This window comes from Neofelis nebulosa, chromosome 3 (assembly GCF_028018385.1).
Source record: "Neofelis nebulosa isolate mNeoNeb1 chromosome 3, mNeoNeb1.pri, whole genome shotgun sequence".
Lineage (NCBI taxonomy): Eukaryota > Metazoa > Chordata > Mammalia > Carnivora > Felidae > Neofelis > Neofelis nebulosa.
In genome coordinates, this window is record NC_080784.1 from 201,369,762 (window position 1) to 201,441,070 (window position 71,309).

The following is a 71,309-nucleotide window of genomic DNA, read 5'->3' on the forward strand; positions in this document are numbered from 1 at the left end:
CCACCTCAGAGAATCACGTTTCCTTTCGGGGTCAGCACCTACGCGACATCCGGCGGGAGGAGCGAGCCATTGCTCCCGCGTGTGTCTGTGGGAATCTGGGCTCCGTCCCTCACGGGCTGGATCCCGACAATCCCCCACCACCACCGTGCTTGGGATGTGACGCATATCAGGCTACTTTGGGCCGGTGTCCCTGTGAGCTCGGGACAGCCCTCCGGGGCCCATCCGGTCACCCCGATTTCCACAGGAAGGAGGAGCGCTCCGAAATGATTCGCCAACGGCCGCACGGTGGGGGCCTGGGGCTGGGCTGGGATCTGGTCCCCCGTTTGTCTTACGAGGGCTTCACTGCCAGTATCTCCCCAGCAACCGGGTCAGTTGGATGTGGACGCGGGGGCGGGATGCCAGTTTCAGCGTTCAGATTTCCCCAAACTGGCTGCGCATCTCATCCCTTGTCAGTTCACCGATGGAGGGAGCCGCGCCTGGACTCCAAGAAGCTGACCGCCCTGCAGTGCCTCCCGGAGACCCCAGCAGGCGGGGCTGGGCGCCTTGCATCCACGGCCCGCGTTCCCAGCCATCAGGAGGCTTGTCGGTGACCTCAGCCCCGATCTGGAATCTTCTGCCTGCAGAGGCCCCATCTGCCGCCATCTCCTTCCCGCTCTTCTTGTCCGAGGCCGGGAGGCTGCCTCTCCACTCTGGACACTCATCCCGGCCCCAGTTCCCGTTTCAAGGAAGGAACATGGCTCACATCTCCCGTGCACGCGCAAGCTGGGCGGGACTGGGCAAGGGTGGGGGGGAAGGTGCCGTCCTGCCACATCACAGGTTCTGGGACGCTGGGGTGTCAGGACTCCCACCGCGTCTGACATCGCACCCCCACTGGACACGCCACCCTCAGCGGCGGGAGGAGGGCTGGCTGTGAGCTGGGTGCTGCCCGATGGGGCGGGGCGTCCTCTGCCCCCCAAGGACCTGCGCCCTTCGGGCCCCTGCAGGCCATCAGCAGGAGGCTCCCAGCTAGTGGACCCCCCACCCCACCTCTTCTCTGGGAGCCTGGCTCACTGCCTGAGCTCCGTCAGATTTGCTTTGAAAGAGCGTGCATTTTGAAGTCAGGCGTGCTTGGGTGTAAATCTGCCCCCCTGCACACAAGCTGGGGGACCCTGAGCTCTTTCCAGAAAGCCCCGGGCCGTGGGCTCCTTCATCTGCTTGGGGCAGGGGGCGAGGGGGGAGGGAGGGGCGGACAGCTTCCTGTCTGGCAAGGCCAGAGCACGGACGGGGTCTGGGTACCGCTGCCTCTCTCTCTTCAGTCAGGTCTTTGCTCAGATGTCCACCGCCCTCCCCCCCCCCCAGGGGTCTGCCCCCACCCGCCACAGGACAGCTTTATCCGCTGCTTTTTTCATGGTGCCCTTCCCCCCCAAGTGTAAGCTTTGAGAGAAGCCCCGCCCACCTCATCCAACACGTGCCTTTCGCGCCCCCAGCAGCCCCTGGTGGGTCGTAGAGGCCCCCCAAATACTCAGGGAATTAATGAATAAACGTCGTGTACCTCTTGCCCCTTGCTGGGTGGAGGCCTGGCCCCCACCTGTCTCCTCCTGCTGGTGCTCCCGGCTGTCAGTCCTGCCCCACCTTCTGGCCGCTCACCCACTTAGAACCAGACGCTGCCACCCCCCTGATTTGGGTCACTGTGGCCTTCTAGAATCCGGGCTGGGTCGGGCCAACATGGGCCACCAAACCCGGATAACTTAATAAGTGTGATGCACTCTGCACTTCTGATGGGGAGGGGGGCAGAGAAAGACAGGAAGCCGAACGGGTGGGGTCCGCGCCACGCTGGGGGGACCCGATCCCAGCTAGTTGTTCCGTGAGACACTGTGTGCTGGGTCGCCAAACTGGCAGCTGAGTCTCGTCCAAAGAGGAGCGCCGGTGGCTTAAGGCCTCACACAGGGCCTCGAGCAGAGCGAGACAGCCGGACCGAGAGCCACGGCCTCCAGGTCTCTCGGTGACTTCGTGTAGCTCCTTCTCTTCCCACACCGTACGTCTGCTTTCTTCCACTGTGGTCGCTGGGGAGACACAGCCCGGGAGCCCTGAGATCAAGAGAACAGGGTCTCCTGTCCCCCACTGCCATCCGACAAATCCCGGGGAGGACGGTGGCCGGCCCAGCCGGGTCTTGAGTATCCTCCTTGGGCGTGTCACTGGTGGTCTAGGAGGTCAGCCACTGGACGGGCGGGGAGAGCCCACAGCCACCCCTGCGTCAGGGGCACAGGGGCTGTTTGCGGAGGGAGAAGAAGGGGGGGCCGGCTCACACAGACAGGTCTCTGCTCGGATCTGCGTCTGTAGCCACCGCCTCCTACCTGGCCCGTCCTGGGGTCTCCGTGTCCTCTGCTCCCAGCTCCGCACGGCGGCTGCCTCCCCACCCTGCTGCGGTGCACGCCTTCCAGTCCCCTCCCAAGTGCCTGCCTCTCCATTCCCAGGTGATCTGGGCTCTCACTGCCTCTGCCTTGCACACTGCCCTGGGCTCCTGAGCACACCGGGCTGGGGACCTTCTGAGGGGCCCAAGGCAGGGCCTTGTGGGACCCGTGACCTGGAGTGTGTGTCTGTGGAGCAGCTCTCTAGACACGGCAGGACCGTCTCAGGTCTCGTGTCTGGGCTGGGATATGTCCCCCTCCCCCCCCCCCCCGCCCCTCCCATGCATCTCTGCCCGCACCCAGTGCTTTGGGGACCCCAGGCAAAGGGACCAACTTGGGCCACAATTTACATGACATACAGAACATCTGGTGGCCAGACAACTATGGAAAAGAAGGGAAGGGTCTCGGCGAGGGGTCAGATACTCTCCCTTTATCAGATACCCTCGGAGATTCTCCGGAGCCTGTCTTGCCAGAGAGGGTGCCTCGTTAGCCAGGCTCCGGTGGCCCAGAGCTCTTGATGGGACGAATGTCCTTGAGGCTCCAGCTTCCTGAGAAGCTCCTCCTGGATGTTCTCCTTTGGAAGCAACGGTGGGGTTCTCGGTCAAAACTGTGCCTGTCCCAACCGCCACTCCAGGCCGCCCGGAGATACGTGGAGGACCCCCAGGATGGGAAGCTTTCTGGGGACAGAAAGGACCGGTGCTGGAGCGAGGGGGTTGACCAAAGTCACCGAGGCACAGCAGCAGTGGCCCTTACCTGGCCCGTCCCGCCCGTCCGGCACCCGCTCCCTCCCGTGGGGAGCTCCCGGGCAGATAGCAGCTCGCTGTCCCGGGGCCCTGACTCACCCGCTCCCACCCAGCCCCTCTGAGTCACGGGCCTCTGGTTCCCCGGGCCCGGGTCCCCGGCCAGGCCCTCCGCACAGCTGGGCACCATTAAAACTTGGCATCCGCCGAAGCGTGCCTCAGATCCTCTGGGCCTTTCTGTGGCTGTTGTTGTCAGATGCTGATGGGAATTTGGGAAGCAAGTGAGGAATGTGTTCTTTCGGGGCCAGGTGGAAACTGGGCTGCAGGGCAGGGTCGGCCTGAGATGAGGGCCTGCAGGGCATCAGGTCTGCCTCCGGGGGGGTCGGCTCTGGCTTCCCAGCTCCCGGCACCCGCACGTCCACGGGCCTCTCCGGGCTCCGATTCCTCCATCTGTAGAAGGGGCGCAGCGGTGGCCGAGGGGAGGGCTGAGCGAGAGCTCACATGGAAGGATCTAGAGCAGCACAGAGAGGAGGTGCCCGTGAGACCGATGCTCTGGGGCCTCGGGGTCTCCAACTCTGGCTCTTTCACCTCCGCCTGCCTTCCTGCCACCGCCCCATCCACCCCGGCACGGTTGGAGGACATCCCCGGTCCTCCTCAGGCCCCACCCGGTTCCCGCCACCTTCTCCAGCCCCCCTCTCCCCAAGCTTTCCTCAATTTCCTGGGCTCTAGAGCCTTCTAGGCGCTGGTACTCGAGCACGCTCTAGGCTCCAGAACAGAGTACGGGGGCGTCACCAGGCACTCCTCTGTGCTTTTGCTTACTCTGTTCCCTTCCAACCCGGGCCCACCTTCTTCCCCTGGCGCACTCCTCTCCTTCTTCTCATGGCAAGGTGAGACTCCCACCTCGTTCCTGGGCTCCCATCACCTCTTCTGAGAAGCCTTCCCTGACCTCGCCTAGCCCCCAGGTGGACTTCAGAGACGCAGGCACACATCCCGGCCAGGGCCGCCTCCTCACGGCTCTGGGCCCGCGCGCTGGGTCCCATTTCCTCCCTGGCCGGGAACTCCTTTACCGCCATCAGACTCATCCCTGCACCACCGGGGCCGGTCTGCAGGGGGCGACCTCGGACACTCTCTGAGAGACTGAATGAAGGGCTCGCAGAGATGGGGCAGGGCCGACATCCGGGGTGGGAGGGCAAACTTCCACCCCCCCCCCCCGTTTCTCACCCAGGCGCAATCAGGCCTCTGTTTCCATTTGAGGACCTCGTGACCCCGAGGAGACCCAAATCGAGCCCTGCTCAGCCACCAGGTGAAAACCTTGGGTCATCAAGGAACGTTGAACAGGGCCTCCTTGCCAGGCAGGTTGCCATGGTGAGAGCTGAGCCAGAGACAGAGTGGGAGAGACACCGGACAAGGTCTCAGCCACGTCTCAGCAGGGAAGATCTTTGGACAGCTTTTCTCCTCGGTCCCATATTGCGCGCACGTTTGCAGGGAGGGGCGTGAGGGGGGCAGAGACGTGAGGTGCTGGGATGTGCCGATGAACAGCTTCTGGGATTCTTCCAGATTAGCTTTTTTAAGTTACTCAGAGGGACCCAGAAGATTGGGTTTCTGGAAATGGGAACAGGGTTAGTTCCTGGGGACTTGAACCCCGAGTGGTGGATTTGTCCAAGTCAGACGAGGCTCTTCTCCCTAAAAAGTCGCCCAGCCCCTGGGACCCTGAAGGTTAGACTTCTGGGAGCCCCAGTCCGGGTCGGCAAAGATCAGGGATCCGCGCCCCGGCCAGGCTGATTCTCTCTCCCGTCATCTCCCATCGTGCATGGTGTCCATCGTTGACGTGAGGGTCTGATGGTCTGTCTCTGAGTGATCTCTGCAAAGCGACTCTGGCTTTCAGTGTCTTCTCTTAGGAAACAGAGAAATAGTCCCTTCTCCGCCATCTTGACAGGGATGCTGTGAAGAGAAAATAACTGAGGAACAACTATTTTCCTCTTAAATGCAAGATGGTGAGAAGGGAGAAGATGGTGGGCTGGGAGCCAGGACACGTGGGGTTGACTCCTGGCTTCCTCTAACTCACAGGGTGATGGGTCCTTGAGTAACTCACTTGGCCTCTCCGGGCCCCATTTTCCAGATCTGTGACTAAGAGCGTTGGCCCCGTTGATTGCAAACGCCCTGCCAGCTCCAGCCCTCCACGGACCTGCACATCCCATTTCTTCGTGACTTAATAGCTCCTCTGGGTGGGGGCCCCCGTCAGACTTGGTTCAAGGTTCTCCCCAAAGGAGGCAGGCACAGAACACTGGCTCAGGATCCACTTACGGGGCGGAGACTCCCTCCGCCTAATGAGCCGGGCCGCCGAGACTGTGTGCTCCCCACGTCCCAAGCTGGAGGATCCGACCTGGCGTGGCTTCACTGGCAGCTGGGCTGGTCCTTCTGACTTGGCCAGTTGAAGGAGGACCACAGGAGAGAGGGCTCCTTCTCTGACACTGACTCATGTTTATGAAAGTCACTCATTACTCATGAGTCTTCGTGGGTGGGGCGCCCTGTTCCTGGGAAAATTTCCTCCAGGATTAGTCTCCCATAACAATGGGTGCTCGCACCACTGTCACCTGGAGCCTCTGGCCAAAGATGATGACGATGGGCATTTGCATTCGAGTCCCAGCTCTACCACTTCCTACCCGCGCGGCCTTGGAGAAGTCACCTGACACCCCAAAGTCCCTATGTCCCCGTGGGCCGAATGGTAGGGAAGCAATACCTGTGCCGTGTCATGGGATGGTGTGGGACTCGGAGGAGATAATGGGTGGGCAGGGGCTTTGTAATCTGTGAGGGACGGGGGATCCAGGGCAAGGGATGACATTTCTTTGTCACGGTCATTTAGCAACGTTGGCACTGTGCTATGACAGGTGGTGGACCAACTTCCCTGCTGCGGTGCCGTGAACGGACACAGCAGTGAGGGTCAGCTCCATTGCCACTTACCGCCACTGTGATCATGGTGGGTCTCCAGATCTGGTGGCCCCCAGGTCTGGCAGGGACATCAATAAGGCTGTCTTATAACAAGGTTGGGCTCCCCCAAAGCAGACCCCCACGCATACATTTTGATTCAAGCTATATGGCCTTTGAGAGAGTGCGCACAGCACGCCGTAGGGTTGTGCCTCGAGGGGTGGGAAGTGGGGGGGATTCATCCTCTAACTCGGGGTATCAGTGCCCCAGAACTACCTTCCTGCCTGGCATGTGGGCCAAGCATGGCTCAGCAACCAGAGAGCACCCTCGGGAGAGAAATGCAGCAAACCACAGATGCACGTGGGGACTCCATGGCCGGCTGGGTGGTGGGGGGCCGGGCAGGTGCTGAGAGTTGCTACTATGTCATCTGTAGGCTGTTCGAGAACACAAGTGCCTGGCACAGGGCAAGCCCTGGAGGACTGTGTGCTCTTATTAATATCTATCCCCCAACTCCTTCTGTCCCAACAGAACCCCAGCGGAAACTTCTCCTTACAGCCACGGGCTGCAAGGGAGGCCGCCTCCAGCCCAGCCTCAGGGCCGGGATCCTGGTTGATCTAAATCAATCCTGGCACCTTGGACCTCTTGTCCATGATTGGTTTAGACGTGGACCTAGGATGCCTTTCTGGTCCATGAGACACAAGTGGGAGCCAGCCCACCCCTAAGAGAGACCCGGGAAGAGGGTCTCCTGAAAGCCTTTGGGCGTTCCTGTGCCAGAACTTTCTTCTGGGGCTGTGGCTGCCATCTTGTTATGGTTCAGGTGGCCTCAGCCGGGGCAGGGGCAACGTTCTGGTACCTTCTAGAAGAGGGCTCCAGTCTGACACCTAAAACTTTCTTCAGGTGGGGAAGCAGAGCACAGATGTTGCTCCAAAATAGGCTTCCTATAGAATCGATATGCATGTATTTCCTTCTTTAAGAAGAAGAAGAAAAACAGAACGCGCTGGCATTTTTCCTTCAGAACCACCCTCGGTGTCCCCACGAACGGATCACGTTTGCAATCGATGCGTGTGTTTCCCATTCTAAAGGTCTGGAAGGCTGGGTCTGGAAAGGAGGAAGGCAATCTGTGACAAACCGAGAAGGTTGGAGAGGCTTCCACATTCCTGCAAATTCACACCTCTCTGAGACAGGATCAGGTCGCTGCACTTAGCGGTGTCCTAAGGATTTCCAGTGTCTTCTGGGAGCCTGGGAGGCCAGATGAAGTCATTGCGTTATGAAGCAATTTCACTTGGAATGAATGGTGTATTATTTTTCCTTTGACAAAGGAACACTAGCTTGTATCTGGCCTCCTTTTTTCTTGGTAATTAATTTTAGGAAGGACTTTTGAATGCAATTAAGATGAGGTTAGACAAGGTCGTCCTTGGGGTTGTCTTGGCCCCACAGAACCCAGCAATGTCTGTAACAAACAAGGAGCTGGAGGCAAGGTTTATAACTGACCTGAAGCCTCCGCTGGGCTAGGGGGACATGAGGACTCAGGCCTGGGGATTTGGGGGGCCCCTTGGGGTTGCAAGCCTCCCCTGCCTACTCGTTGGAGAAACAAGGCACCAGAGAGAAGGCCCTTCACTCTTTAAAATGGGCTGGCAGAGTTATATGAACCCTTCTGGTAAACTCAAGGACACTAGCCGTTATAGCAGGAGCACAGGAAGAGGAAGAATTAATGCCATTAATTCCTCACGATGGTGATGGTCCCCCTACACAAGGCGCTTTTTTCTGTTTCCTACGGCTCTCCTGCAAGGGAGACCTTATGATTCCCACTTTTATACTTGTGGAGATTGAGGCTCCGAGGGGTTGTGCAACGTACCCGAGCTCACCCGGTTAGGGGTTTGCCCAACTCTCCTGGTTTGCTCGGGGCAGTCCTGGTTTTAGCCCTAAGACTTCCATAACCCTAGAACCCTTCAGTTCTGGGCAAACCAGGACAGTGGCGTCAGGGGCAAGATGAGAACCCAAGTCCGGCTCGTCTGCAAGCCTGTGGCTACAGCATGCCATCTGCTGGCTTCCAGATCTCGTGCGATCCTCACGTGCAAAGTAGAGCCCCTTACCCAAGGCCACACAAGTAGGAAGCTGGGGAGGAGAATCAGAACCCAAGCCCGCCTGTCTCCAGGCTCGGTGTTTTTCATACAAGGCCATTCGCTGCTGCAAACGAAGAGGAAGATTTAGGGGCTACACCTCTCTGGGGGGGCGGCGCACACATCCTGGGGGAGAAGCCCAAGTCTTTGCAGCACCCACATCCACACCTGGCCTGCCTGGAGCTGTACCCAGGAGAGAGCGGGCCCTCACTAAAGCTTCGTGGAGCAAAAGACAGGAGAGTTCACCCACGGGTTTGCTCTCATTTCAACAGCGACACAAATGTTCAAGTCCTCGGTGACTGGCAGACATAAATACAGACATAAAATAAGGATCCGTCTTAAAAGGACTCCAAACACATCAGGACAATGTGGTAACTTTTCTCATTAGAATCAACCGTTGTCCCTTGTTATGGGACACAATCCAATTCTAACGTTCTTCCTGGGCTAGGCTCTGCGGAAGCGTCTCGTTCTCAATCCCTCTCTCTCTCTCTCTCTCTCTCTCTCTGTGTACACATCTTCTGTGAATATAAATATGTTCACAGATTTTCAAGCTGTTTCTCCTTCATCGAAGCTGTTTTGAATTTATGAGCAAGTGCAGGGGAAAGCTTGCTCTTTCACCGTGGCTGGCGTTGAATGTCACATTTCGCCGCTTCTCCTAATTATCCCAAGATCTGTTTCTATGTTTTGCTACGCCCCAGCATCTCTGTCTTTCCAGCCACCCTGGGCCCAGGGCCCCTGTGCCCTCGTTCCTTGTAGCAAGAACAGAGCCCAAGCGGAAGGATGTGCCAGCTGAGTCTGTTTTGAGCAGCTTCCGAGTCTTGGCTGTTGGCAGACCGCTCGTGTTCCGATATCCGCTCCTCCTCTCTGTCTGGGGCCCTAGAAGCCTGACGTTTCGGGCACATGGCCGCCTCCAAAGTGAAGACTGCATTTCTCAGGATTCCTTGTAACTAGCTGTGTCTGCCTGGTGAAGGTTAGTTCAAAGGGACGCATGGGACTTGTGCAAGCTCTGAGTTGCGCCCTTAAGGGGAGGGTTGTACCCTCTCTGGAGCCCTTTCTTCCCTTCCCACTGGTTGGAGTTGGTGAACTCTGTAGGAACTTTGTTCGTTCATTGAACTGATATAACCAACCAAAGGAGGCAACGAGACTCCACGGGGGATAGTTCACAGAAATAACAGGCCATAGAAATAGACCCACAGAGGGGCGCCTGGGGGGCTCCGTCAGTTGAGCGGCCGACTTCAGCTCAGGTCATGATCTCACGGTTCGTGGGTTCCAGCCCTGCGTCAGGCTCTGTGCCGACAGCTTGGAGCCTGGAACCTGCTTCGGATTCTGTGTCTCCCTCTTTCTCTGCCTCTCCCCCACTCGTGCTCTGTCTCTGTCTCTCTCTCTCTCTCTCTCTCTGTCTCTCTCAAAAAGAAAATAAACATAAAAAAAAAGAAATAGACCCACAGAGATGTCAGATATTGGAATGGTCAGGGGCACACGTGTAAAGCAACATCAGACAAGCTACAGCACGATAAGTTTGCACCATGGCGGCTGCCTGGCTCGTCTTCGTGTGTGACAGAGAAACTGGAGCCTCTGCTATAGTAGCTGGATACATGGCCTTGGAATGTGGAGGACACGGCCTTTCTAGAGCATCTATCTTCACTCGTGAGTCATTATCTTTCAATGTTTGCATATGTTGTCAGACCTACCATCACGCCGACACTAAACAAAACATTCACTTCTAGGGTTTTCTCTCTCTTTTTTAATGTTTATTTTTGAGAGAGAGAAAGAGACAGAGTACAAGTAGGGGAGGGAGACACAGAACGCGAAGCAGGCTCCGGGCTCCGAGCTGTCAGCCCAGAGCCCGACGCAGGGCTCGAACTCACGCACCGCGAGATCATGACCTGAGCCCAAGTCGGATGCCTCACTGACTGACCCACCCAGGCACCCCATGTCCACACCTGCTTTTGCTTACCGCTCCGTCTCTCCTCCCACTCTCAGTGCTCTGCCTGGCACGCAGTTGATACATAAATATAGTTGTGAAGGAAAACAAAGTGTGGCTGAGTAACTTGTCTGAAACCATCCACCTGGCAGGTGGAAGAATTAGGGTTCAAATCTAAGGAACAAAGAACGCATAGGCTCTTTAACACGGCGTGCACGGTCCCCCGGGATGCTGCCGCAGCCTCTGTGGAAGGCAGAGCTCTGGAGAAAGGTTGCCTGAGACGGGATCCAGGCTCTGTTACTGACGATCTGGGTGGTCTAGGACCAGCCACCTAGCTCTCTGGATCTCAGCTTCTCTACCTGTAAGATGGTGGTAAAAAGAAAAAAGAAAAAAAAAATCCTCTCTCATAGATTGTTGTGACGATGGGCTCAATACCTCTGGGACCTTTAGGACAGTGTTGGGCACATCCTAAGTGCTTGGTAAATGTGAGCTGCCGTTACACCATTTCTCTCCTGCTCACCGTATTCCTGCTGTTCCCAAGGAACTCGTTTCTACCTCAGGGCCTTTGCATACGCTGTTTCCTCTACCAAAGCCCTTCTGGTGCTTTTACTGCCTGGCCAGCTCCTTCTCATACGACAACATCAAAACTCCTTTCTCAGAAGAGTCTTCCCTCCCGTCCCCCACGGACGATACATCTCTCTCCCCGTCCTGTCCCGCTGGAACCCTGACCCCAGTTACGCGGTGAAATATGCGTAGTGCTGTGTATTTGCTCGGGGTCTGTTTTCTCCCGCCGGACTGCAAGTTCTGCGAGGGCAGGGCCCTCTCCTGGCTTGCTCCCTGCGAGACTCACGGAGGCCAGCACTGTGCCAGCCGCACCGTGGCGCTCAGTCGGTGTTTGGCAGCCAAACATACCAAGACGAAAGCCATGGGACGCACAGCTGATGGTGCGGAATGGGGAGAGGGGCGGGTGGGGAAGGGAGCCGGAGAGCGGGGAACGACTTTGCTTTTGATGGACACGGGGCGCGGGGGCGGGACCTGGCCTCTGAGCGGCTCAGTAAATGTTTACTGAGTGTTCCGCAGGTTGTACTCCTTTCCCATCAGTTAACCACACGGGCCAGTACACGAAAAACATCTCATGGGCCAAGTAGCACAGATGAAAGCTCTTATGCCCTTGAAAGCGATTTCCTCCCACAGCGGCTGCCTTCAGCTTTCTGTGTGCCTCTAGGGATGGAAATGAGAAGAGCAGTTGCTGCCGGGAATCGCCGGGTTTAAAATACACGTTACAGAGAGTAATGTTTCGACATCCCACAAGGTCTCTTCCCTCCCATTCGATGGGTATGCTGAGTGAGTCTTAGAAGGGACGCGTCATTTTCCCAAAGTCAGGGAAGCTTAGCAGGACTGCTGGGATTTGAACCCTGTCTGGCTGGCTCGAAAACCCCTCTGTCCAGCAGCCTCTGAAAAGCTGGACCTTGACACGACTGGTCAGGCTACCTGTCCCAGGTCAGTGTGATGCCACACGGTCTGTGCCTCGATCCCGACAGACCGCCGTGCCCGCGGGTGGTATAGTGCTGCAGGGGAGCAAACTCAGCGATCCTCACTCTTTGATTCTTTCACCCTGTGATGTGTCGATCGATCTATTCATTCGATAAAACGAGTTGCACAAGACAGGCACACATTCGGGAAATGGCAGGGAAATGTAACTTGGGTTGGAGGTTGCCAGGATTTGGGCATCAGACAAGCCCTTGAGTCTCTGGGACGGTGTCCGGTGATGAAAGGTCCGCAGAATACACTGAGCGAGGCGGTTCCTGTCAGGGTCCGAGCACAGCTCACCTCTAGCCTTAACAAAAAGCGATTATAGTGTGTGTGTGTGTGTGTGTGTGTGTGTGTGCATGAGCGTAAGTGTGTGCATGCTTTAAAAAGAATGGCCAAGGGGGCGCCTGGGTGGCTCAGTCGGTTAAGCGGTCGACTTCGGCTCAGGTCATGATCTCGCGGTCTGTGAGTTCGAGCCCCGCGTCGGGCTCTGTGCTGACGGCTCAGAGCCTGGAGCCTGTTTCCGATTCTGTGTCTCCCTCTCTCTGACCCTCTCCCGTTCATGCTCTGTCTCTCTCTGTCTCAAAAATAAATAAACGTTAAAAAAATTAAAAAGAAAAAAAATAAAAAACAGAAAAAGAAAAAAATAAATAAAAAGAATGGCCAAGGGGCGCCTGGGTGGCTCAGTCGGTTGAGCGTCCGACTTTGGCTCAGGTCATGATCTCGTGGTTCGTGGGTTCGAGCCCCACGTCGGGCCCTGTGCTGACAGCTCAGAGCCTGGAGCCTGCTTCGGATTCTGTGTCTCCCTCTCTCTCTCTGCCCCTCCCCTGCTCGCGCTCTGTCTCTCTCTCTCAAAAATAAGTTAACCTTAAAAAGATTAAAAGAAAAAATATGAGAGCATTTAACTCATGCAAATATGCAGGAATTGTACAGTTGTACCTGGTAGCTCACACACATGTATTTCTTTCTTTCTTAATGTTTATTTATTTTTGAGAGAGGGAGAGAGAGTGCGCTAGCAGGGGAGGGGCAGGGAGAGAGGCAGACAGAGGATCTGCGCTGACAGCTGAGAGCCGATGCGGGGCTCGAACCCGCGAACTGTGAGATCATGACCTGAGTCGAAATCAAGAGTCGGACGCTTAACCGACTGAGCCACCCAGGCGCCCACACACGGATTTCTTTGGGATCAGAACTGTGGAAACGCTGCACCCAACTAGCTCGACTGTTTGGATTTTACTTCTTGATATACACACATTCTACCCACGCTCTCCGGCTTCAGTTCACTGATGAGGAAGGAAGCACACAAAGGAAAGCTGGGGTCTCCCCATCGTGTTCAGCGTAAGTGATTGGCTGATAGAGACGTACCAAGAGGAAGAAGGGACGTGATAGGGATCCTTGGTCATTAGCGTCTTCTAGAAGGCCCGTACCATTTTTCTGCATTGGACGTAGGTTCCAGTTGTAACAAAAAGTCTGACCTCTAGGAGATGTGGGAGCCCCTGCGACTCTAAGTCACAGATGTCACACACTTACCTTGAGCTTGGTGTCTTCCTGGACTCTGCATTGTGAGTCCATCGGTTTTCTGTGCTCACGGGGTCTCACGACGGCTGTTTGCGAATGCGAAAGGGCAAAGAAACAGCAGCTGTGTGTATTATTGGGCACGCTCTGTTGCCCCATCGGACGTCACTTGCCAAGCACAAGTTCAAGGACAAACTTATTAAGAATTTCACGACCTTGTTGGCAGAGCATTAAGCCAAGCATGGGGCTCTTCTAAGTGTGGGGCCCTGTGTGCCTGAACAGGTCCCATGCCCATGAGGCTGGCCCTGTCCCCACGGCCTTGGTGAACTGCTGATGAATGAAAATCGTCCCCAAGGTGGTCATACTTGACTTAGAATGGATCGGCCAGATGGAAGTCTCCCAGGCAGAGAAAGGAAGGCCTAGCAGGCAGGGGGAGGCATTGCAGATGGGGAATTGTGGTCAAATTGGCATGGCTTGGGGGTCCTGTTCCAGGGAGGGAAGGGTGTTGATGGGGCTCAGTAGGAGAGCCAGAGCCAGGTTGGAAGGGCCTCTGCATTCTAAACTAAGGAAGTTGGACCTCCACCTACTGGCATCAGGAAACCACTGAAGATGCCATTAGATCTTGGATTGAGAAAGAGGGCTGTGTTGCAGGGGAGGCTGGGTGGATGGGAGCCGCCGTGAGGCTGATGCACAGAGTCAAGGCTAGAGGCAGAGGGCCTGGGCCTTGGGGGGGGGGGGGGGAGGGAGGAGGGGCTCCCCTGGAGGAGAGGTCAGAGGTACAACCAATAGGGCTTGGTGAGCCGCCCACGGAGGTGGGGCCGACAGAGGGCGCCAGAGGGCGATCTTTGGGTTTCTTCTCTGCCTCCTCAACCCAGAGGGCCTTGGAGACACCACGGCCACTTCTGAAAATCCCCTGCGTGACCGGCCCGCCTGCTAATTCTTCCAGTCCCCGTTCCCTCCTGCTCGGAACGAGCGCGTAAAAGCAAGCCAAGGAAAACACAGCACAGGGAAGGCCATTTTTAAGAAAGCCCACGGCGCGCGTAAAAACACAGCGTTTCAAGGCTTCGTTTATTTGCAGGGAGGAGACTGTGTCAGCCCGGGGTTGGGGGGGTGTTCCGGACAGTGCCCCTCGCCTGCCACTGGCCTCCGTAAACACCCCTGGATGATAAATAGTGGTAATGCCACTGCGAGTGCCATTCGTCAGGCTCTTGGCGTGAGCACGCTGTGATTTCAGAGGTCCCTCCGGAATACCGCGTGTTTCTCTTGAATTCCAAGAGACGGGACTTAACTGCCTGGAGTTGCTAAGCAGAGCTGTGTGGCAAGAGGGAGACGAAAGGCGTGTTTGTGCCAACAGAAACCCTTTGTTGTTATTTACGTCTTGGGCCCTAAGAGTCATCTGTGTCCTATGCTTGCCGCATAAATTCCCTGATGTTACTTTATTTTCCTCACGCTCCCCGTTGGGAGCCTGGGCCCGGCTGATAAATGCGAGAAAAAGAGGCTCCTGCAGGCCAGTGGCTTTCTAAGGCCAACTCCAGTTCCCCTTAGATCGGTGCTTCATTTGACCCCAGAGGCACTTCCTTCAGGGAGAGGCTGTCTTAGAGGTTCCAGAGGGAGGCTTATAGTGTGTTTCTCCCATGAAGGAAATGGAAGTTTCGGGGCGCGTGGGTGGGTCAGTTGCTTAAGCTCTGACTCTTGGTTTCGGCTCAGGTCACCATCTCGCGTTTCTTGAGTTCGAGCCTTGCATCGGTTTCCTGCTGGCAGTGTGGAGCCTGCTTGGGATTCTCTCTCTCTCTTGCTCTGCTCCTCCCCTGCTCGCTCCCTCTCTCTCTCTCTCTCTCTCTCTCTCTCTTTCAAAATAAATAAATAAGCTTAAAGAGAAGAAAGTGTTAAGTCTCATATTTTATCTTAGTCCAGGCCAACCTTGCACCTTGCAGGGTGTTATAACCAACCGTGTTTTTTCACCGAGACATGATGCTTTGGATGTCTTCTGCGGTGAAACAGAGGCTCCAAGGGGACACGCGGCATTTATCCTGTAGCTTAGCCAGCGAGTGGGCTCTCGGGGTACTTGATGGTGGGCTGGGGTGGATCGTACCACGCTGTGGCCGCCGCTGGAAAGACAAGACGGACGAGATGATGCATGAGCACCCATAGTAACGCTGCACAACACGCAAACCCAGAATCTCGGCGACAGTCAATAACACGTATTCATTTAGCTCCTGGGTCACCCGGAGCTTGGCTGATCCGGGCTGGGCTTGCTCACGTGTCTGCTGGCCCATGAGTTTAGTTGGCCAGGCTCACCTGGGCAGCAAGGCTCACCTGGGCGAGGCTCACCTGAGTGGTGGACAGTCTGCCCCACGCGCCTCTCCGCCTCCCCTGGGATCCAGTGCGCTAAGCCAGGCGTCTCCTCCTCGTGGCAACGGCACAGAAGCCCAGTCACGAAACCGTGTTCAAGCCACCGGTCGCGTCCCACCTGCTAACTTTCCATTGACCAAAGTCACAGGGTTGAACCCAAAGTCAAAGGGCGGGAAGCATTCTTCTTTCTTGCAGAGAGACGAGCTGAGAAATCACATGATGAAGGGTGCGGACCCAGGGAGAGGTGAGGAACCAGGGCATCTTGTGAAATCGCCTGTACTGGCGGGACGCTGGGCCGGTTATTTGACGTCCCTCTCGCATTGTCGCATCCGGGAATCTGGATTTTTTTAATGGCAGCTCGGCTGTTTCCTAGCCATGTAGCCTCGGGGGACCCTTGTTCCCTCTGGGCCTCACTTTTCTCATCTGTGTAAGAGGGGCGATCATTCCTTTTTCACGAGAGTGTTACCGGAATAAAATGAGCGATTTTGTAGGAAAGTAGTTTTTATAACACAGCGGAAGAAGATATTCTGTTATTATTCCATTTAATCCGTTTCCCGAGTTGCCATACTTTACTCCAAGTGACTTCTGACTTGAAAAATAATCAAACCAGGGGCCCCTGGGTGGCTCAGTGGGTTAAGCGTCTGACTCTTTTTTTTTTTTCAACGTTTTTTTTAAAATTTATTTTTGGGACAGAGAGAGACAGAGCATGAACGGGGGAGGGGCAGAGAGAGAGTGAGACACAGAATCGGAAGCAGGCTCCGGGCTCTGAGCCATCAGCCCAGAGCCCGACGCGGGGCTCGAACTCGCGTACCGCGAGATCGTGACCTGAGCTGAAGTCGGACACTTTAACCGACTGCGCCACCCAGGCGCCCCTAAGCGTCTGACTCTTGATTTCTGCTCAAGTCATCATCTCACGGTGCGTGACTTGGAAGCCCGTGCTGGGCTCTGTGCTGACAGTGCGGAGCCTGTTTGGGATTCTCTCCCTCTCCCTGTATCTCTGCCCCCTCCCCTGCTCTCTCTCTCTCCCGAAACTAAATATTTTTCTGGTTGTACAATTAGTTTCCAAACAGAAAAATCTTCAGGGGCCGGAGCACCCCCTCCCCCCCCCCACCGGGAGACACTTGCACCTGCTTCAGAGAATCACTGCTTATCTCTATAGCTACATTGTACCCGTTTTCTTTGACAATCCTCCCGGCTCGCGAGCCACGCTAACTATTCGTCTTTTCTCTGCGGCCAAAGAAAACAGTTCTTGGAACCCCAAATCCTTATCTTTATTCCCTTCACCACAGTCAAGCCCCCGTGTCCTGATGAGCTTAAGAAAGAGAAACTGGCCTTGGATTGAGGACAGCCGAGGGATAGCATTTTTACAGATGTCCACGCCTCGGGCAGCCACTCGCTCGGAAGGAGGCGTTGGTACCCGTGATCTGCAGAAGGGGCTCCGGGCTCAGAGAGGCTGTGGGATTTGAACTCGGAGACCAGCTTTAATGCCGCGCTGGCATTAAATACTTGTTATTTGATTGTTCCACGAATTATTAAATTGGAAGAAGCTACCATTAAGGTGACGGTCATTTGGCTGGAAGCGAAACGTGGGACAGATGGATCTAAGACCCGTCCACGCCCCGGCCCTGAGGGTGACGTCGTATACTCAGAAGGGCCCAGTGAAGGTTCACGGCAATGATGTTGTTCTCTGGAATAGGATTCTGGAAGAGAATTCACTTTTTATCAAGCCTGGGATTTTAAACTAGGCCAGGCACATCCAGAAATTTCTAGGATTCTTCTGGGTTTGAAAACACTGTGGACGTGGTCCAAAGCTCTCATTTTCCAGATGAGAGCGCAGAGTTCCCAAACTGTGAGTGACTTTTTAGGGTCGCTCAGCTAGTCAGCGGCAGAGCTGGTCTGTCTCTGTCTGTCTGTCCATCTCACACGCATGCACACTCAGCCCAGCTGGGAGGGGGGTGGGCATAGGCGGGGGGTCCTGGCAGCTTCTTACAGTGAGTGGCCAGGCCACGGAAAATGCCCATTGTCACCCTCCACCTTTCAGGATGGGGCTGAGAAGTGGGTGAAGGCTGCGGGCCCCTTCTACACTACCGAGGCCAAGGTAGTGTGTGAAGGCTGAACCCAGTTAAACACCCGTCCCCCAAACCGCTCGTGCGCCCATCTTTCCGTGGCTGGATTTTCTGCCACAGGATCCTCATGGAGACACGACAGAGTGGAGGGGACCTGTCCAAGAGCAGTGATGTGGGGGACGGCTGAGCTGTCACAACAGGAAACAGATTCGCGACGGTCGTTTCCGGCTGGTTAAGTGCGTGTGCGAGGGGGTCGGCCGGGATGTGACAGCCTGTGTGGGCCGCTCAGGCTGGGGTTGGCACTTCTGTTCGGGCCTTCATGTGCTCCCGTCTTCTGCTTCTTGGAGCGAACGGCTGAAATGAGTTGCTTCTGCCCGAGGACCAGCTCGGCTTTCTAAAAAAGGAGGGTTCTGGGCCAGGGTACAGCAGGGGCCCCGGCTTCGCCACTCACCGCTGTGTGATTTGGGGCAAGGCATGTAGCCTCTCTGTGCCTCAGTTTCCTCCTCTTCAAAATTGGACAATGCCAGTGGAGATTAAATTTCCTTCATAGTTAGATAACTCATCTATTCATAGTCGTGGAGAGAGTTTAGAACAAAGCAAACAGAAGGCACCCAACAGGGGCGCCCGGGTGGTTCTGTCGGCTGAGCGTCCGGCTTCGGCTCAGGTCATGATCTCTCGGTTTGTGGGTTCGAGCCCCACGTCGGGCTCTGTGCTGACAGCTCAGAGCCTGGAGCCTGCTTCGGATTCTGTGTCTCCCTCTCTCTCTGTCCCTCCCCTGCTCACACTCTGTCTCCCTCTCTCTCAAAAATAAACAGTTTAAAAAAATAAAAGAAATATACACAGAACATTACAAATGCTGGGTCGGGAAAAAAATGTCCAAAATTTCAAAGAATTTAAAATTAAAAAAAAAAAAGGCACTCATCAAATGTTCTCACTGTTTCTGATCTTGTACTTGGTTACCTTGAGGCCAGTGAAAGGGACTTTTGGCTACTTTAGCTCTGTCCAGGGACATCGACACAGAGTTTTCAGACCGAAGCATCCCTACTTTCTAAAATTAACACCTATCACTAATTGGACACTTGGCTGCATACCCATGGTTGTGTTGGGCATTTGCGTGCAGGAATGGCAACAACCTATCACCGAAATAATGATACTGTAACTAAAAATAGCGGATGAATATTATTTGAGCTTTCAGATGCCCTGTGAACACTTTGCACGTAGTAACTCCATTCGGACTTACATCTTAACTTCTCTCATTGTGCAGATGGGGAAACCTTGATTTCGGCTGGGTTAAAAGCAATCTCACGCACACACACACAAGTACCTGTGGTACTATTCATGGAAGCGCCATTGCCACATGGCAGGGATGGGGTTGCATGAGCTCGTTTCAGCAGCCCCCACCTATCTGGAGGCCTTGGCCTGAACACTCACCCTCCCAGAGCTCAGCCGGGACGGTGGAGTTGGGCAAAGACGCCCACGAGCAACTGAGGCCCGGGCTGGGCCATCGGAGGGTGGGGTGGGGGCTGGAAGTGAAGTTTAAAGAGTTGGACCAAGGAGCTGGGCGCTAGTCAGTGCTTACACACCAGGAGGATACAGAGGAAAAATCTCAGGGTCCTGGAGAACCCAGAAGGTTCCTTTTCAGTGCCACACCCCTGCTCGCGGGTTTTCTCTACTCTGAATGTGCTCAACAGGCCCCTGTCCCCTCTGTCCCTAGGGATCTCCACATCATTGTCCCAGAGCCAGCTGGGGGCTCCTCCTCTGGGAAGCCCTGTTTGTCCTCTCAAGAGGATGGATCCCGGACTTGCACAGCATCCAGAGCCTTCTTCCATCGGAGTGTTTGCTTGTGATCTGAGGCCCGCTCTCGCCCAAAGGAACCCTCTGGGGGGTGGGGGGGGGTCTCAGCTCTGCCCAGCCTAGCAGCGTGCTTGGAACCTGATGGGACAGGAATACGTACGAGTGGGTTGGCTGATGGAAAGGATAAAGCCTGAGGGAGGATCCAAAAGGAGTTTTTAATCAAATAAATGGAAGGAGGAATTAATACAATAATCTCATTGTACATGCCAGGAGGCTGGGGCTTGGTGAGTGTTAGGGTCTGGACTGCATCCCTCCCGACCTCCAAGGTCATGTACAGGACTCCTAACGCCCCAGGATCTCAGAATGTGACTGTATTTGGAGAGAGGGACTTTACAGAGCAATCACGTTAGGACGAGGTCATCAGGGTGGGTCCTGATGCGGTGTGACTGTGTCCTTACAAGAAGACGACATTTGGACACAGACACAGGCACAGAGGGACAACAGTGTGGAGGGACACAGAGAGAACGTGGCATCTACAGATGGAACAGACCCTCCCTCACCAGCTCAGAGGGAACCAAGCCTGTGGGCACCTTGACCTTGGGCTCACAGCCTCCAGACCCTGAGACCATGAGTCTGTGCTGTGTAAGCCTCCTGCCTGAGGTCCGGTCTGGCGGCCCCAGCAAACTAACACAGGCCTAGTGATGGCAGAGCCGGGATTTGAGCCCGGGGCAGCTTACCCCAAGGTCGATTTTGGGTGAAGGCTTGCTCACTTCCCCACTCTGTACGTCTTTCTTTTTTTTTTTTTTTTTTTTTTAATTTTTTTCAACGTTTTTTAATTTATTTTTGGGACAGAGAGAGACAGAGCATGAACGGGGGAGGGGCAGAGAGAGAGGGAGACACAGAATCGGAAACAGGCTCCAGGCTCCGAGCCATCAGCCCAGAGCCTGACGCGGGGCTCGAACTCACGGACCGCAAGATCGTGACCTGGTTGAAGTCGGACGCTTAACTGACTGCGCCACCCAGGCGCCCCATCTGTACGTCTTTCTTACCAGTTCTCCCCACTTTCCTCTTCGAATAAGAAAAGTTCTTCTGTCTACTCAACTCCTGTCTCTTCTTACTCGGTACAGAGTCCGTGAGATGTGGGGACAACGGTGACCCCGAAGATGGGCGGTGACCAAAAGCCTTAAATTCAGTGAGAAGAGCGTCTGCTTATTATTTTAAGGTGATTAACGTTTTCTTGAAAAACCGTAAGACTACATCCTCCCTTTCGGCCGGTAATGAAACTCCTCTCAGTAAGGACAGCCTTCCGGCTGGACTGGACCAAATGTGTGTGCATTCTGTATGGCACCTGCAGACACACGCGAGGGGGCAGGAGCCTGGACCCTGGTCCGTGGTGGTTGAGAACTTGGACCACAGAAGCAGACTGGCTGCAAATCCCACCTCCACTGCTTGAACCCCAGGCCAGGCGTTTAATCCCCTTAGGCTCTAATTTCCTCATCTCAGACACAGGGGCGAGAACATTACTCACCTGCTCCTTTTCCTTTTTTTTCTTTTTTCCCCCTCGTGAGGATCAGTGAGGCGGGTGTTACATGCAACGCTCAGAAGAGGGTCTGGCATGGACCAAGTGCTTGGTTAGCACGGGCTCTTGTTCTTTTGCTGTTTTTCTTGGGGGCTCACGTCTGGGATTCGGACACGGTGTGTTTCCACCTCTTTGTCGCCGGGGTGTGGATCTCAGAGCACCGGGAGAAGCGACCTTGCCTGGCACCTGCGGACTGCTTGATCTGCTTGATCCTAGGAGGGCCCCGGATGCCCCGTGGAACCCACGAGGCCCAGGAGCCGGCTCCGGGAGGGCCGCCCGTCAGACCGGTAAGAACCCAGGTTTGTCTTGGCGGACCTGTCCCCAAGAGGCAGAAGGGGAGCCTGATCACCTCCCAGAGTTGCCCGAGCGATTCTATAAGGAACAAGGAACGAAACCACACCTCCAAGGCGCTGGGCCCTGGGCAGCAGGTCGGGGTCGCTCTATGACTGAGTGTGAATGAGACGGACAGCGGAAAGGTTCCGACCTGACCAAGGAGCCGAAGCGAGTGCTGAGTCGTCATCCGAGGTTCCGTGGTGACCTCATACGCCTTAGGGTGGCATCAGACTTCCTCGGGAGTCTGATCCGGGTCAGGGCTTGATACTGAACCTCCCCAATATTTCATGGAGGATGGAGAGAGTCCTGACCTCTGGAGGGCCGTGTTCAGCCAGTACAATCTTACAGTTAGGCCTGTATTGTCCAGGTTCCTTGTGTAAGAGTTGTAAGTTAGGTACCAACCTCCCGGCCACTTTAAGGGGCCAAGAAAGGCAAGTACTTGTAGGCTTGTCCCCTGAGGGCTCTTCTCAGGAAAGGCCACCTGTGAGACCCCCATGCCTTCCTTATCCAGGATTGTCAGGGATGAAAAAGCTTCCCCCTGAAGGGAAGGCACATTTAATGTACCTATTGACTAAAATGCCTCGTGGTGACTTTGGCCCCATGAAGGTTCCATTTTCCTGGCAAGGTTCTAAGCAAATACAAAGGACCCGGGCAAATTTGCAGGTGACCCTGACCAGTGAATAGAAGTGATCCAAACCTAACCCAGGTTGCTGAAGAAAACACAGGCTATCCCTACTGAAGGGAACTCTAATATTCTCTCTCTCTCTCTCTCTCTCTCTGTTTCTCCTCATACACTCCGGTTGCTTTGACTGTATGTGGGGACTTCCCCCTCACTTGTTCTCTGGGTCAGTGGCTATGATGACTACAGCCAACTGTCTCTGGCTAGTCGACCTTGGGTTGGAGACTTTCAGGGGTATTCCCAAGCAGCTGCTAAAACTCCTTTGGTCTCGGAGAAGTTGCCTGTCTTCTCTAGCCCGACATGGACTGTCGGACTTGTTGGTGGAAAAGGTCTGTGCCTGCTCGTCTGCCTGAGCTGGCAGGTTCTAGGACGTGACTCTAGGTCCTAGTCTAGGAGACTTCTTTTTCTGCACCTTTCTCTGCCTCCAGGCTTCTAGGCTGCACCTCACCCCTTCTGCCTTCCCCTCCCTCCTCCTGTTTCTGCCCCACCTTGGTACAACCTGCGTCTGCGGGGGTTCCTCCTCCTCCCCTTGCTGTCAGAGAGCGAGGAACACCCCCGGTTCAGACTTCCCACTGGCGCCCTCGGTGAAAATTGACGGTGATGGGCTTTTAAGCAAACATGGGTGGGACGGAATTAAGATCTCTCTGGTGCACCCCGTCAACAAAGAAGATGGCCTAAAACGATGGTTAATTTTGTCGGTCTCAGAGTTTTCATGGGTCGTCGTTAAGACAACTTTCAGAGTCTTTGGTAACCCAAAACCTTAAAGGTTTGCTTCCATGATATACTAATTCAACTTCATTGGACGTTTAGGCCTCTTCCAAATGGAACGAAATGCTGAAGCATTGCTTTCTAAACGTAGGTTTATGCTTTGGGCTTCTTATGGCAAAAACAAAACAAAACAAAGCAAAAAACCAAAACTAAGGGTATTTAAATCTGTTTAAAAAAACATGCTCTGTGCTTAATGGATTCATAACTTTCTCATCCAAAAAAAAAATCTCATATAACAGTCCACAACTAGTTACCACTTAGCTTTCATTGGAGGCTAAGGTTTCTAAGAGTTACAATTCTGCCAAATGTAATTAAGACCGATAAAAATAAGGAAGTGGGGCACCTGGGTGGCTCAGTCGGTTAAGTGTCCAACTTCGGCTCAAGTCATGATCTCACAGTTTGTGAGTTCGAGCTCCTCAGGTCACAATCTCCCAGTTCAGAGGTTCGAGCCCCACGTCAGGCTCTGTGCTGACAGCTCAGAGCCTGGAGCCTGCTTCCGATTCTGTGTCTCCCTCTCTCTCTGCCCCTCCCCTGCTCATGCTCTGTCTCTCTTCTCTCTCTCTCAAAAATAAACATTTTTTTTTAATAAAGAAGGTAACTCTGTATGTATAAAAGTAGGAGATATGTAAGAAAGATATAAGGGATGGAAATACATTTTTGTTGAAGGTGAAAGAAAGTAATTTTGTCCTAAATGGGACTGGTTGGAGAAAAAGGGCTTTTACTGGAAAACATAGGAGCCTTTTTGCTACACTTAGCCCAGTGTATGCCAATTTGTAACAACCTAGATACTCTAAAATGGACACCCACATGGCTGGAACATATTTATATGGACCCTGCTGAAAAAGGCAATGGTCCAATAGCCAGACAAAACCCAGGGCCAGGAGATGAGGTTTCTTCTGGCAAGCTATGGAAAATTAGGATAAGGGACCCCTCTTCCTCCTTTTTCCTATAGATGGGCAGTTCCCCAACCAAGGCCAATACTCCTTTGGGATGCATTCTAAAAAACTGGAATAATTTTGACCCATGAACTCTGAAAGAATAATAATAATAATTAAATTATTAAATAAGTGATAAATAAATTAAATAAATAATATTTATATTTATATATAATTATATTAAATAAATAATAATTAAATTATTGGTCTGGAAGGGACCCTGGAGGAATTCTTACGAGCTGCCAATCGGGTATATTACAACTGAGATCAAAATAAAAAGAAAACAGGGAAGGAGGCTTAAGAAAAATCTGAGGCCTTGGTCGTGACTTTACGCACTATGTCAGACCAGACTTCCCGAGGTCTTGGCACCAAATGTCACTTATGTGACTAGTCAGGGCACTGGAAAGGAGACTGCCCTCAGAAGGGACACAGAAATCAAAGTCCCACAAGCCATGCCCCTTATGTGGAGACAATCGCTGGGGGTCTGTATGCCCTCGGGGACCTCCATCTGCGAGGCTCAGACAACCAGTGTCCTTGAAAGGGACTGATGGGGCCTGGGGCTCTTTGCGGTGGCTCCCAGGACTGTCTGTTGGAAGCCCCAGCCTCTAGCCTCAGATAAATCTGGAAAACTTAAGTCACTAAAAAGCAGGTTCATTTCCTTCTTGATACAGGACCCACCTTTTCTGTCCTCTTTTCCACTCCCGGCCAACTATCCAAACGCAGCATGACGATTAGAGGCGTCTCCGAAAAACCTTTAACTACATTTTTCTCTCTGCCCCTGGGATGCATATGGGGAAAACCAAGTTTTTCTCATTCTTTCCCGATAATATCAGAGAGCCTTCCTCCCTTGCTAGGAGGGGACATTAGAACTCCATTAGAGACGATAGTGCTGCTAACTCCAGGACAGATAAACAATTGTGTGCGTTTGGGGGAATTACTGGATATTGTAGACTGTGGGTGCCGGAGTTCAGAAAACAGCTCACCCGCTATATCAGTTATTAAAGGAGATTCGATCCCGCCTCCGCTCCCGAGGAAATGAACTGGGGTCTGACTCACGGACCCTGTCACAGCACTCGGATGGTTACAGACAGAGCGGGGCAATTACTATCACGGAACTCACAGAGCTAAAAGATCATTAAAGCCCTGAATCAGGCCTTTCATTTAAGGAGGGATGAAACTTATCAAATGGCCCAAATGATGTTTACTGGGAAAAATGTGTCAAGGACAGTTCAACAAATAGTATCAGCCTCTGAAGTCTGAAACAATCCTCTCCACTACAGACTCGCTCTCCCAGGCAATCAAGGAACTGGAGGCTGTCCAGGGAAGGCTGATAATTAGGTTTCACTCATGCCAAGGTCAAAGGAATTCCAACATCTGTTGGTATGGGTTGATGCTTTTACTAATTGGGTAGAGGCCTTCCCCTAAAAAAAAGAAAGAAAGAAAGAAAAGAAAAGAAATGAAAAGAAAAAGGCACAAGACGCAGTAAAAGTTCTGCTTTATAAAATAATACCCAGGTTTGGCTAACCTAAAAATTTGCAAATTAGTAATGGTTAAATGGCTGTCTTGACTCTCCAGTAGGACTCTCAGCTCTTGAAAAATTTTTACACCTCAAAATAAAGCAAACTGCTTATATACAGCAAAACTCTTAATAATTTAGATGCCTTAAGTAAAAAAAATTAAGTCAAGTTAGGGCCGGACTCTTGGAGAATAGAGCCACCATTGACTCAGTGCTTCTCCATCACCCAGGATCTGAGAGACCCCCTGACGTGTGTTGTTTCAATATAACCAACAATCCTCACCGAGTCTTAGAACTGAGAGATGACATTCGGACATAATGGGGCAACGTCAGTCCTGGATTGTTTGACTGGTTTGGGAAATGGGGACGTTATCTTGAGATGCCATCTTCTTGGTCACTATAATCTTTACTTTGCATTTTTCTCATCGTGTCTTCCGATGTTTGTGCCGCCTCATGGCTGCCGGCCTTCCTGTAGAACCATACCGTGGGCCACTCGACCGACCCTTGGGTAGACTAACTGTTGTACCCCCACACCATCCCTTGTCAGCTTGAAGAAGCCAGAACGGTCATCGTCCCTGTTCCCTAATGGCAGTTAAGAGCCCTATTCCAGGAGGAAAAATGAATAGAAAAAGGGTTTCTTTTAGTTTTTTAATGTTTGTTTATTTTTTGAGAGGGAGAAAGAGAGTGCACAAGAGCAGGGGAGGGGCAGAAAGAGAGAGAGAGACACAGAATCCGAAGCAGGCTCCAGGCTCTGAGCTGTCAGCACAGACCCTGATGCAGGGTCGAACTCACGAGCCATGAGATCATGACCTGAGCGGAAGCTGGCTGCCCAACCGACTGAGCCACCCAGGCTCCCCGAAAAAGGGTTAACATTAGGCAGTGAGAGATAAGGGACCTTCAGGGAGGCCGACTGCAGCTGCAAATGGGAGGCTGAAGAAGCAGACAGGGTTCCCCCCGCTATGAAATCGTTTATTGGTGCCCTCCCACCCATTATCAAGGCCATAAGGGGGGATCTAAATGAGGAATCAATGGTCCGGTGGGACCAGTAGACAGTCCTTATTTTCTAGATCTGTTTCCTTACTGTGATGTACACCCTGGCCGGCTGAGAGTAGGTGAGGGGTCTCTGCTGGCACTCACCTTCCCTCTGTGGATAAGATGCTTCGTTGGTATTGGTTGCTTCCAGTCTGGACCCCTTCTGTAGACCTAGATTCCTCATCATGTGACCCACGTATTCGCATGACCGAGTCAGGCCAGGGAGTCGCGTGGACCTTACCATCTGGCCCTGCCGCCCGGGCAGAGGATGTGTCCTGGGGCTCCCTCACTCCCATTTACGTGCTACCCCGCATAATCGGACTGCAAGCAGCTGTAGAAATTATAACCAATGAAACTTCTAGAGCGCCTCACTTGCTAGTCGAGCAGCAAACCAAAGTGCTCAATGCCATCTATCAAAATCGCTTGGCCTTGGATTACCTGCTTGCTTCTGAGGGAGGAGCTTGTGGGGAGTTTAACCTGAGCGACTGCTGCCTACAGATAGATGGTGGACATCACAGACCGAATGAGAAAGGTTGCCCATGCCCCCGTCCAGACCTGGAAAGGCTGGGACTCTGGGGAGTTATTTAAAGGATGGTTTTCAACTCTCGGGGGATTCCAAGCCCTCCTGGGAATTATCCTCTTGATTTGGGGGAAGTTGCTTAATCCTACCTTGCCTAGCTCTCCTGGTTATACGGTCTGTCTCCAGCCTCCTTGAGGCCATGGCCAAAAGGAAAATGGCCACTCACGTGATGATATTATGGAAATACAAACCTCCAAACCAAGATGATGCTCTTTGACCCCAAAAGTAGTAGAGGTAGAACCCCTCCCTAAAGAATATGGTGGAGGCCTCTTCAGAACAAAGGTAAGTAACGTGGCCCCAGAAACTCCCACACACGTATGCATAGATCTGACACGATTCTGTAACCTGGACTGTGTCCAATCAGACTATAGGTGTCACCATACAGGGGAGACAAAGAACTGAAAATTGCATGAAAGGCTGCACCCCACTGTACTCAAGGCTCAGTTTTTCAGGTACGAACCCACTGAACCCGCGCGGGTATGACGAATAAAGTTGCTTCCTGGACGAAGAAAGCCTCGGTGTGCCGTCTCCCTGTGCGAGAGCCCTGCTGTATCATTATTGGCATTATCGCCACAGGTCCAAAAGTGCTGGAAGGAATAGTAAGAGAATTGAAAGTCACTTCGGATTGTGTCACACAGACATACTTAAAATATCTGATTTTGCATCTCGCTTCCGATCATCTTTATAGAGGAAGGCAGACATTTTGCGTGGTTAAATGTCGTAGTAACAACTCCTCCTGCTGTCGGTACGAGCTGCACACCTCCCGTGTGTCCCTGTGTGTGATGGCTTCCCTGTGGGCGCCACAAGGGGCTGGGCGGGCTGAGGCCTGTTTGCAGGGCAAGGAGGGACGAGGAGACGAGCCTAGGTTGCAGCCTTGGGAAGAGGCAGAGCCCGGTCCCAAAGCCCACCCACCTTTGGGATTGCTTTGGAGGCTGTCTGGTTTCTCACTCTCGAAAGCCCACCTTCCAGCTTCTGTGGTCCCCTCGGAGCCCCGCTGGGGACGTCGTAGCTCCTGAGAAGCCCAACGTCTGCCTTGAGTTAATGAGCAAAACAAAGTCAGAGCGCAACAGGTTTAATTTGCACCCCGGCCTGGGGTGCTGGAAGTTAGGCCCCTTCATGCTTTCGATGACTTAACCCAAGTGAAGTTGCCCTGGGCTGAGAGACGGTTCTGTTCCTTTGGCTGCAGGCAGGTGCCTCTGGCTGTTTGGACCCCTCCTTGGAGGGCTGGGACCTAGGCTTGGCTCACAAGAGGAGTGACAGTGTTCAGCCATCAAGCCCTCATTGTGGAAAGAGAAGGTGCTTGTATGTTTCTCTTTCCCTGAGCGTTTCCCTGTGTCCATGGTGGTTGTCTGTTCCAGGCTGAGCGTTTCCCTGTGCCCACGGTGGTTGTCTGTTCCAGGCTGAGCGTTTCCCTGTGCCCACGGTGGTTGTCTGTTCCAGGCTGAGCGTTTCCCTGTGCCCACGGTGGTTGTCTGTTCCAGGCTGAGCATTTCCCTGTGCCCACGGTGGTTGTCTGTTCCAGGCTGAGCGTTTCCCTGTGCCCATGGTGGTTGTCTGTTCCAGGCTGAGCGTTTCCCTGTGCCCATGGTGGTTGTCTGTTCCAGGCTGAGTGTTTCCCTGTGTCCATGATGGTGTCTGTTCTAGACTGAACGTTTCCCTGTGTTCATGTTGGTTGTTCTAGGCTGAGCGTTACCCTGTGTTCGTGGTGGTGTCTGTTCTGGGGACAAAAAGGTCCATTTTCCAGGAACAGCTTGGGGATCCGACAACCTCTGGGATGGGGAAGACAGATGGACCGCCCATCCCTCAAGGGTACCTGCAGGGGAAGGCGGGGAGAGATGTGCTGTCCACCATGCACTCCCTGGAGCTCCCCAGAAGGGAAATGCATGTCCCACTGGAGGCCGCTGTGAGCATCTAAGTTAACCCTGCTGCAAAGCAAGCACTGCTTATCGGTACTGAGCATTCCTAGCAAGAGGAAATGTTTGCACGGCCTAGGAGATATTAGAGGGAGCTTTATAGCTTTATAGAGTAATCAGACTCTAAATGTAAGATTTAATAATAATGATAAGAATAGCGGGGTGCCTGGGTGGCTTGGTCGGTTGGGCTGCCGACTTCGGCTCAGGTCATGATCTCGTGGTCCGTGAGTTCGAGCCCCGCGTCGGGCTCTGTGCTGACAGCTTAGAGCCTGGAGCCTGTTTCAGATTCTGTGTCTCCCTCTCTCTGACCCTCCCCTGTTCATGCTCTGTCTCTCTCTGTCTCAAAAATAAATAAACGTTAAAAAAATTAAAAAAAAAAAGAATAACAACAATAAATAAGGGGACCAAACTGTCCTGGTCTTTCTGGGACTGTCCCGGTGTTATTTTTTTTTTTTTCACTTTGGCACTGAGAAACTTTATTGGTTAACATTTTCCCATCCTGAATGCAACTCCTCATAATCGTGTCGTTTTTAGGAAATTTAATTTTTTAAATCATAGCTTTCAGATTGGTAACAGATGCACATTTTGTTTAGAAGCACATTTAGAAAATTTTGTAATTTCTTTTTTTAAATTTTTTTATTATTTATTTATTTAACTTATTTTTGTTTTTGTTTTTTTTAATTTACATCCAAATTAGTTAGCATATAGTGCAACAATGATTTCAGGAGTAGATTCCTTAGTGCCGCTTACCCATTCAGCCCAGCCCCCCTCCCACAACTCCTCCAGGAACCCTCTGTTTGTTCTCCATATTTAAAGTCTCTTCTGTTTTGTCCCCTTCCCCGTTTCTATATTATTTTTGCTTCCCTTCCCTTATGTTCATCTGTTTTGTCTCTTAAAGTCCTATGTGAGTGAAGTCATATGATTTTTGTCTTTTGTTGACTGACTAATTTCACTTAGCATAATACCCTCCGGTTCTATCCACGTAGTTGCAAATGGCAAGATTTCATTCTGTTTGATTGCCGAGTAATACTCCATTGTACATATAGACCACATCTTCTTTACCCGTTCATCCACTGATGGACATTTGGGCTCTTTCCAGACTTTGGCTATTGGTGATGGTGCTGCTATAAACATGGGGGTGCATGTGCCCCTTTGAAACAGCACACCTGTATCCCGTGGATAAATGCCTAGTAGTGCAACTGCTGGGTCATAGGGTAGTTCTATTTTTAGTTTTTTGATGAACCTCCACACTGTTTTCCAGAGTGGCTGTACCAGCTTGCATTCCCACCAACAGTGCAACAGAGATCCTCTTTCTCCGCATCCTCGCCAACATCTGTTGTTGCCTGAGTCGTTAATGTTAGCCATTCTGACAGGTGCGAGGTGGTATCTCAGTGTGGTTTTGATCTGTACTTCCCTGATGATGAGTGATGTGGAGCATTTTTTCATGTGTCAGTTGGCCATCTGGATGTCTTCCTTGGAGAAGTGTCTATTCGTGTCTTTTGCCCATTTCTTCACTGGATTATTTGTTTTTTGGGTGTTGAGTTTGATAAGTTTTTTATAGAGTTTGGATACTAAGTCTTTATCTTAATGTCATTTGCAAATATATTCACCCATTCTGTCGGTTGCCTTTTAGTTTTGCTGATTGTTTCCTTCACTGTGCAGCTTTTTATTTTGATGAGGTCCCAGTAGTTCATTTGTGCTTTTGTCTCCCTTGCCTCTGGAGACGTGCTGAGTAAGAAGTTGCCATGGCCGAGGTCAAAGAGGTTTTGTCCTGCTTTCTCCTCGAGGATTTTGATGGCTTCCCGTCTTACATTGAGGTCTTTCATCCATGTTCAGTTTATTTTTGTGTCTGGTGTAAGAAAGCGGTCCAGGTTCGTTCTTCTGCGTGTCGCTGTCCAGTTTTCCCAGCACCACTTGCTGAAGAGACTGTCTTTATTCCATTGGATATTCTTTCCTGCTTTGTCAAAGATTGGTTGGCCATACGTTTGTGGGTCCATTTCTGGGTTCTCTATTCTGTTCTATTGATCTGAATGTCTGTTCCTGTGCCAAAAAATTTTTTTAATGTTTATTTAATGTTTATTTTGATACACACACACACACACACACACACAGTGTGAGTGGGGGAGGGGCACAGAGAGAGGGAGATCCAGAATCTGAAGCAGGCTCCAGGCTCTGAGCTGCCAGCATAGAGCCTGACTCAGGGCTTGAAGCCACAAACCGCGAGATCATGACGTGAGCTGAAGTCAGCTGCTTAACCATCTGAGCCACCCAGGTGCCCCAGGGACTGTCCCCGTTTTAAAACTGAAGGTCCTATATCCAGAAAGCCCCTCAGTGTTGGTCACCTCAACCATACTGAGTGTGTTTGGTAATGTGACTTCATCCAGGAAATCAAAAACGATCCATTTGCAACACTGTCTGAGTAATGACTCAAATGTGTCATCCTGAAATGTTTCAGCGAGGGACTCTGGCTGCTGACGCAAACTCGGCTGCTGTCAGGCTCAGCTGTATCTCCCAGCCAGCCTCCTGGGGGGACCATGTCCTGAGACCTCAGGACCGGCCAGAAATGCTGGCATCCCCACCACGGCCCTGGCCATCCTGCACCGCGATGTGTCCCCTCTTGTTTCATTTCTGTCTCCTCAGCAGCCCAGGGGAACAGAAGTGGCAGGCGTGGTCAGTCCCACTGTTTGGACCAGCAAGATGAGATTCAGAGAGGTTAAAGCACTTGCCCCAGATCCCAGAGCCAGTGGGGGATCCAGCCAGGAATGAAGGTCAGGTCTGTCTGACCCCGAAGTCTCTTTTCACTGTAATATCCACCTTTTCTCTGAGTTACTCCCCTCACGTGACAACCCAAGATCTCAGGCATCAAATGGGCCACGGCCGAGATGCTCAAGGGAATCTCGGGAGCCCCTGGTTGAGCTGAATCCCCACATCTCCAGCCCACACCACCCTGGGACCCCAGACCTCTACTGGGGAGTTGCTCATGCTTCCCAACGCCAGCCATCTGGGCAGGGATGGGGGCTTGGGGCAGCAGAGGGAGCGTGGCTTTCGGAGGGAGATAGGGTGCAGGAGAGGAGACCTAATGCCCAGCATGATGGCCGTGACTAGTGATACTGCAGAAATTCGCTACGAGTAGATTTCAGGTGGCGTCATCACCCGCACAAAGAGGGACCTATGGGAGGGGAAGATGTGGTAATCAGCTGAGCTGGAGTAACCCACTTTACTGTGATACGCGTGTCAAATCGTCATGTTGTCACCCAAGTATAAGCAGGTTTTAGTTAAAAATTAAAAAAAAAAATGAACAAGCCTGCCTCTATCCCTTGCATTGAGCCTCCGTTTCCTCGTGTGTAAGACGGGATTGTGATAACCTTGCAAGGTGACGGCAAGAATTGAATGGATAAGATGTTTGGAAACCATAGTATACCCAGGCCACATCCGTTGAACCAGACGTGGTTTTAAGCCCTTTGGTGGATGAAATAGTTTAGTCCTGAGCACCCCCACCTGCAGAGAAAGGGGTAGGCTGGCCCCTGGGTCAGATGAAGGTCAGCATAGCATCAGTGTGAACGGGGCTGGGGTGGGGACAGGCAGGAGCGGGGGCTGGGCGGCGTTACTGGATGCAATTTTCTTTTCTTTTTTTTTATTAAAAAAATTTTTTTTATATTTATTTATTTTTGAGAGACACAGAGAAACATAGCACAAGTGGGGGTAGGGCAGAGAAAGAGGGAGACACAGACTCCGAAGCAGGTTCCAGGCTACGAGCTGTCCGCACAGAGCCCGATGGGTGGGGGTGGGGGGCTCGAACCCACAAATCGTGAGATCATGACCTGAACCGAAGTCAGACGCTTAACCGACTGAATCACCCAGACGCCCCCCGGATGCAAGTTTCAATCTACGTGTGTCCCGTATGATGTTAGACTATTTTATCTGAAACTCAAGTTTAAGTGGTTGTACCATATTTCTGTGTTCTAAATCCGGTATCCGCCTCCAATAAAACAAAGGTTTTGTGGTTCATCTGTACCATTCCTCAGGGATTAGGGGCCTGGGGGCGGTGTGGTACAGGGAGTTGGGAAGCATTCAAACGTACTGAGCCAGGGTCACACTGTAAAGACATGTGCACAGCCATCTGGCTTCAGGGTCTTCTGGTCTCCTGTGAGGTTGCCTCCTTTGGATGTATACCAAAGGGGTCATCAGCAAATACTTCCTTTTGCTTAGACCCCAGTTTCTCTAGCTTTTTACAAGCCAAGAGAATTATTTGCCAGACCCCCATGTTTACCTGACTTTCTTTGGTGGAGTTGGGTAATTGTTATCTGAACCCCTGTTTCACTTGCTTTCAGAGGCCAGTCAGGTGATTTGCCCAGTTCCCCCCCCCCCGTTTCTGCTAATCTTTGCTTGTACCCCCCAGTTATTATTTTTTTATTGTTTTAAGTTTATCTATTTTGAGAGAGAGAGAAGGGGGAGCAGAGAGAGAGAGAGAAGAGAGAGATTCCCAAGCAGGCTCCACACTGTAAGCACGGAGCCTTAATGCAGGGCTTGAGCTCCTGAACCGAGAGATCGCAACCTGAGCCGAAATCAAGTGTCAAGGGCTTAGCCAACTCAGCCACCCAGGCGCCCCTCCAGATTATTTTGACTCTGAAGAGGGGAAGGAAACATCCTCTTTCATTGTCTTACGGTATGTTTTTGGGTGGTCGTTCTCAAAGTGTGGTCCTAAGCACGCCAGCACCAGGGTCATGGACGAACATGTCGGCAACTCTGGGTGGGCCCCACAATCTGTTTCCACAAGCCTCTGGGGCCTGCACAGCTCACTCAAGTTTGCGGACCCACGGCTCAGGGGACCGCCTTGACTTAGGAAGCAGGAGAGCTCAGCTCCATCCTCCTTCCCTCCCTGGCTGGGTGACCTTATGCAAATTACTCACTCCCCCTGCCTGGTTCTGTCTGTTGAGGGCAGTGATAGAACCCAGGGTCCCAGAGCCCCGGGTGGCTCTGCTGGTGTGTGTCACACTTCCTCTGGCCCGCCGGGAAGGCAGCATGCTGGGGGGTCCCTGGGCGCTGTGCCATGGGCGTGGGAGCAGTCCGCTAGGTGGGGGCCCATGACGCCTCCTGCCCGGGCCCCCGCACCGCCTGCTCCCTGCCACCCAGCCTGCAGGTCCCCAGCCAAGAACAAAACGACACGTGCTGCCAGTCGGCCTTGCAAGGCCAGCTGGCCCAGCGCCAGGCCCTGCTAATTGCTAATTTGCACTGAAACAGCAAACAAATCCCCTCACGTGAATGCCCTGGTTATTTGTCTGGTTCTCCCCCGGAATCCGTTAGTTCCCACCCAGGGGCCAGCCCCCAAATCTGGAGCCACTCACCCCAGGATTCCAGGAGGCCAGGGGTGCTCACCCAGCCCTGGGAAAAGCCGGGTTCTCCCTGCGGCTACTTGCGAAGGGGGGTGGGGCTGGCTTCACTCCCCCTGTTCTTTCCCACTCCCGTGTTCGTGCGTCACCGTGAAGGGAAGAATATGATGATCCCTGTCTCACAGGCTCAGAGCTTTCGAGAGAAGTGGAAAGAGCCGGGCCTCCCTTTGCATCGCACCGTAACCTCAAGCCCCGGCCAAGTCTTTCAGCCACCGAGACTCCCCGCTACACCAGGGAGGTACGTGGGGACCTCCTCGCTGCCTCTGCAGCACCCCAGACCCAGGTCGGATTTCCTCAACCCTCCCCAGAGCTCCAAATCCCCCCGGAAGTCTGTGAATCACTGGCTGTATCTTCTAGCGGCGTGGAGATGCTCAGAGCAGGTGGTTCCTTTCTTCTTGTGACCTGGCGGAGGGGCTGAGCCTGCTCTGGGCATCACCAGTTTCGTGGCACCGACAGCAAATTGGCCAGCGGAGAGGACTGTGGGGCGGACTGACGTGGCACAGCCCACCCCCTGGCTACCCACCCACCCCGGCAGCTTCCCGGGGGCTCCGAGGTCTGGGCGCTAGCCCCCACCCCGGGTGCGCCCCTGACCCTGAGCTGGCTCGTCAAGCCATCCCCGCCCCCTGCAAGCGTGGCTAGCTTTCTCAGAGGAACTCAGTTCCAGGAGAAGGAACTCCGTTCCAGGAGAAGGAACTCCATTCCAGGAGACAGAACTCTTTGTCTTCTCTGGAGTCTTAGATACATGAAATTGTACACTAGGTATTATTTTGTGTCTGGCTTCTGTTACTCAGCAAAATTATTTTGCAATTCACGTATATTGTTGCAATAATCAATAGGTCGTTCCTTTTTTTTTTTTTTTAATGTTTATTTATTTAAAGAGAGAGAGTGCACGAGCGAGGGAGAGGGTCAGAGGGAGGGAGAGAGAGAATCCCAAGCAGGGTCCATGCTCAGTGCGGAGCCCGATGCAGGGCTCCATCTTACCAACCCTGAGATCATAACCTGAGCCGAAATCAAGAATCGGATGCTTAACGGACTGAGCCACCCAGGCGCCCCAATAGTCTGTTCCTTTTTTTTTGCTGAGTGTGTCCCATTGTATGGACATACCACAACTTGTTTGTGCATTCATCTGTTGTTGGATGTTTGGATCGTCCCAATCTTGAAACGATAACAATGAAGTTGTTGTAAACACTTGTGTCTGTCTTTGCAGAGATGCATATTTTCATTTATCATGGGCAGATATCTAAGAGTGGAATGACTGGATCTTATGGTAGATTCATGTTTAACTTACAAAAAACCTGCTAAACTGGTTTCCAAAGTAATTGTGGCATTTTACATTCCCACCAACACCATCTTACATTCCTACTCCATTTCCTAGCCAAAGGTTGGTGTCACCAATGTTTAAAATGGTAGGCACTTCGATGAGTGTGGGGTGGTATCTCGTTGTGATATAATTTGTATTTCGTAATGACTAATAAGGCTGAACGCCTTTGCATGTGCTTATTTGAGTGAGTGTTTTGCCCATTTAAAAAATTGGGTTGTTTCAGGGTACCGGGGTGGCTCAGTCAGTTAAGCGTCCGACTTCAGCTCAGGTCATGATCTCGTGGCTTGTGAGTTCGAGCTCAGCATCAGACTCTGTGCTGACAGCTCACAGCCTGGATCCCGCTTCATATTCTGTGTCTCCCTCTCTCTCTACCTCTCCCTCACTCATGCTCTGTCTCTCACTCAAAAATAAATAAATAAATAAACATTAAAAAATTTTTAAAAACTACAAATATTGGGTTGTTTAGTCTCTTATTATTGAGACTACAAAGTTTTTTGTATGATACGGATGTGCGTTCTTTATCAGATACATACTTTGCAAAGATTCTTCCCCCCATCTCTGTGGTTTAGTCTCTTCATTCTCAACAGTGTCATTTGAAGAACATAAGTTTTACGTTTTGATTAAGCCCAATTTATCACTATTTTCTATTGCGGATCATGCTTTTAGTGTCACATCTAAAACTTTGCCCAACACAAGGTCACAAAGAATTTCTCCGGTGTTTTCTCAGGTGATTTATGGCTATAACTTTAATTGTGTTACATTTAGGTCTATAATCCACTTTGGTTCACTATTATATGTGGTGTGAGGTAGAGATCAAAGTTCATTTTGTTGCATAAGATTTCCACCTGTTTCAGCACCTGCCGTTGAAAAGACTATCTTGGCTTTATTGAATTGCCTTTGTACCTGTGTTGAAAATGAACTGACCGTGTATAGTTGCCTCTATTTCTGGACTCTGGACTCTGTTCCATTGATTTATTTGCCCATCTTTACACCAATAATGCATGGCATGATTAGCGTGGATTTATAACATCTAGAAGTCAAGTTGTGTAAGCCTTCCAACTTCGTTCTTCTTTTTCAAATTTGTTTTGGTTATTTTAGGTCTTTTGCATTTCTATATGAATTTTAGAACCAGTTGGTCAATTTCTACAAAAGAACCTGCTGGGTTAAGTTGGGAACGGGCTGAATGTATAGATCAATTTGGGGAGAACTGACATTGAATAATACAGTCTTCTGATACATGAACACAGTCTATGGAACAAGGAACACAGCTTATGTCTCTATTTACATAGCTGTCATTGAATTTCTCTCAGCAATGTTTATAGTTTTCAGTATATAGGCTCATACACTTTTATCAGAACATTTATAGTTTTGGACGCTATTGTACGTAGCATTTTGATTTCAGTCTCTTATTGTTAACAACTAATATTTAGAAGTTTAATGGAGTTTTATATATTGATCTTGAAACTCACTCAATAAACTTGACAAACTCACTTATTAGTTCCAGTAGCTTTAAAAATTGTTTTGATTCCATAAGATTTTCTACACAGGCGATCATGTGATGTGCGAGTCAAGACCATTTTATTTTTTCCTTTCCTGTCTGTATACCATTTATTTCCTGTACTTGCCTTATTGCACTGGTTACAATCACTAGCAAAATGTTGAATAGAAGGGAGATGAAACCAAACATCTTTGTCTTGTCCTTGATCTTAGGGGGAAAGCATTGTATCTTTCACCATTAATTATGATATTAGCTGTAATTTTTCATCGGCACCCATTATCACACTGAGGAAGTTCCCACATACTAAGATGCTTAAAAATCAGAAATAGATGTTGGAGTTTATAAAATGTGTTTTCTGCATTTATGATGATGATATGTGTTTTTCCTTATTTTGTGAGAATTACATTGATTTTTAAAAATGTTAAAGCAAACATTCCTTTTCACACAGGGAATTGTATTTTTTGCATCTACATTTATAAGGAATATTAGCCTTTGGTTTTCTTTTTTTGGAATGTCTTTGTCTAGTTTGGTATCAGGGTTATGCTTGCTGTAGAGAATGGGTTGGGAATATTCCCTCCCATTCAGTTTTCTGAAGTAGTTTATATAGAATTTATATTATTTATTGCTTATATGTTTGGTAGAATTCACCAGTGAGGCCCTCTGGGCTTGGAATTTTCTTTGTGGAAAGATTTTTAACTACAAATTCAATTTCTTTAATAGACATAGGGCCATTAAAGTCATCTATTTATTCTTGTGAGAGCTTAGCAGTTTGTGTCTCTCAAGGAATTTGTTCATTTCATCTAAGTTGTTAAATTTATTGGCATAAAGTTGTTTATATTTCCTTATTATATTTTTAGTATCTGTAAAATCTGTAGTGATGTTATCTCCCTCATTTTTGGTGTTGGTAATTCATGTGTGTATTTATCCTTTATTGTCAGATCAGTCTGGTTACCATTGAACTTCTCAAAGAACCAGCTTACTATTTTTTATTTCAGTGGTCCTTATCATTTCCTTTCTTCTACGTACTTTGGTTTCATTCTCTTTTTTTCTAGCTTCTTACGGTGGAAGTTGAGGTCACTGGCTTGAGAATTTATTTATTTATTTATTTATTTATTTATTGACAGAGAGAGAGAGAGAGAGAGAGAGAGAGAGAGTAACAGGAGAGGGAGAGGGAAAGAGAGAATCTTAAGCCGGCTCCACGCTCAGTGCAGAGCCTGACATGGGATTTGATCCCAAGACCCTAAGATCATGACCTGAGCCGAAGTCAAGAGTTGAATGCTTAGCCAACTGAGTCACCCAGGAGCCCCCTACTTTTTGTGCTTAGTATTGCTTTGGTATTGATTGTTGTAGCTGCATCACAGAACTTTTGATATGTATTGTGTTTTCATTTTGTTCAATTCAAAATATTTAAAATTTCTCTTTTGATTTCTTCTTTTGCCCTTTGGTTTCTTAGCAGTGCATTATTTAGCTTCCAAATATTTGGGGATTTTTCAGGTATCTTTCTGTTATTGATTCCTACATTAATTCTGTTATGACTAGAGAACATACTTTGTGTGATGAGAATAGTTTTACACTTATTGAAACTTAATCTATGCCCAAGAATATGGATTGTCTTGGTAAATGTTTTATGTGTACTGAAAAATAAGGTGTGTTCTGCTGTTATTAAATAGAATATTCTCTAAAATTCAACTAAGTTGAGCTGGTTAATAGTGTGGTTCAAGTAATTGATATATTTATTAATTTTCTGTTTACTTTTACTATCAATTATGGAGACAGAGATCCAACTGTAGTTGTTGGATTTCCTCTATTTGATCTTTCAGTTATGTTAATTTTTGCTTTATGTGTTTTGAAACTGTTATTATGGGTGAACAAATGCTTAGAATTGTTATCTCCTCTTGATAAATTGACTCCTTTATTATTATGAAATTACTCTATTTGTCCTTGGTAATATTCTTTGCTCTGAAATTTACTTTGTTTGATGTTAATATAGTCACTCAAGCTTTCTTTCCTTTTTTTTTAAACAAAAATTTTTAAAAATGTTTATTTATTTTTGAGAGAGAGACAGAGCATGAGCAGGGAAGGGGAAGAGAGAGAGGGAGACACAGAATCTGAAGCAGGCTCCAGACTCTGAGCTGCTAGCAGAGCCCGATGTAGGGCTCAAACCCATGAACTGCAAGATCATGACCTGAGCTGAAGTCGGACACTTAACCGACTGAGCCACCCAAGCGTCCCTCCAGCTTTCTTCCAGTTAGTGTTGTCATGGTGTATCTTTTCTTTTTCACTTTTTACTTTTCTTTTCTTTTCTTTTTTACTTTTAACCCTCTTATGTCTTTATATTTAAAGGTTTTTGGGTTTGTTGTTGCTGTTTTTAATTGGGGTGGAGTTGTGTTTCTCTTGGTGGCAGTGTATAGTTAGATCTTACCTTTTTTCTTTTTTTTTAAATTTTTTTTTTTTCAACGTTTATTTTATTTTTTGGGACAGAGAGAGACAGAGCATGAACGGGGGAGGGACAGAGAGAGAGGGAGACACAGAATCGGAAACAGGCTCCAGGCTCTGAGCCATCAGCCCAGAGCCTGACGCGGGGCTCGAACTCACAGACCGTGAGATCGTGACCTGGCTGAAGTCGGACGCTTAACCGACTGCGCCACCCAGGCGCCCCGATCTTACCTTTTTTCTGATTGGACAATCTCTGTCTCTATTGGTGTGTTTACAACATTTAACATTTCATTTGTTCATTGGTATTATTGGTTTTAACTTACTACTTATCTTCTAGTTGTCTTATTTATTCAGAGTTCCTTTTTTTTTCTGCTTTGTTGCGGACTAAAGTATTTTTAATGATTCAATTTAATCTATTTTGTTGACTTATTAGGTACATTCTGTGTGTGTGTGCGCGTGTGCGTACATGCACCTGTATGCTGTGATGGTTGCTTTAGTTGTTTATTTTACACATATTTAATATATCACTACTTTCTAGTGATATTATACCACTCTGTATATAGCATTGAAATCTCACAGCAGTATACTTCTACATCTCTCTAGCTTTTGTGCAAGTGCTGGTATGCATCTGATTTTTACAGATGTTGTAAGCCACATACTACATGGATATCAGTTTTAAGGAGTTAATTATCTTTTTAAAGATGTAAATAAAAGTAGAAAAGGTTTTCATATTTATCTACATAGCCACGATTTCCAGTGCTCTTCATTTCTGTATGTAAATCCAGACTTCGTGGTATTATTATCGTCTTGTCCAAGGGGTCTCCTGTAATATTTATCGTAGTAGAGGTCTGTTATTGATGTGCTCTTTTAGCTTTTGTTTGTTTAAAAATGTCTCTATTTTGCCTTCATTTTTGATAGATATTTTAGCTGGGTATGGAATTCTAGCCTTAGTGTTCCTTTTTATCTGTACTTCAAAGAAGTTGTTCCCCTGTCTAATGGCTTCATTATTTCTGACTAGTCATCTATCAGCCTTATCTTGCGTCCTTTGTTTGTGACCTGTGTTCTTTCCTCTAGTAGTTTTTAATGTTTTCTCTTTATCGCTCGTTTGGAGCAGATCAGTTCATGATGGTCCTTAGTGTTATTTTTTTTTCCAGGTATCTTGTGTTTGAGATGTGTTGAGCTTCTTGGATTTGTGGGTTTATAGTTTTTAAGAAACTTATATTTTTGGCCATTATTTCTTCAAATAATTTCTCTTCCCATTTTTCTCTCTCTTCTTTTTTCATGACTCCAATTACATACCACCTTAATTTTAAAGTCTTTTTTTCTCTCTTTGTGTCACTTTGAATAGTTTGTTTTTATGACTTAAGTTTCACTAATACTTTCCTCTGCAATATCAAATCTACTATTAATTCTATCCAGTGTGTTTCTCATCATAGACATTATAGTTTTCATCTCTCGAAGTTCAGTTGGGGTCTGTTAAAATATCTTTTATGTTGCTTCTTCATATGCTAAATCTTTCATCTAGATTTTTGAACATACAGAATATAGTTATAATAATAGTTTTGATATACTGTTTTAATAATCCAGTCATTTCTGGGTCTGTTTCTATTGATTGATTTTCCTCTTCATTTTTTTAAAAATTTTTTTTTTAACGTTTGTTTATTTTTGAGACAGAGAGAGGCAGAGCATGAACGGGGGAGGGTCAGAGAGAGGGAGACACAGAATCCGAAACAGGCTCCAGGCTCTGAGCTGTCAGCACAGAGCCCGACGCGGGGCTCGAACTCACGGACCGTGAGATCATGACCTGAGCTGAAGTCGGATGCTTAAGCGACCAAGCCACCCAGGCGCCCCTGATTTTCCTCTTCATTTTGTGTTATATGTTTTTATTTCCTTGTGTGTCTGGTAATTTTATATTTGATGCCAGGCATTGTGGTTTTACCTTGTTGAATGCTGGGTATTTTTATATTCCTATATATATTTTGGATATTTATTTTGGGTTACAGGTAAGTTACTTGGAGGCAGTTTGATTATGTTAAGTAAAGCTTTTAAGCTTTATTAGGCAGGATCCAAACATGATTTAATCTAATGCAAATTTCTCCCCACCAAAGTCAAAGCTTTTTAAATTCTCTACCTGGTGTTCCATGAATTATAAGGTTTGCCACTCTTATGGTAGGGAGAGGAGATCTTCCTGGACTTTAATCCATCTGGTGGTTCTTCCATAGCTTCAGATAGTCTCCTTACATGCATGTGCAAAGCAATGTTTAAGTAAAAATTGTTGATCTCCAGGTTTCTCTCTTTGTGTAGCTCCCTCCTCTTTGGTGCTCTTGTCTGTGAACTCTAGTTGCTTTAGCCTTCCTGGACTTTCAGCCTAATCAACCCACAGTGACCACTGGACTCTACCTGGGTTATCCCTTCCTGTGCTACTGCTCAGAATTCTCTCCAGGCTAGATGGAATAATGGCCTCTAAAGATTTCAATGTTTTAATTCTTAGAGCCTGTGAATATGTTACACCACATGGCAAGAGTCAAAGAAGGCAGCAGATGGAGCTAAACTTGCTTTTATGACACATTCACCATTGTTTCTGGGATTTCAAATAAGTTTTTTTCTGGGATTATTTTCCTTTCTTCTGAAATTTACTATTTAAAATTTCCAGTAGTGAGTGTATGTTTGTGGTAAACTCTTTCAGTTTTTGTGTGTCTGAAAATGTTATGATATCACCTCATTCTGAACAATATTTCAGTTAAGATGGGAGGCTTGGTTGAATTGTTTTTTCTTCGTACTTTGTGGATATTATTCCATTATCTTTTCATCCCTGCTGTTGCTGTTGGGAAGTCTCTTATCAGTGTAGACTACATTCCTCTGTAAATAATTTGTCCTTTTTCTCTGGATGATTTAAGATCGCTCCTCCTTTCCCTTCATCCCTACTCTTCTCTCTTTCTCTCCCTTTGTGTATTCTGCAATTCCATTATAACGTGCCTAGAAAGGGAAGTTTCTCTCTCTTTCTTTTAAATTATCTTACTTGTAGTCTCTTGTGTTTCCTGGACTTGAAAGTTTGTGTCTTGCATCAAGTCTGAGAACTTCTTAGACATTTTATTACAAAATACTTATTATACATTATATATATTTGTTATAAATATTTCCTCTTCTTTTTCCTATCTTCTCCTTCTGGAGCTTTATGGTAGAACTTCTCATTCTGTCATCTATGTCCATTACCTTCTATTTCACCTCTTTGTTTTATTGTGCTACATTTTGCACAACATTCAGATCTACTAATTCACCGGTTTTCTTGTCAGCTGTTTATAGCTTTCTCTTGAACATGTCCAGTGAGGGCATTTTTTAACACTTATTTGTAAATTTAAAATGACCTTTTATAATAAGTTGCAAACATACAGAAAAGTTGAAAGAATTTTACAGTGAGCAACCCATTCTCACCTCCACCATTGACGTCTTATGACTATTGCTTTAGCACATAGACACCCATCTACCCATCCCTCTCTCCATCCGTAAATCCATCTGCATTTGTTGATGTGCTTCAAATTACAGACACCTGTACTCTTTCCGTAAATATATTAGTAGGCATACCACTGTCTACACTTCAACATTAGTTTTTACTTTTTTTCTTTTGGTATAGCATATACATACAATAAAATCCACACATCTTAAGTATCCACTCACTGAGTTTTGACAGCTGCATTCACCTGTGTAACCCACAACCTTATCAAGATATAGATCATTACCTCGAAACACTCCCTCATGTTCCCTCCCAGTCAGTGACCCCACACTTCCAACCTGTTTTCTTCTATCATAGGTTAGATTTGCCTGTTCTAGCATGCCATATAAATGGAATCCTACACTATGAATTCTTTTGTATAAGGCCTTTTTTACTCACACAATATTTTGGAGATCACTTATGTTTGGTGGGGGTATCGGTAGTTCTTTTTTTTTTTTTTTTTTTACTGAGTACTGTAGCATTGTGTGTATCCCTTGTTTACCAGTTTTCTCACTGGTGGACACTGGGTTGTTTTCTGGTTTGGTTATGATGAAAAAAGCTGCTATAAATATTCATGAACATATGTTGCCATTTTTATTATCTTGTGTGGAAGTTATGGTGTTGATTGGGGAAGAGTGGGGCCTCAACAATTGGAATATGGAAGCCTGGGCAGCCTCCAGTGACAACCTCAAACCCATAAACTTTGACGAACCTCTTTTACCAGTAGGGGCAGCCCTTCCTTCCCTATCTAAGGAGAGCTACCTCTAATTGCCTGCTACTACAGTGAGGTTTCCCATGGAAGTTGCCAGTCAGGGAGCTGCTGATCCTTCTCAAGACCCCCTCCAACTCCCTCTCCTTGCTTCTAAGTCAATAACCACACTGGAGTCCTGGCATCACCCAGTGGGTCAGGTGCAAAGTGTGACCAGGGGTCCAGCACCATATGTAATAAATAAATTGCAGGATTCTGCCAACTTATTTAAGAGAATCAAAATCTATTATGTATATATTTTTTCATATTAAGGAATCTGGGTAAATTTGGGAGTAAAGGAATTTGGTGTTCTAGAGTGGCACAGTCTTTTAGCTCTAGTTAAATGTGTAGTTAAATAAATTGATTTACGCCTTGTGATTTTAAGTAGAAATCTCACAAGTTTTATATATATTATGAAATCATTGTTTTTATAAATTTATTTGATTTATAAGAATTACCTCACAGGGCAGCTCAGGGCTCAGTTTGTTGGGCGTCCAAGTCTTAATGTCAGCTCAGGTCATGGTCTCACCTTTGTGGGATTGAGCTCTGCGTCCGGCTCAGCTCTGAGTATGGAGCCTGCTTGGAATTCTCTCTCTACCTCTCTCTCTTCCCCTCTTCCACTCATTCTCTCTCTCTCTCTCAAAATAAATAAATAAACTTAAAAAAAGAATTACTTCACCATCAGGAAGGTGTGTCAGACGTGTTAAATACTTAAAAGTGAACCAAGAAGCTATTTATAAATGGAATTCAAATGTTTTGAACATGTTTAATTATGTAATGTGGCCAATGGGAAGAAGTATTATTTTTAGATCTCTTATTAGTGATTGTTTAAGTTTGCTAAGCACACAAAAAGCTTTGTAAACGCTGGTAGAAAGAGCTGGTGGCATTTCAAGATCTGTTTCTCTTCCTCCTTGGTGGATGTTGCCTCCACCAGCCCCTTGCACTTAGGAGGTGGCCAAGCCATGGAGTTCTCCCCAAATGGACTTGAGCAGAAGTGACGTAAGCCATTTCCAGTTTGGCCCTTGAAAACCTCTCGTGGGCCTTTGTTCTTCCCCCTTTTACAGCCTGGAATGAAAATGACCAAGGCAACTTTGCAAGCCACTGGTTGGAGGGGCAAAGCCTTGGTCCCCAGGGTCTCGGAATGACTTCCTAGAATACGGGCACTCCCAGCCCCACAGGGACAGCCCCGTGCTGTCCCCACACTGCCTTGGCTGGCTTCAAAAGCAAGAAATATGCTCCTATTGTGTTGGGCCACTCCATGTGGAGGCTGTTTGTTGCCTAACCTCCTCTAACTAACACATTTATAGGATGTCAAAGCCTAAGAAAAGATTAGGTGTCAGGATTTGTCACTTCAATACATTGAAAATAAGCTTTGTAAAAAAACAAAGTACATTTCTGAATAGACTTTTATTTTTTTTTTAATGTTTATTTTTGGGAGAGAGAGAAAGAGCATGAGCAGGGGAGGGGCAGAGAGGGAGGGTCACAGAGGATTTGAAGTGGGTCCTGCACTGACAGCACAGAGCCCGACGTGGGGCTCGAACTCACGAACCTTGAGATCATGACCTGAGCTGAGGTCAGATGGTCAACTGATTGAGCCACCGAGACGCCCCTCTGAATGGACTTTTCTTACACTGGAACCCCCCTTTGCAAAGCTTCACATTGCTAGGGATTTTCCACCGAGAGTTCGTAGCTAACGAATTTCTGTTGGAGAATGTCAAATTCTTCCTTCTTCTTTCTTCCCTGCTCTCTTTTGCTTCCTATTATAAGTCTAAACTTTGCCGTAAGGGAGTTCTCAGATCAAGAATAATGTTGAGCAGAACTTTTATTTTTTTTAATTTATTTTTTATTTATTTTTTATTTTTGAGACAGAGAGAGACAGAGCATGAACAGGGGAGGGGCAGAGAGAGAGGGAAACACAGAATCGGAAGCAGGCTCCAGGCTCTGAGCCATCAGCCCGGAGCCTGACGCGGGGCTCGAACTCACGGACCGCGAGATCGTGACCTGAGCCGAAGTCGGATGCCCAACCGACTGAGCCACCCAGGCGCCCAGAGCAGAACTTTTAAACAAGCTATTTTGTTCAGTGTTACTGAGATAATTACCGCATAAGACTGTGTAAGGTCGAGGTATACAACATGTTGATTTGATATATTTATATATTGCAAAATACTTCTCACCATAGCATTAGCGAAAACCTCCATTCATCGCACAATTATCATTCCTTTTTTTGTGGTAAATTCAAGATCTACTCTCTTAGCAACTTTCGAGTATATGATACAGTTTATTAGCTAGAATCACCATGCTGTACATGAGAGCCTCAGAACTTCCTGACCCCATAACTAGAAGTTTGTACCCTTTGACCAACATCTCCCGCATCTTCTCCACCCCCAAGCCCCAGACAACTACCGCTCTGAAATAAACTGTATTTTGTTTCTTAAAAGTCATTTACACTCAAAAGAAGAAAATTTTAAAAATACAGAAGTGTGTCTCTCTCTGTCTCAAAAATAAATAAACGTTAAAAAAATTAATTAATTGATTAATTAATTAAAAAAGGGCACCTGGGTGGCTCAGTCAGTTGGGCGGCCGACTTCGGCTCAGGTCACCATCTCGCGGTCTGTGAGTTCGAGCCCCGCGTCAGGCTCTGGGGCTGATGGCTCAGAGCCTGGAGCCTGCTTCCAATTCTGTGTCTCCCTCTCTCTCTGCCCCTCCCCCGTTCATGCTCTGTCTCTCTCTGTCTCAAAAATAAATAAACGTTAAAAAAATAATAAATACATAAATAAATAAATAAATAAATAAAAATACAGAAGTGTAAGAAATGTGAAAAAATATTGTAGAAAAGCAATCACTTCTAATATCTTAGTACTTGTTTTCTTACATATTTACATATTTCGTTTTACATATCATATTATATACAAGAGCTTATTCACGTGTTGAGATTCAAGGAGCTTAAGTTTGAAAACAGACTTAGGAGTCAGACAGATCTCAGCGTCGCTGCTGGTGGGGAAAGTCAGGGGGCCTCTGCCCCCATAACCAGGCTGGCTGCAGCCTGGGACGGGGAGGGGGGGACTTTACCTGCCGCGCGGACACTCACCTGGCCAGCTACGAGGACAATCCTTGCCTTGTACCCCTTTGAGCCTTCACAAGCGAAAGAGACAACGAAGCTACGTGAAGAGTAGCTTTTGGTGTTAGTACACCTGTTTGAGAAGAGCGGAGAAGGTAGGTCAGATTCTCCCGGTGATGAAGAGTCGGGCTCCATTTTTTGGTGTTTGCAGACAGCTTTGAAGCCTCACCTCTGTCTGTTCGTATCTGGGCAAGCTGATAAGAAAACCCAGGTGCTCTCTTCTTCGGCATTTGATTGGATACTCAAACCATTCAAGGCCTTGCCCATGGTGCATCAGACTCTCCCCCAGCCCCACCCCTAACAATAACGACCCGGAGCCAGGCTCCTTTCTTTGCTCTCTCAAACCATTTTGGAACGGATCTCCCTAGAGACACCAATTACAGAAGTGATAGATCTTGTTATACCCTTTTAGCGTGTGTGTGACATCATCCGCCTCAACCCGGGAACATTTCAGGTGGGGGTCCGTCTGCCTTTGCAGGCGGGCATCACCGTCTTGCCATCTCACCAGAGAAGGCATTTCTAGAAGGCACACGTGTTGCAACGTTGTGTGTGTGCGTGTTATGTGCGTGCAGTGAATGCATATGTTACGTGTGTGTTTATGTGTGCAGGTTATATGTGTCTCTACGCATGCGTGTTTATGTGTGGATATATATTATGCATGCGTGTGCGTACGTGTGCCCGTGTATTTATTTTCCTAACTGGTGCCACTCCTGACAATGCCGTGCATAAAGACTTCCCTGCACTTGGCCCCGGTCCATTAGGACAATTGTTAGGAGGGGAGTTTCTGGAGAAAAGGGTACGATCATCTGAAGGCTCCTGAGACAAAACCCTGGATAGCTTTTCAGAATGTTGAGCCCGTTCACAAGGTAGTCAGACCGCATGGCGATCGCGAGGACGCAGGCTCAAAGACCTCATTAACCAAGGAGCTCAATGGCCCCGTGGCCGTTCTTGCTCAGAAGTTCATCACCGTGTCTGCGAGACACTGAACTTTCCCCAGAGCTGACTTTGGCTTGAAGCCACCCCGATGGCCTTGCAAGAACTTCCTGAGGCTGCCCGGCCTGTCCTTCTAGGTACTTCTAGGGCTGGGAAGACTGCAGTGTGGTCAGGCCACCGTCCAGGTCTTTCTTTTTTTTTTTTTTATTTAATTTTAATTTTAATTTAATTTATTTTTTAAATTTACATCCAAGTTAGTTAGCATCTAGCGCAACAATGATTTCAGGAGTAGATTCCTTAGTGCCCCTTCCCCATTTAGCCCAGCCCGCCTCCCACAACCCCTCCGGTAACCCTCTGTTTGTTCTCCATATTTAAGAGTCTCTTCTGTTTTTGTCCCCCTCCTTGTTTTATATTATTTTTGCTTTCCTTCCCTTAGGTTCATCTGTTTTGTCTCTTAAAGTCCTCATATGAGTGAAGTCATATGATATTTGTCTTTCTCTGACTGACTTAGCATAATACCCCCCAGTTCCATCCACGTAGTTGCAAATGGCAAGATTTCATTCTGTTTGATTGCCGGGTAACACTCCATTATATATATATATATATATATATATATATATATATATATGCCACATCTTCTTTATCCATTCATCCATCGATGGGCTCTTTCCATCAATTTCCATTTGGGCTCTTTCCATACTTTGGTTGTTGTTGATAGCGCTGCTGTAAACATGGGGGTGCATGTGCCCCTTTGAAACAGCACACCTGTATCCCGTGGATAAATGCCTAGTAGTGCAATTGCTGGGTCATAGGGTAGTTCTATTTTTAGTTTTTTGAGGAACCTCCATACTGTTTTCCAGAGTGGCTGCACCAGCTTGCATTCCCACCAGCAGTGCAACAGAGATCCTCTCTCTCCTCATCCTTGCCAACATCTGTTGTTGCCTGAGTTGCTAATGTTAGATGTTCTGACTAGTGTGAGATGATATCTCATGGTGGTTTTGGTTTGTATTTCCCTGATGATGAGTGATGTGGAACATTTTTTCCTGTGTCAGTTGGCCATCTGGATGTCTTCCTTGGAGAAGTGTCTATTCGTGTCTTTTGCCCATTTCTTCACTGGATTATTTGTTTTTTGGGTGTTGAGTTTGATAAGTTCTTTATAGAGTTTGGATACTAAGCCTTTATCTGATATGTCGTTTGCAAATATCTTCTCCCGTTCTGTCGGTTGCCTTTTAGTTTTGCTGATTGTTTCCTTCGCTGTGCAGAAGCTTTTTATCTTGATGAGGTCCCAGTAGTTCATTTGTGCTTTTGTTTCCCTTGCCTCCAGAGACGTGTCGAGTAAGAAGTTGCTGCAGCCGAGGTCAAAGAGGCTTTTGCCTGCTTTCTCCTTGAAGATTTTCATGGCTTCCCGTCTTACATTGAGGTCTTTCATCCATGTTCAGTTTATTTTTGTGTCTGGTGTAAGAAAGCGGTCCAGGTTCGTTCTTCTGCATGTCGCTGTCCAGTTTTCCCAGCACCACTTGCTGAAGAGACTGTCTTTATTCCATCGGATATTCTTTCCTGCTTTGTCAAAGATTGGTTGGCCATACGTTTGTGGGTCCATTTCTGGGTTCTGTATGCTGTTCCATCTATCTGAGTGTCTGTTCTTGTTTGTCCTGGCCTTCCTGATCCTCATTCAGGTGGTTCCCTATAATGTCCTTGACCTCGTCTTGGCATCTGCTTCTTGGAGGACCTGGACCAACACCAGGGCAAGAGTGGACAAAGCAGCAGCCCTCAGGTCTGTGATGCTGAGCCCCCCAATACCAGCCCTGCCCCTTGTTAGCTGTGCGAACAGGTAGGTGACCTTCCCTCTCTGAAGCTGTTCCTGCACCTGAAGAATGGAGATTTATGATACTCACTTTACAGTGCTGCTGTGAAAGCCTGAATGAGAAAAGCATAGACGGGGCGCCTGGGTGGCTCAGTCAGTTGAGCATCTGACCCTTGATTTCGGCTCAGGTCTTGATCCCAGGGTCATGGGACCGAGCTCCTCATCGGGGTCAGTGCTGAGCAGGGAGCCTGCTCCAGATTCTCTCTCTCGGGGCGCCTAGGTGGTTCAGTCAGTTGAGCGTCTGACTCTTGATTTCGGCTCAGGCCATGATCTACCGTTCGTGAGTTCTAGCCCCATGTCCTGCTCCGGGCTGATGGTGCAGAGCCTGCTTGGGATTCTCTCTCTCCCTCTCTCTGCCTCTCCCCTGCTCTGTCTCAAAATAAATAAATAAACAAAAAGATTCTCTCTCTCTCCCTCTGCCCCTCTCTCCCTAGCTTGCACTCTCACTCTCTGTAAAAGTAAAATAAATCTTTAAAGGTAAAAAAAAAAAAAAAAGCATAGACGTGACCACTTCCTTTCCTTCAAAATTAGCAGAAAGTTTGGCCCATTTCAACACATGCAAAAGGACGCACAACGACGTGGAGGCCCCACATGTGCGGGACCCAGGCGTAGCCTGAGAATGTCACTTCCAGGCGCTTCCTGTCAGAAACTTTGGAATGCCACCCTCCCAGTGTCAGCCGGGAGACAAGCATCAGTAACTCACGGGACCTGAGCTGGAGCCAGACCTGGGCAGGGAGGCCCCTTCGCGTGAGTCAGGGACATACCTCCCAGCTCAGGGCCTTTGGCTTGGAGCTTGTCACCTGACCTGGGGTGGGTGGGGAAGGGTCTCTAGGAGCTTGTCTGGAAGAAGAAATCTGCATAGTTATATGATTCAGTGAGTCCCTGAAACCTGAAGGACAGTAACAGGATGTGTCCCAGCCCCAGGGCAGGGAAGGGCCCAAAAGACTCTCTCCAGTTCTCTGTCTTACGCTGTGTGATCTCTGGTAAGTCCCTCTCTGAGCCTCAGTGTTTACATCTGTGGCGTGACAAGTATTAGTCACTGCTTATTCCCTGTTGGTCGGTTTCTTATTTTTAAGAAGCCCCAGAGTGTTTTCAAGGGCAAAGAAAGCATTTATCACGCTTGATTTTCCTCCGACCACCAGAGCTGGGTAACAGGAGAAGGCTCACAACCAGAAGGGGCCAGTGTTGACTGAGCCACTGTGATGTGCCAGGAGCTGCAGAGCCCAGCCCGTCCCGTCCTCGCTACAATCCTATGCGGCCATCACGTACGTTGTCCCCAGATTACAGACAGGAAACGGGGCTTCTTAGAGAAGGGGGGCCAACAGGCCTGCCATGGTCTGGTGTTGGAGTCCCCCCAATTCATGTGATGATCCCTAATTTCCAGGGCAATGGTATCAGGAGGCCGGGCCTTTGGGAGGTGATGAGGGCTGAGCCCCCGTGATGGGATTAATGCCCTCATACAAGAGACACCAGAGAGCCCGCTTCTCTCTCCCCCTTGTCAGGGTGCCTGGAGAAGTCTGCTGTCCAAAAACCAGGAAGAGAGTCCCCATCAGAGCCCGACATGATGGCACCTTGAGCTGGGACATCTGGCCTCCATCGCTGTGAGAGATCTCTGTTGATCAATCCCCTGGCCTGGGGATCTGTTCCAGCAGCCTGAGATGACTAGCAGGCCCATGTTTTGGGCCCTCCTTGGTTTTCTTCAGTGGGCATTTGGCTTCCTGCCAGGACTGGGAGCGCCTGTGACCCGTGCAGGCTCCGGGCACCCATCTGGGGGCAGCCCTGACGATGAGCCCTTCTTCTTTTTTTTTTCATTCTTATTTGAAAATGTTCAGACATATGAAAAGTCCTGAGAGGGAATGCAGTAGAATATCCACACTCACAGTAGAATTTTATTTATTTTATTTTGTTATTATTTTTAATGTTTATTTATTTTTGAGAGAGAGACAGAGCATGAGCAGGGGAGGGGCAGAGAGAGAGAGGGAGACACAGAATCCGAAGCGGGCTCCAGGCTCCGAGCTGTCAGCACAGAGCCCGACACAGGGCTCGAACCCACGGACCGCGAGATCATGACCGAGCCCAAGTCGGACGCTAAACCGACTGAGCTCCCCAGGGGCCCCCACACAGTAGAACTTGAAATGTCAACACCTTGTCCTGTTTGAGCAGATTTTACTTTGAAAAGAAATGAGGCACTCCAGATCCACTGGGACCCCATGCCACCCCTCCCCCCGGCCGGTCCTGCCACGCTGCCCTGGTGACAGCCATTTTCTGACACGAGGGGAACTTCCTCACCCGGATTTCCATCTTGTTACGGCGAATGCACGAGTGCCTACATAATAGACAGCGCTGTGGTGTGGGCTTTCAGAAATGGTTTCTCCAGTACAGAAACATACTGCCACACAGTGTGGGTTTTTCCTTCCCGTTCAGCCTTGCCCCTGAGCTCCACGCTTGCTGATCCAAACAGATTCTGTTTTATTTTAACTGCTGTGTAGGGTTCAGTGGCGTAAATACCTTACTCCTGATCTCCCCGTTTCCCTGCCGAGGGGTGGGCGCGTTGTGTGCGCCCTTCTTCGACCTTGTGAATGACCTCGCCGTGAATATCCTTCTTTGTGTTCTCTGGTGCGGAGGCTTCTCTGCTTCTCTAGCGTGTGGACCAAGGGCTGTGACTGCTGGGTCACAGAGAATGGGCATTTGTCCCCACCCCCCGTCCCTCTCTTCCTTCCTCAAGTATCTTCCTTGTGATCTCTGAACCCTAGAATTCTGGAAAGTGTCCTTCCTGGGCCTGGCTCCCTCAGCTTTCCAGAGACAGTGGGAACCTTGACTTCCTGTATCACAGCCTTCAGCTCAAAGGACCTGGAGTGGTTTCTGTTTTCCTGATCAAACCCTGATTGATTCTAAGGCCGCACTGAGTTTTCCCAATAGTTTGTATGTGATGTCTCTTCATTTATTAAGGCCTTTAAAATTTTTTAATGTTTATTTTTGACAGAGAGAGAGAAAATGCGAGCAGGGGAGGGGCAGAGAGAGAGGGAGACACAGAATCCGAATCAGGCTCCAGGCTCTGAGCTGTCAGCACAGAGCCCGACATGGGGCTCGAACTCACGAACGGTGAGATCAAGACCTGAGCCGAATCCAGACGCTCAACCGACTGAGCCCCCCCAGGCACCCCCTAGACCTTTTCAATATCATTTGATGAAGTTTGATAGCATCTTCCATGAAGTCAGGGCAGCGTGGGCCCCTGCTGCCCACAGCAGTGCCCACGACCACAGACCCTCATGTTGACTCTTCCTCCTTCCTGTCTCAGCTTTTTGCCCCCCCGTTCCTGCTTCCCGGGGTCCCCTGCCTCGGTCTTTGTTCCTGCCTGGAGGAGGCCAGACAAAGGTCTGCCTCTACACCGATGTCACAAAAACGCCAGCCACCATGCCTCACGGTGGGCGGGGCGCTGGGGTCATGATGACCTCACACCATCTCGGTCGCCCTCCCAGAACTCCCATGATCCTGTGCAGCTGTCCTTGATTTTCCAAAGGAGGAAGCCCAAGAGCCACGTCCAACAACTCGCTCGAGGTCAGAAGGGGGCGTGGGGTTTGGCAGAGGCCGGGTTCTAAGCCAGTTCTCGGACTCCAACTCCTTGAGCTGGCCCCCTCCGTCCTCACGTCCAAGTCTGGCCCTTCCATTAACTCGTCGTGTGACCTTGGCTGAGGCGCTCAGGGCCTTTGAAACCTCAGACGGGGCTGCACGATCTCAAAACCCCTTTCTGGCTTCAGCATCACACACAGGCTGCAGCCCAGTGACTCCGGGACTCACAAACACCTTCCAAGCGCCCTTTCCCCGTGGGCTCGCAGGGAGCCAAGGAGGCGGTTCCGCCCGTGACCGCACAGCCCCCCAGGGGGATCACCTACGCCTTGGCTGCCCCCGTCCCTCCCGACGCAGGCTGGAGCCTGAGTCTGGAAACCCACAATCCAAGCAGAAAGACGGAATGAGCCTGGGAGGAGGGCATGTGCTCCCCCGAGAGGCCCAGGAGCCTCTTAACGTTAGGCTCCCCTGCTTGGGGTGGCTTTCATACCTTCCTTTCAGAGGGGCAGCCTTGCAGCGTGCATAAATTAAGCGCGGTTTACTGTTTATTGCCATGCAAAGGCTTAGGAGTGCTGTTTTATATGTCTCTGTTTGCACGGCTTTAGCATCATATAGGCTAAAATTAATTCCACCAGACGGGGCTGCTCACAGGCCGAGCCAAGAATTTCCTGGGAAGGACTTTGGTCTGGCTTTGGCAGTGGCTGTATGCGGCGATAAAGCCCTTTCAGACAGTCTCGCACAGCCAGGGGCATCCAAGGGTATTGTATTCTTTGGCCCCCGGGGGCTATTTCTCCCTTTTCCAGAAAACTGGGTGTGGAGCATGGGCTGGGAGTCAAGGCTGATCACAGATGGGAAGCGGACCCTGGCATTCTCCCTCGGCCCCCTGGATAATTTGATGGATGAGGTTAGCGAGAAACAGGTCAGGTGCGGCATCGCCAGCTCCCTTGTGCGGGCACCAGACGCCTTTCTGCCCCCGAGATGCGTTGTGTCAGTCCCTTTGATTTGCAAAGAACTTTCCAGCGCATCACCCTATCATAGGAGCCTCCCGGGTCCCTGAGAAGTAGACCAGGAGGTGCTATCACACCCGCTCATGAAAGCAGCCGGGTAACGGCCAACACTTACTGAGCGGTTTACTCCGTAGCGCCCCCTGTTGGAAGCGCTTTATGGCCCTGAAAACACTGCTTTGCAGCCGGGCCTGAGAGGAGAACGAAATGGCTAAAAGCAGAGACAGACCGTCCCCCCGCCCCTAAGACACGCCCGCCGCCCTCCTCCCCGGAAATTTCTCAACCCAGCAACCCTGCAAAGCTCGCAGCTTGCCAAACATATTGTGTTAATCTCGTGGCTTTGCATAGGCTCTTCATTTGTCTAGCACTCCCTGAAAAATGCCTATTTATCCCTCAGAATCCAGGTCAGGACGTGCTTCCTCCAGCGCACCCTCTCTGACCTCTCCGGTCTTGGATCGTCCACTCAGCAAGCCCACTGGGGAGACTTTAAAACGAGGAAAGGACCCTTCCCTGCATGTGAGCTTAGTTCAGTGGCTCTGAGTATAATCCTCCTTCCCCCGCCCAGCGACTGCCCTCCTTTTGTGCGGAAGAAGAGGCTGACCGTGTCACCGGGACCCTTGGCCTCTGCCTTCCAGCTGGGTTTGGCCGACGGGTGACATCAGCAGGAGACACCAGGGCCGGAGAGTGAGTGTGGGCTCTGTCCCCTGGCTCCTTCTTGGTGCGGGTTACTAACAGCGTCTTTCATTTTCTCTCTCCCGGTGTTTTGACCTCGGGGGCCTTGCTTACCCCGGAGGAAGTGCCCCTCCCAGGGCTAGCCAGTTCCTACAGATGCCGGACAGTTCACTCCCAAGCGCACTGGCCAAGTTCAAACCCACCAATCCAGAGTCCATACCCTCCACCCACCTGCTTTACGGGGTTCCCACACTCTGAGCCACTCTCCACCTGTCCCAGGCAGCAGGCACCAGAGAACCGGGGACAGCCCCTCTGCCTGCCGACTGCCCCCACGCTTCCCCATCCGGCTGGTCGTGACATACCGTGTCCCCTCCTTTTGGGATCTGGGAGCATAACAAACTATCTTCTCGATCATCCTCCTGGCATCTTGTGGGCACTGAGACAAGAACAGCAAATACAACCCTGACTCTTTTTTTTTTTAAGTTTATTTATTTTGAGAAACAGAAAGAGCAGAGGAGGGGCAGAGAGAGAGAGGGAGAGAGAGAATCCCAGGCAGGCTCCGTGCTGTCAGTGTGGAGCCCGATGCAGGGCTCGAACCATGAGATCACGGCCAGAGCCGAGACTAAGAGTCAGACGCTTAACCGACTGAGCCCCCCAGGTGCCCCAAGCATCTGACTCTTTTTTTTTTTTTAAGGTTTATTCATTTTTCAGAGACAGAGAGACAGAGCATGAGCAGGGGAGGGGCAGAGAGAGAGGGAGACAGAATCTGAAACAGCCTCCAGGCTCTGAGTTGTCAGCACAGAGCCCGACGCGGGGCTCGAACTCACGGATGGCGAGATCGTGACCTGAGCCAAAGTCGGCCGCTTAACCGACCGAGCCACCCAGGCGCTCCTAAGCATCTGACCCTTGATTTCAGCTCAGGTCATGATCTTGCAGTTCATGAGTTCGAGCCCCACATCAGGCTCTGCACCAGCCGTGTGGAGCCTGCTTGGGATTCTCTCTCTTCCTCTTTCCCTGCCCCTCCCTTGCTCTCTCTCTCTCTTAAACTAAATAAATAAACTTCAACAAAAATTCAGAAAAAGAACAGCAATGACAATCCTAGCGCAGGAGAGTGACAACTTGGTGGCCGAAGTCACAGGCGACACCCAGGTTTCAGATCTCATCGTCGGTGGCGGCAGGCAGAGCAGTGGGCTTGGCGGGGGGAGGGCGCAGGTGAATTATTTGGGGTGTAGTAGGTCGAAGGGCCCTGCGGTGTCCCTGTGGCCAGTGGGCCGGGGGAGGGGGAGGCCGAGGTGCGGGGAGCTGCGTGGAGGTGGCCAGAGTGGCCCAGTGGACTCGAGCCCACATTTGGCAGCAGGAGCAGGAGGCTGTGGCTGGGGGAGGAGAGGGAGCTAGGAGCTGGTTCCAGAAGGGCAGAGCCACCGAGGTTGAGCGGTCAGGCTGAGAGGGGCCTTTGGATTTGCCGATGGGAACGTCTACAGAGCTACCAGCAGGCAGGGGTGAGTCCGCAGCGCGTCAGGTGATGGGAAAGTGAGTGAGTCCCCACCCCACCTGGGTGCACTCAGGACACACGTGGACACGACGGTGTGTGTGGGGAGCTCCAGGAGGGGCGAGGCCATCTGTCCCGGGAGGGGGCAGGGGGAGGGCCAGGCATGGGAGCAGAGCACCGCAGGACGGGGCAGCTGAGTGCATGAAGGGGTGAGGAACAGCATTCCCAGCAGAGGGAACAGCATGGGCAAGGCTGGACACGGAGGACGTGGGCTCGTTTCTGCAGCTGGAGAAAGGCCGGTTGAGAGTAGGATTTGCTCCAAGGGTGTGCGGTGTGTGTGTGTTTAGCGGTCCCTAATTCCTTCCTTCTTGTTGGCCATCAGGTGCGAATGTTGAGGCGATTGGATCCCCGTGTCCTGACCCCTGGCTCCATCTGGCTGGGGAAAGCCTTTCCCGTCACTGATGTGCTCCCTTTTAGCCTTACACTTGCATTCGTCGCGCGTGCACCCCCCATGTATGTGTCTTCTCATTTGCATGTTCTTACAAGATGCGTGTTGTTGCTTGTTGGACTTACTTAAAAATTTTTGGGGGGCGCCTGGGTGGCTCAGTCGGTTAAGCAGCCGACTTCGGCTCAGGTCATGATCTTGCGGCCCGTGAGTTCAAGCCCCGCGTCGGGCTCTGTGCTGACAGCTCAGAGCCTGGAGCCTGTTTCAGATTCTGTGTCTCTCTCTCTCTGACCCTCCCCCGTTCATGCTCTGTCTCTCTCTGTCTCAAAAATAAATAAACGTTAAAAAAAATTTTTTTAATTTTTTTGGAAGAAGTGTTGGGTCGTGTGTGTCTCGTTTTCTTTCTCTTTCCTCCCCTCTCTTCCCCCTTCTTTCTTTCCTTCCCGCTTGTCTCTCTCTCTCTCTCTCTCTCTGTCTCTCTCATTTTCTCCTTCTCTCTCTTCCTCCTCCCCCACTCCCCCACCAGCCCCGTGTGTTGAGAAACACTGTGTTACTCTGGAGAGGTGAACTCATCCCTTCTTATTGCCGCATTGTACCCCAGGATGTGGGCACCTCGCGTCTTTCCCTCTGTCCCCCAGTGACGGGCACCCCCAGGGCGTCTCCACCTCCCCATCCTAAGGGTGGTAACTTGCAGAGTCCGACGAAGGAGGGAGGGAGACAGGAAGCCAGGAGCCCCCGAGAATGGCAGGATGGGGAGGTGGCATTCAGGACACGAGGGAAGGAGAGGCAGAAGTTATATGCCCGTGTGGCTTTCTCCAGGGAGACGGCGAGTGGGCAGAGCGGCCCGGGGTCGGAGATGGGCAGGACCCCAGTGGTGATGGGCTAGGAGCCGATGTCAGTACCTCCCAGAACTCCTGCCCGTTCGTTTCGTCCACAGACATCCTCTGAGCAGGAGGGCTGACCTGAGAGCGGCCCGCTGACCAACTGGCATCCCTTCAACAGATACTCTTTCATTTGGTGGGAGGCGGACAGAACCGTATTTGTCATTAATAAGCCTTGCATGCCTCTCTATGTTCGACACAAGAGATTTATTATGTGCATGATTGGGAGCGATTTTCCAAAGCAGACAGCACCTCGGGGGGCATATGAAAGAGTCTAAAATGTAGATAATAAAATAAAGCCCTGGTTTGGGGCAAGCTGAGGCGTATAAGGCCTCTTTCTGCTTCCGGATCTCAGACGGCTGGGCTTTGCAAGCCCACACGCCCTCCCATTGGCTGGAAAGAGCAGCCTGCAGAGACTGGTCCAGAAACGCAAGCGGAGGGGGGTCATCTCCGGGGAAAACCGTGGGCTGGCTTCTGGCCCGGGGGGCATCACGGTGGCAGGACGGGGCTTCAGTTGCCACTCCGTGGGCTCCGGAAGGCGCTAACGGGAGCTGGGTTTCTGATGTCTGCCAGGACCCGGACCCGGCCCTCGACCGGTGCCCAGGACGGACGCCTGGCTGGCCACGCTGGACGTGCCTCTAGAGGTCGCACCGGCCGCCCTCCCTTTACAGCCGGTGGACACTAAGGACCCCTCTGAGAGTCGCACGGCCAGTGAGAGACGGATGGGGCTGGGCTTTGAACTCGGATGATGCCAGAGCCCTGTTTCTCGCCGGGCCTCACGATGTGTTAACCACGTCTCTTCTGTTCTGTAGTCAGACGCTTTCGCCGCTGGGGTCTTGCTGGCCGGGGAGGGACGTCCCCTCCGGGGGCCGGCCGGTTCCTACAGACAGCGGAGAGCTCACTCGTGAGTGCACTTTCTGACTCCTGGCCGACCCTGTGGGTCTTTGGGAAGCCCTGAGAGGGGTGGCACAGCCCACGTTTCTAGGGATCTGTGAGTATAAAACCTCTTCGGTCTTCACCGCCCTGTCTGGGTCCCTGGGCTTGCCACACGTGATTAAAACAGATCCTGGGCGCCCTTAAAGCACATGGATTCCTTGGGGCGCCTGGGGGGCTCCGTCGGTTAAACCTCCGACTCCTGGTTTTCGGCTCAGATCACGATCTCACAGTTTCGTGAGTTCGAGCCCCACGTCGGGCTCTGCCCTGCAGGGCGGAGCCTGCTTGGGATTCTCCCTCTCGCTCTGCCCCTCCGCCCGCTCACACTCTGTCTCTCTCAAAAGAAGGAAATGAATTAACAAACAAACACCACGTGGATTCCCTAACAATCAGTAGCTCACTGTTGCCAGGCATCCAGCTCGGGGATTTCCTTTCTTAAGCATAATCACATATGGTAACATGCCACACGGTCATCCCCGGCCGTCAGGCCGCCACCCATTATCCCATTTTACCCACAGCGAAACTGAACAGCAGTGACGTGGAGTAACTTGTCTGAGAGCAACGATAAATCGGCGGGGGGGGGGGGGGGAGGGAGGACGGAAACTGAGTCAACATCCCTCAATTCCCCAAATCTCTGATGACCGGAACAGGGCACCTGTCCCCCTCACCCCGCACCGCGCATCCGCACGTCTGACTCAGTGCACCCGCCTGACGCGTCTCTGCATCCCGCCGGGAAAATGCATTCTTCCATTCCCTCGTGCTCGTTCTAGGCCGCCACCTCCCTGCCGGGTGTAGTGGTGTAGAGAAATTACTCGAATGTGGTCCTCATCCCCGAGGCTGTCCAGCCCCAGTGGCACAGGATGGGCAGGACAGCGATCATGTCTTTTCACTCATTTACAAAATTTTTTTAATGTTTATTTATTTTTGAGAGAGAGAGAGAGAGAGAGAGAGAGCGTGAGCAGAGGAGGGGCAGGGAGAGAGACGGAGACACAGAATCGGAAGCAGGCTCCAGGCTCCGAGCTGTCAGCACGGAGCCCGACGCGGGGCTCCAACCCACAAACTGAGAGATCATGATCTGAGCCAAAACAAAGAGTTGGACGCTTAACCGACTGAGCCACCCAGGTGCCCCTCCCTGATTTTTAAGCAACATAATGTTCTTAATGTTATTTCCATTTAATAGAAAGCTCAGGATGACAGGAACCATCTCACGATACTTCGGAACGATTTTGCTCTCTCTGAAAGACACATTCAACCGTCTCTCATGTATTTGTTCCTAACCATCCCGTTTACCACAAAATAAAGCTCAGATGTGGCCCCGACTATTGCACTGATAGGGGACCCAAACTGGAGTTGGTATGGGGACGCCAGCACTCGGGAGGCTTGCAGCTGGAATTGGGGAAGCAGAGGTGACTGGTTGCCACCCCCCAGCACCGCCCCCCCCCCCCCCAGCCCCTGGGACGGAGGGAATGTCACACAGTCCCCAGCTCGGGCCACAGGAGACTTGGCCACCAGACCCTTCTGTTACCTCTCTTGCTGTGACAAGCTGTGACATGGCAAGCAAAGCCACCAGCCCCCTTTGGCCTGTACTGCTCTCTCTCTCTCCCCACGTGGCTTCTGTCTTTCCCCTCTGGGTCTCAGATCTCATCTCATATTGCCTTTCTCCTCCTCGGACGTGCAGCCTCGAGGTCTGCTGGCTGGTGGCTGGGCCTGGCTGTCACCTTTCTCGAGAAAGATCTGGAAAGAGATCCCGAGACATGCCATCATCTCGCGGAGTCCCACTCGGCCAGCAGCAGGAGGCGTTAAGAGCACCTCCACTTTACAGGCCAGGAAGCTGAGACTCAGGGCCGTCACCCGTCCCTGGGTGGCCGGGAGGGGCTCAGGCCCACTGGACCTGACCTCGCTCCACACGTGAGCGGGCGATAGGTTCCCACTTCCTGGAAGTTGAGGCCCTCCTGGGATTCCTGCCCTGCTGCCTGCAGTTAAAAGGCTCTTGCAAGTGAGGATGTGCATCTTATTTTCGAGGCTGTCCGGTCAGCATTCCACATCATCACTAAACGCCAGAAACAACCCGAGTGGCCAACTGGAGCGGCTTGGTTAGAAACCATCCTGTTACGGCCACGCAGTGGGATGCCCGGCTGCTGTGGCAGCTGTCGCACAGAATAGTGACTCGTGGGGAGTCGTGCGGTGTAGTTGCTGACTTAAAAAAGACCTCGTGGGTAGCTCAGTCGGTTAAGCATCCGACTGCAGCTCAGGTCATGATCTCACAGCTCATGGGTTCGAGCCCCGCGTCGGGCTCTGTGCTGACGGCTTGGAGCCTGGAGCCTGCTTGGGATTCCGCGTCTCCTCTCTCTGCCCCTCCCCAACTCGTACTCTGCCTCTCTCTCTCAAAAGTAAATAAACATAAAAAAAAAAATTAAAAAAAGAACTCGCAAAGCCTAGTATGCATCACAATCCCATTTGCATCATTTTTGAAAATGTATGCAATGATGTCCCTCGATTGGGACTGCGGTGATCTCCATTTTCCTTGGGTTCATCTGTGATAGTCTCTATTTCAGAACAGAGACAAAAGCAGTTTTGTTTGAAGCGGGCCCTCCCCGCTTCCTCCCAAGTGTGTGTATTCCGGCACAGAGATGGTCCCGGGAGGAGCGAGGTCTCTGGAATAAACGAGACTGTCCCTGGGAGTCTGAGATCTGATTGTTCCCTGGGGGGATCGTGGGGGCGCACAGCCCTGACATGGTACCCTCAGGCTGGGGAGATGTCTGGGGCACGGCCTCTGCAGTACAGTTTATCTGCAAAATAGCACGGTGCCCATATAGCCCAGTTTGAGGGCTGTATGACTCTCCACACACGAAGCATCCAGCCCCGTGGCTGGGTGCATAGTATGTGCTCAGTAAAAACCAGGTCAGGTGTATCATAATCAGAGCTTTTCCGCAGGCAGTCCTGCCTCTTCCCTTTGTCACTCTTTTCCCTTCTGTCTACCTCCTCCTGTCCTGTCACCTCTGTCCTTGCCCCTAGGACCCCTCCTGGATTTCACTTTCTGGGCAGGAAGGGAACAAACCCCTGCTGTTGTCAAGGCTTCAGCATGGTCCATCTTCCCGGAGCCGCTTTCTGCCCGTGTGACCTCCCGGAGGCCTCAGAACATCCCTGTGAAATAGATAAAGTGCCCCTTTTACAGAAAAGGAAACTGAGGCCCCTTACCTGATGAGCTGTCCATTGGGGTTCACTTTGGGGGTCTGTCTCCACTGATATGTCAGCACTGGGGGTCAGGGCTGTGCCCCCAGCACTCTGAGCACAGCTGGGGGTAGGCACCGACTGCCCCCGGAGCAGGCGTCTAGTCTCATGAAGACAACAGCGAGCCCGAGACATGGGAGGTGCCAAGGTCAGGGTGGTTGGACCTCGACATCGGGGTCTGATGCTTATGTTTAGGTGGAGGCCTCCCACGCCCTGCTCGGGGAGTCACTTCTCCAAGCCCGTTTTTCTCCTCCATAACCAGGAGGTTATGGAGTCTTTGTCACTCCTTTTCCTTCTGGACAGAAGGAAAAGGATGACAACAGTCTCGACCCCACTGGCCATTGTGAGGATCACATGAGAAAATCGGCACGAGGCGCTGAGCAGGGGAACCCCTGCACGGAGGGGGTGCAGCGTGGAGAGATTGGGGTGCTCTGGACCTGGAGGCCGTGGGACCGTGCCTGTCGGCAGGGCCGTGCCCTGGGGACCTCACCTGGGACAATGCCCCTGCCCCCGCCTCTCTTGCCTGACATTCTGGACTCTGCTGTGGGAGGGAATCCCGTGGGCATGGGGGCCCCTCACTTCGCTTCTAGCCACCCCCCCACCCCCGACCATCGGCTGCCCCCTTTCTTAGCAGGACCCGTGAAAACCCAGCCACATTTTTCCTTTGCTCTTGATGAACCAATAACCTTGCAAATTTGAAAATAAAATGCCCGTGGCCGCGCAGCCAGCTGAGGCCTCACGGCTCTGCAGACGTTATAAAACATCAAATTAGATGGAAAATTGCCCGGGGTCCCTGTAAACGAAAATTACTCTTTTTATAGGGGGAAAAAAGGACCCTTATAATAGCAACAAACAATTTTGGGCTCTTCCTTTTATTAGCCGGCTCACACGGCGAATGGCATTTGTTCATTCCACCGCCCTGGCCCCGGCCAGTGGTTTTACAACATTTCACTTTGCACGTTTTCACAGCACTGTAACATGAAAAATAAGGCTGCGCCTGTACCTTCAGTTTCTGTCAAGAGAGGACTTTTTTGCCTTCCCCCGACGTCTCAGCCTCCTGACTGGTGCTGGCTGGACCCAGGCTCTGTGTGGGAACAGTGGCAAGAGCACTGGGTAGGGAACGAGATCTCAAAGCTGCTGTGTGACTTTAGCCTGGTCGCTTAACCTCTCTGGGCCACACTTGCGTCCTTTGTGAAAGGAGGCAGTTGGGCGGGTTCAGGGACACCCCGGGGACCAGCACGGCGATGGCGATGTGTGACGGCCACGCGCGTAACGCCTCCGCAAAGTCAAGCCAGGCCCTGGGCTCACCCACACTTTCCAACATTAAAATTAACACTATTTTTTTTCCTTTTGCTAAAAGTATTTGGGGAACGAGACAAGGAAGGAAAATGCTGCTCGGCCTAGCTCAGCTGTTCTCAACCAGAGGATGATTTTGCCCCCCCCCCGCCCAAGGAAGCGTGGCAAGATCTGGAGACATTTGTGAGCGTCACGACTGGGTGGTCCTCTGGTGATGCTCTTGGCACAGAGGGTGGAGGCCAGGGGTGCTGCTGAACTTCCCACAACGCACAGGACGGTCCCCCGTAACAAGGGTTCACCGGCCTCCAGTGTGCACGTGTCCAGGCTCAGACGTCCCTCACGGAGGACCCTGGCTGCCCCGTGCCTGGTCCCCAGCACGGCCCTGACTCCCATGATGCAAAGCAGTGCCCGTGGGACCCCGGAGTGCTGGGTGTCAGTGCCACGGCTCACCAGGCCCAGGCGGCCGGAGCGGGCCTCTGCACCCTGTGATGTGTCTGTGCACCTGACCTTCCTGGGGGTGACAGAGCTGACGCCTCGGGCGGGGGCGGGGGGGCGTCACTTATTCAGGACCAAGTAAGAAGGCAGAATGCCAGCATCACAGGCTGATTTTAATGGATCTTAGCCCCCATCCTCCCCTCACTTTTGATCCAGCGAGGACAAATTGCTTCAATGGAAATAAGAATCTACCCTCACCGTGTACATATCTGTTTCTTTCCTCCTTTTTTCTGATTGAAAAAATCAGAAGTGGAGCCTGAGGAAGTGGGGTGGGTTGTGGGCGTCTGGGAGCTGGGGGCAGGGGGCAGGAGACTGGGCGCTGGGCATCCTGGGGCCTGGGGACTGGGGGCTGGGAGCTGGGGCCTGGGGGCTGGAGACTGGGGGCTGGAGGCTGGGCATCCTGGCAGCTGGGGGCAGAGAGCTGGGGCCTGGGTATCTGGGGGCTGGGGGCTGGGGGCCAGGCATCCTGGGGACTGGGGGCTGGGAGCTGGGGCCTGGGGGCTGGAGACTGGGGGCTGGAGGCTGGGCATCCTGGCAGCTGGGGGCAGAGAGCTGGGGCCTGGGTATCTGGGGGCTGGGGGCTGGGGGCCAGGCATCCTGGGGACTGGGGGCTGGGAGCTGGGGCCTGGGGGCTGGAGACTGGGGGCTGGAGGCTGGGCATCCTGGCAGCTGGGGGCAGAGAGCTGGGGCCTGGGTATCTGGGGGCTGGGGGCTGGGGGCCAGGCATCCTGGGGACTGGGGGCTGGGAGCTGGGGCCTGGGGGCTGGAGACTGGGGGCTGGAGGCTGGGCATCCTGGCAGCTGGGGGCAGAGAGCTGGGGCCTGGGTATCTGGGGGCTGGGGGCTGGGGGCCAGGCATCCTGGGGACTGGGGGCTGGGAGCTGGGGCCTGGGGGCTGGAGACTGGGGGCTGGAGGCTGGGCATCCTGGCAGCTGGGGGCAGAGAGCTGGGGCCTGGGTATCTGGGGGCTGGGGGCTGGGGGCCAGGCATCCTGGGGACTGGGGGCTGGGAGCTGGGGCCTGGGGGCTGGAGACTGGGGGCTGGAGGCTGGGCATCCTGGCAGCTGGGGGCAGAGAGCTGGGGCCTGGGTATCTGGGGGCTGGGGGCTGGGGGCCAGGCATCCTGGGGACTGGGGGCTGGGAGCTGGGGCCTGGGGGCTGGAGACTGGGGGCTGGAGGCTGGGCATCCTGGCAGCTGGGGGCAGAGAGCTGGGGCCTGGGTATCTGGGGGCTGGGGGCTGGGGGCCAGGCATCCTGGGGACTGGGGGCTGGGAGCTGGGGCCTGGGGGCTGGAGACTGGGGGCTGGAGGCTGGGCATCCTGGCAGCTGGGGGCAGAGAGCTGGGGCCTGGGTATCTGGGGGCTGGGGGCTGGGGGCCAGGCATCCTGGGGACTGGGGGCTGGGAGCTGGGGCCTGGGGGCTGGAGACTGGGGGCTGGAGGCTGGGCATCCTGGCAGCTGGGGGCAGAGAGCTGGGGCCTGGGTATCTGGGGGCTGGAGGCAGGGGTCTGGCTCCAGCAGGTAGGTGTGAAGAAGTCTTACGAGCCTGTGCAAGTCTGCCCTGCTCTCTGACCCTCTGTGTCCCCAGTAAGATGGGCAAGTGGACACAGGCTCCCTCCGCCCTACAGCTGCAACAGTTTAGGACGTTTCCTGATGCAAAGCAGGAATCAAGGCCCCGGGGGAGGACACACCTGATACTCCCCAGGTCCCAGTCAGGTCTGCCTTTTTTGGGTCACATGAGTCACAGATTTGTGAATCCGCAGTCTGGGAAGATTGCCTGAGGATCGCCTTGCCCAACTTCAGATGCAGAAACGCCCCCCACTTTCTTCCTGAGAGTTGACGTCTTGTCTCTTCTTGACTGCTCCAGGGGCGGGGGGCTCACCCCATGCCACGTGGGTCCCTTTCTCTGCCGGACAGCTCAGACTGGGGGAGGGTCCTTCAGAACAAGCAGAACTCCGCTCCCTGCCACTTCCACTCTGCCTCTTAATTTTATGTTTTGGCAGCAGCCCGAGCAAAGCTCATAATCACTCCAGCCCCCAAATGGCAGCGAGGCACAGAGCCACAGGGAGCTCTTGGGTATTCTGTTCTGATTCTTCCCACCTTGGGGGTTGAACATCCCCAGATCATACGTCTGATCCTGTTGGCAGCTGAAAATGCGGGTGTGTATTGGAAGGTCCTTCCTCTGGGCTGGGGTGCAGGCTGGGACACGTGCTCTAGCTATATCCAGCGGGTAGCACCTCCCTCATTCTGGCCACTCTACCCCTGTTGATGTGGCCCATGGTGGTGCCAGCTTTCATGGCAGTGCCATTCAATGCATTTACACTGATATTGGTGAAGCCCTCCGGATTATTCTCTAAGTGAGAATAAAACAGGTTCTCATGGGTTTCCATCATAGTAGTGGCCCACAATCCAAGAAGCTCTGAAATGTTGCTGAAGAAAAGTCATCTGGGGGACATGGGGGGGGGGTAGCTTCTATGCTACCCACCCAGATCATCTTGCCTTATAAGATCCAGGAATCATCCCCATCCCCTCAACTGCCCCTCTACCAAATGACCCAATCAGTGGCCTTCCTATACTCTCTGCCGCCTTCTAGGAGCAGCCTGCCGGGGGTCATCTTGTTTCCAGGGCTGTCCCCGCCCCACCCTCTACATAGCATCCAGGGTGACCTTTCTAGAACACGAGTGTGGTCAGACGCCTCTTGTAATGTGATTTATATATAAAAAGATATCTATAGATAGATAGATAGATAGATAGATAGATAAATGATATAGGTATAGATATATACACTTAGTCTTTGTCCCTGTTTCTGGTGCAGAGCTCCTAAAACTCTTAATTTCTTAAGCTACCAGAGCAGCAAAGGTATCTTTAAAGATATCTTTTGTTATGCTAATGAGGTGATGTTTGGAAGGTTCCTAAGGATGGGGTCTGGTTGCTGGTGGAAACAACCTTGGGATTGGAGGGTTGGAACTTACAGTCCCACCCGCTACAGCCTGCAGGGAAGGGAGAGGGCTGGAGACTGAGTGGAAGGGAGAGGGCTGGAGACTGAGTTCAGTTGCCAGTGGCCAATGATCTGATCAATCATTCCTTTGTAAGGAAGCTTCCACAAACCCCCCAAAGGATGGGGTTCCAAGAGCTTCAGGTGGGCGAACACACAGATACTGGGAGAGTGACGTCCCAGAGGGGGCAGGGAAACTCCATGCCCCTCCGTCTGCCTTCCCCTGCGTGTCTCCTCTCTCTGGCTGTTCTGAGTTCTAACCTTTTGTGAGAAACCCGTCATCCCGTGGGTCGATGGGTCCCTGTGTTCTGTGAGCTGTTCTAGCAAATTAACCCAATTCAAGGAGAAGGTCCTAGGAACCACTGATTCATGGCCAGTCGGTCGGAAGCACAGGGGACAACCTAGAGTTGCAACTGGCTTCTGAAGTGGGGACAGCCTCGTGGGACTGAGCCCTTACCCTGTGGGGTCTGACACTGCGTCCAGGTAGATGGTGTCAGAATTCAAACTCCCCACGCCCCCCCCTCACCCCTGAGACCCCTGTGATAAGGCCTGTTCTCTATTTTTTTTTTAAGTTTATTGATTTATTTTGAGAGAGAGAGAGAGAGAGAGAGAGAGAATCCCAACCAGGCTCCACATGCAGTCCAACTTGGGACTTGATCTCACGAACAGTGAGATCAGGATCTGAGCTGAAATCAAGAGTCAGACGGTTAACTGACTGAGCCACCCAGACGCCCCAGGCCTGTTGTCTTTAATGCTGCGTTCGAAGCCCTTCACCAAGTGGCCTGACCGCCCTCTCTCTCCTTCTGCCTCTTGGGTTCCCTGGAATCCACCCTCTCTGCCCAGGCACCCTGGGTACCTCGGTTCCCTGTGCACCTGAAGTTTCCCTTTTGTGGCGTCTGACCTTGAGGCTCCCTGCACCTGCCCACCCGCCTCACTTGATTCCTGCTTGTTTCCGAAGCTACCTCCTATGTGTGTCACCTCCTCTCAGGAGCCCTCCTGACATTGGAGCATCGGGACAGGCACCTCTGCGCCCCGCAGTGGTCGGGACACCCCTCTCTCAGAGTCCTTTCACTTTCTATGCTACCTGCCACAATACTAGGAGGTTCACACTCGCCCTGCTCAGGACTAGCTAATTGTACACTAAGCAAAACCCTGACCACTCATCTGTTCATTTATTCACCAAATCTTTATAAGAGTGTCGGCAATGAGTTCATGCTACAATAGATGCTGGGGACACAGCGGTAAGCAAAGCAGACAGCAATCCCTGTCCCTGGGGGTCGGGCCCTCTCGTGGGGGATGCAGACGTTCAATGTAAGGTACACGCCAAATCCAGACAAGGAGCGGGGGTGTGGGGACGAGTCCCAAAAAGAAACTGAGGGGCGGGGCAACGGCACGGAGTGTCCCAGGACGCGAACATGGCCAGAGAAGAGTGGGTGGTGGGAGAGAGGTGAGCGAGGAGCTCCCAGCCGGGGTAGGTCCTTGGGGCCATGGAGGGGACTTTGGCTTTTACTCTGAGTGGCATGAAAAATCCCTCGAAGACAGTGAGCAGAGCACTGGGAGGACCACATTAACCTCTCTGGCTGCGACGACGTCTGCACAATGGGCCGGTGCGGAGTTGGGGGTGGGGTGGGGGTGGGGCAACGGAGGGAGCAGGGGTCCCAGAGAGGCACGTTAGTGTCCTGGTGTCGGGTGGCAGTGGTGGGAATGGTGACAAGGGACTGTATTCGGGATGCAGGTAGTCATGACTCTGGCCTGCACTTACGAGGACGTTTTCTTTTTAGCCCAATTTTAATGATGAAGAAAAGGAGACAGAAATGTTAAGAAACGTGCCCCGGGTCATAGAGCTAAAGGTGGTCTTGTACGGTGCCCAGAGAGCCTGCACATCTGTCCCCCTCAGGCATGAGATTCCTGGGGCGGGGACTGTCTGACCCAGCGCTGGACCCCCGCACTGAGCACACGGGGTCCCCCGCGCACAGCAGGGACTCGGCGCTTTTTTTGCATCTTTCCCGCGGCCACGGTTCATTCTGCCCAGTGGCCACTAGAGGGCAGCGGTGCCTTTCCCTCCTCACAAAGTTTCCAGGCGCCGCTTGGCTGGTCCCCAGCCACCCAGTCTGGTCCCCACGTCCACGGTGGGAGGTAGCGACCCAATGAGGACCACCCTTCTGGTGACCACAACCCTTTCCCCAAGCCAGAGGCAATGAACACACTTGAAGGACCCCAAAGGAGATTGGCTGGCCCAGCAAGACCCTCATCAGTGTCCCTCCCCCAGGCCCCTCATCCTCTATCTGAGGAAGTGATGCCAAGACGTGCCCAGGTCACCTGGGAATTGATACCAGAATGGCTGCCCGGTCCTCTGAGACCTGCTCCAGCCCTTCTCCAGGTGACCCCGTCCCGTGCGTGACCCCAGGAGCTCCCGAAAGGCTCACGCTGGGAGGCGTGGTTTGGGGGTTGTGCAGGTGTCCACGGTCAGATCAGCGTCCTGAGGAGGTCCCTGTGGCTGCGGATGGGGCTCCAAGGCTGGAGGGGACAGCCAGGGAGGAGACCAGTGGGGGGGGGGGCAGCCTGGTGGCCAGGCGCTGCTCTATTTTACTTTGTCCGCAGAGGGGAGAGCATGAGTCGTGGCAGGCAAACAACGTTGCTTCTCCCTTCAGTCACTGGCGGCATTAACGAGAGCGGGTTGATTTTTAAGCATCTGCTTGATTTTAAGCAACTGCAACTTGACCTTTGAGGACCCTCTATCCCTTTAGAAAGGCGCGCAAAAGGTCACATTGATGTGATGCCTGTTTCCAAAATCCCGGCATAAATATTTGCTCGGCCAGCTGAGAGACTTGTTCACATGTGTAAGTCTGTTTATGATTAATTACATTGGGCAGAACTTACCCTCCGCAGCCCAGCCCCAGGCCACCTCCCGGGCTCCGGCTTTCCCTGTTGGAGGTCAGCACGTCCAGGCAAAGCTTCTGGCCTTTTCCAAGCAGCGTCTGCTCTGCCAGACTGATTTCGGCAGGCGACGCCTGGGCCCCTGCCCTGCTCAGCACCCTGCTTCCTCGAAGCATCTTAGTAAAGGCAGTTGCTGACATTCACGGAAAGGTCACTGATCACTGATGTGACGCTGTGTGCCAGCCTCTTTTCCGGCTGTTCCCCATGCGATCACTCATTCACGTAAGCGTTGGCACAACCCTAGTCAGTAGGGATTATTATGAACCCCATTTGACAGATGTGGAGACTGAGGCCAAGAGATGCTTGTAAGGAACAAAATTAAGGTACGAACCCAGGAGTCTGGCTCAAGAGGGAATCTTCTTACCCTGTGCGTGGTATTCAGTCCTGCCCGAAGCCATCTGATAAGGTACTGGATGCTCCTGTGGGGGTGAGGGGGATCCTGCCGTCGCCTCTGGCTGCTCTCTTCCCCCACGCCCTTCCAGATCTCTTGTCTTTGGTCCCTACAACTGACTGTCAGGTTCCTTCTTAGACCCTCTCCTCTAGGGACCTTCCTGACCTCAGGGCGCCTTGCGGACAAGGAAATTCTGTTTGCACCCAGGGTTCATCCACCATGGGCGGATCACTGCTTGGGGCTGTCTGTCTGTACTGCTGGGCTCCTGCCCGCGGGTGGGCCTTCCCCCTGCTTTCCCAAAGCTGTCACGTGCCCTCCTACCTCCCTTCTCCAGTCCCTGTGTGATCCCGGAGCACAGTCCGTGGGTTCATCCCATCTGCCCTTCCCTGAGGGAGGAGTAATGAGAGGCTGAGCTGGCAGCATCGAGGGAGGGCGGGCGGGCGGGCCTTGTTAAGTGTCTCCAGTCCACCTTCTGCCCCCACCCCAGCCCAGGAGTGGTCGTGTTTCACCATTTCACTTCCTGAACAGGAGCCACAAAAGAACTTTATTGTAAAACGGTATCTAACAACGTGCATGCGTGAGGGTGACGATGATTCCACGGCTTGAGAGCCCAGAGGTGCAGGTGGGGAGAGCCCTCCCTGACCTCTGGCGGGGGGGGGGGGGTGGGGGGGGCAACCACCTGATTCTGCCAGGCTGCCTGCACATTCAGGAAAGTTACTTCCCCTTCCGAAGGCTCCCTTTTGTCTCTTTAGTTTGGGAGCAATCTGTTTTGTTCTGGAGTCGCCTTGGGGTTGTTTGAAACACAAAACGGAGAGAGGAGGATAAGGGGAGGCTGTAAATCCACATAGGGGGCCTGCGATCACAGCCCTCGGGGCGCCCCACGCAGCTTTATGGCACCCCCAGGGCCCGGCTGCCGCCCCAGAGTCTGGGCCAGACCTGGGGGAGGCTTAGCAGGTTTCCGAGGTCTCAGAGGTTTCAGAGGCCTGCAGGCCGCTAAGGAGGAAAGGAGAGCTCATCACCACGGTCAGGAGCACCGCGTCCCTGGGGGCTGAAATCCTGGTGGTGACTCTCCCCAGAACAGGGCTTCGGGTTCGCCCCCGTGGTCCCCTGGTTCCCCCCAAATTTTCCAGCCTCAAAACCATACATTGGAGTTAATTTTCTTTGCTAATGGTGGTCCATAACCACCTGCCTTTGGGAGAACGGGTTGCTGTGTGTAACTTTACAGTAATGATTGCTTAACCGTCTCCTCACTTTTAAGCAAAACAACAGCGTGTATTTCTTACAGAACGCGTGGCACGAGCGTGTGAACTTGCCGAATCATTTCAGGACCTTCCATCTGAAACCGAACAAAGGAGAAGGAGGTTTGGGAGAGACGAAAAGCAAGTGGGAAGCTGACGGGGCGAAGTCTTGGAGACCCAGAGTATGTAGGGCAGGGGCGGGGGGTGGGGGGTCAGAGGCACGGGCCTAGGAATGTGGATCTATGAGTGGAGGGC